The sequence below is a fragment of the Amphiura filiformis genome, chromosome 18 (genome assembly GCF_039555335.1).
Source record: "Amphiura filiformis chromosome 18, Afil_fr2py, whole genome shotgun sequence".
In the NCBI taxonomy this organism is placed as follows: Eukaryota; Metazoa; Echinodermata; class Ophiuroidea; order Amphilepidida; family Amphiuridae; genus Amphiura; species Amphiura filiformis.
In genome coordinates, this window is record NC_092645.1 from 49,996,999 (window position 1) to 50,069,087 (window position 72,089).

General features: G+C 36.7%; 1 protein-coding gene across 2 annotated transcripts; it reads left to right on the top strand.

The window, feature by feature from the left end:
- The first annotated feature begins 10,819 nt into the window (after positions 1 to 10,819).
- On the top strand, positions 10,820 to 44,810 carry LOC140138769 (nuclear receptor subfamily 5 group A member 2-like). Of its 2 annotated transcripts, none has more exons than XM_072160533.1 (5): positions 10,820 to 11,110; positions 19,414 to 19,689; positions 26,309 to 26,925; positions 31,824 to 32,079; positions 38,056 to 44,810. In XM_072160533.1, the coding sequence occupies exons 1-5, from the start codon at positions 10,996 to 10,998 to the stop codon at positions 38,310 to 38,312; spliced, it is 1,521 nt and encodes a 506-aa protein (XP_072016634.1). In that variant the 5' UTR covers positions 10,820 to 10,995; the 3' UTR covers positions 38,313 to 44,810. The 2 variants fall into 2 exon arrangements, with proteins under 2 accessions (XP_072016634.1, XP_072016635.1); XM_072160534.1 differs by lacking the exon at positions 10,820 to 11,110 and adding an exon at positions 12,357 to 12,758.
- The last annotated feature ends 27,279 nt before the right edge of the window (positions 44,811 to 72,089 follow it).

Genomic DNA, 72,089 nt, shown 5'->3' on the forward strand with positions numbered 1-72,089 from the left:
GTATGTCATTGGTGGTATTCGTGGTAACAAAATAAATAAATAAATAAATAAATAAATAAATAAAAAAAAATAAATAAAAAAATAAATAAATAAATAAAAATAATATCTAAATAAAAAAAAAATAAATGAAATAAAAAAATAAAAAATAAATAAATAAAAAAATAAATAAATAAATAAATAAATAAATAAATAAAAATAAATAAAAAAAATAACACGTTTTTAGCATTTAGTCTTTTTAGTGATGTCGATTTTTTAAATAAATAAATAAATAAATAAATAAATAAATAAATAAATAAATAAATAAATAAATACATAAATAAATAACACATTTTTTAGCGTTTAATTTTTTTTTAGTGATATCGATTTTTTTAAATATCCTCGAAAAAAGCTTAATCCCCAACATTTCAGTTGATTCCGATTTTGCGTTTGCGGGTTGTACATGATTTTAATATGTGTATTGCATAACTCGGGCAACTGTGTTGTAATTTCGTTCTGTTTATAACAATCTCAACTTTTTATAGAAAAATTGTGAGGGATGAGTCTGTAAAAGTGTCGTAAGCTTAAAAGCTCTTAAATCCGAATTAATCACTATACAAAGTGTTGGTCATGATGTTTTGATCAGTCTCGTCATTATTGTGTCATACACCCTCAAAAATATACCCCTGTGAAATGCTGCACTTCGCGTGTGAAATTATAACCCACTACTCATGTTATGAGGAAGTGACTATATCCCGATAGGATAAACAAAATCACAGTATCATGTTCAAAACAAATGTTTTACCATCATTTTATGTTTCCTATATACTTTTCCTAGCAACCAAGCTGTTGTGTCAAAAGATATTAAAACAAAATCTCTGAATTGAAAATGTGCTCAATCAATCCGATAATTTAGCACTAATCAAGAAAATTGGATAAACCATTTCTAATATCTTCCCGTATCTAAGAGTTGTTCACGAAATCTGTCCACTGAAAATGACCTTTGACAAATGGCAATGGGCTATTCCAGAAAATAGATGCACACCCACTATAGAGGAGTTCGGATATCCGGACTTTTTGTCCAGTCGTGACTGTTGGAAATCCGGACTTTTAAGTGCCCAAAGGCAAAAAAATCCAGCAGAAAAATAGTTTAAAATCAGAAATCCTCAATTTGAGAGCTCATTTTCAACATTTCCGTGATTTTTCCTTCAATTGATTGGATTTCGAAGCTTTTTCCAGTAATATTGGCAACTGGAAATCCAGTCGTTTTCTGAAAGCAGACTTGGAAATCCGGATATTTCTTTGATTGAAAATTTACTCCTCTATAGGGGGTGTGCACCTATTTTCTGGAATAGCCCAATCCGGGATTGCGACTTCCGAGTTTATGGTACAACCAAAGTGTAGGGCCTATATAAATAATTACTACAATTATAACTTGTATAGGCCTATATAATAGCCTTATTTATATAAAAAATAAAGTAAAATGTCAGGAGTCGAACCTGCATTTGTTACAGCATGGAGAGCCCGTCTCTCTTTCGTTTGCCATTAGACCAGACTCCATCGTGAAATATTGCTGTGGGGGGATCACCACACCCCTTCACAGTTAGTTTGTTGCCTTCCCAGCAGTCAACAATGCCGGTACCCATTTATACCCCTGGGTGGAGAGGAATAATCGAGATAAAGTGCCTTACTAAAAAGGCACAACACGGTGGCGTCACCGGGGCTCGAACCCGCAACCTTCTGATTATATGAGCCGGAGTCCATTCCGCCTATTTATGTTTACGCGTTTGTGGTGGTACGGTTTAGTGCAATACGGTCCCGACCTCAGCCCACAATCATGAACACCCCAAATCACCTATCACTATGGGCCAAATTTGTGCAAAATTGTGATTTCCGCGCTTCGCGCGCGTTTGATCTGGAATAGTCATTACGTCGACTTCGTAATTTTCGCTCGCCAGGATGGTGGTGTGGTGGTGATATACCCATTAATTGATATGTACAGCTTGAAATTAATGAAATATCAATCCCCGAGTATCAATCACATTAAAATGAAGAAAATGATGATCAGCCTTAAACTTCGCAATAAACATGATAATGTCACGTGTTCGAGTCTCAGAATATGGCCTTTTGTTTGAAAATATTGCAACTTAAAATATCCTGTATATGTATTGATGGAATGAAAAATTGCACCCTGGTCAAGTAACCAGTAAATGGACAATGGTATTAAACTTGAACCGTGTCATTTTCAAAATGACCAAATCTGCCAATATCAACACGGATTTTTGAATATTTGCAATCATAAATATTGCTGAACATTTGCCACACATTATAGTCTAAACTCCCTTTGCTGCACATTTATTCACCTGAGGAGAACACTGATCTTATGTAATTGTCTTGTAATAGAAATCTATAGATTTTATCATTTTTATTCATTTAAAGGAATTATATATTTGTTTATTTCAGAACTGATGCATAGTTACATCACTATCTATTTATTTTTGGGTCGATGCACTATTTGTGATCAGTATCATTCGGGGAAGTGCAGAACTTCCGAAATTACAGGCACACCACACTGTTTTGTAATAATACATAAATACCGTGCATGCGGTTGGTCTCACGGCAGTTCGATTGGTATTTCAGCAAACAAAAATCCATAACTGCAGAAATTGGACAGAATTTTAAAGTTTAGATCAAGAACCACTGTACAAGTACTGAGATTGTTTGTACTTATTTGCCAGCCAGTGTTGGTGATTTCATTTACGATCATGAAAATTTAGTTTTAAATATTTTGTATTTTTATATATATTTTTTGGTAAAATCGCATCGTCTGCAAGCGAATTTGGCGGGAAATTGGTTAACCATGCAAACAGAAGGAGAATTAATGGCTCCATACGCACTATTTTTTCTCGCACGGAGTAGTCAGCAAAATATTGGTAATAGCTTTTAGACGATACACATTAAAAAATTAATTTCAATAAGTTTGAATTATTTGAAAGTCTTATTTACTTGTCTATTTTGGCCTTCAGTTTGATTCCAGCAATAAACAACACATAACGAGTAATCTATACCATTATTTAGTCTATCTAACTCATTTGAGATGCTGTTGTGATGATCATGTTGACGATGCTTGCATCTTTTCATATTAAGGTTGGTCTTAAACCCTGGAATAATGGAAACTTTTGGGGGTCATAACTGCCAAATTGTTGGTCTAAAGTATTTAAAAGTATACATATTTAGAATGGCAAAGACTTGACAAATCCATCTGTGAGGTAAAATTAAGGCACAATTAATGGTCAGTTTGGGAGAACCCCCCCCCCCCAAAAAAAAACCGTGTTTTGACCCAATTTGTTTTGGGCAACGTATAATAAAAACAATTTTGGTGAAGTTGATCAAAATAAAGACAAATAAAAAACGGGTCCTATATATTTATATTTAGTTTTTTTACTCCAGAATATTTTTGTTACATTGCTCAAAAATTTGGGTCAAAAAACGTTTTTTGGGGATTTTCTTCAAAATGAGCATTTGTGCTCAAATTTGACCTGACAGATGGATTCATCAAGTCACTTTCTCATTCTAATACTTTTATATGCTTTAGACCAACAGTGGCAGTAATGATGCCCAAAAGTTTCTACAATTCAAGGGTTAAGACCAGTGGCGGCAAATGCCCCCCAGTCAGAGCTCTTGCCCCCCCCCCCCCAGTAAAACCCAAAAATTACGAAAATTGCCACTTTTTGCGCAAAATTTGTATTCTAATACTTTTATATGCTTTAGACCAACAATTTGGCAGTTATGAGGCCCAAAAGTTTCTACAATTCAAGGGTTAAGACCAGTGGCGGCAAATGCCCCCCAGTCAGAGCTCTTGCCCCCCCCCCCCCCAGTAAAAACCCAAAATTACGAAAATTGCCACTTTTTGCGGCAATTTTGCGCAAAATTTGTTGATTTTCCCCCCCTGATTGCCCCCTCAATGCCCTCCCGGAAAAAAATTCCTGGCGCCGCCACTGGTTAAGACCAACCTTAAAGACAATATTATGGAGTGGGCCTGGGTTAATTCAGTAGGTTGGCCAAACTAAGCTATGTTTGATTAAATAATTTATTTCAAAATTTCTCCATCAGACTTATGTTTATGATACTTGATATTAATGCGTCCATGCGGCGTGCATGTGTTCCAGGCAGCGGGAAGTGCACCTTACTATGATGGCGATGAAGAGGGTGAATTTGTACTGATGGGGATGAGGAGGGGGAGGGGAGGAGGAGAGGAGAGGGGGAGGGAGAAGAAGGAGGAGGAGGCAGAGGAAGAGGAGAAGGCGGATATGGAGAAGCAGCAAGAGGAGAAGAAGGACGACGACGATGATAATGGTAATGATGATGATGATGATGATGATGATGATGATGATGATGATGATGATGGTGATGATGATGATGATGGTGATGATGATGATGATGATAATGATGATGATCATGATGATAATGATGATGACGATGATAATGGTAATGATGATGATGATGATCAATGATGATGATGATGATGATAATGATGATTATGATGATGACGATGATAATGATGATGATGATGATGATGATGATGATGATGATGATGATGATGATAATGATGATGACGATGATGATGATGATGATGATGATGATGATGATGATGATGATTCTCGGTGAAGGAAAAAAATCGAATATTATTATCCGCTCTTTCCATCCATTACTATACATTTGAATTGTGTGGCAATGGATGTAGTGGATGACAAAGGTCTCACAGACAGTCCCGACGAGGGTAAAGCATTGCTGTTTGTCAGTGGCGTAACCAGTGGGGGGCTGGGGCAAGCTGCCCCCCGGACACAAAAAACTGGGAAGAAGAGCAAAAAATTGGGAAGGGAAAAGGGGGAAGGAGAGAAAAGAGGGAAGAAAAAGGGAAGGAGAAGAGAAAAAGGGGAAAAGAGGGAAGAAGAGAAAGGGAAAGAAGAAAAGAAAAAGAGGGAAGAAAAAGGGAAGGAGAAGAGAAAGGGAAGGGAGAAGAGAAAAGGGAAAGAAAGAGGGAAGAAGATCTATACTACTTTCATTGTGAAATGTTGTACTCTGAACACTGGATTTTTAGCTTCTAATATGCCGAAAACCATGAGCTTCAGGGGGCTTTGCCCCTGGACCCCACCCGTTTATCACTTCGCGGCAAGCCGCTCGTGATGCGCACATAAATAATACAACTTTTGGTCAAAATTGGGAAATTTTTCAATCTTGCCCCCCCCCCCCGGAAGGTCAGGTCTGGTTACGCCCCTGCTGTTTGTACACCCCTCCCGAGGGACCGCAATATAAATAAGCTTCGTATAGGAGGCTCTGCTCTTACTCGAGCCTCGAGGTCATCGTTTTTAGGCTGTTTCAAATACCAAACCCAAAAATTGTTTTAAAATTATTTTTTAAATCACCGTTCTAGCGGCCCCGAATTTCTAATACAACGTAATCATTGGTAATGCCAACATCGCTATACACAGGAAAGTAGGATCTATTTAACCAACTGTTTTTTCTGAAAATAGATGTCAGTTGCTCTGTGAAGTCAACTTGTCGCTGAAAATAAAATAATCAGACGAGATATGAGTTATTATATTTACATGAGCAGTGTGATTATCAAGCTGATCTGATAATGTTTTTGTGCTTTTTATAAATTGTTAGTAATTAAAAATACATGATAATTGTATTATTAGCAATGATTAGAAGAATGATGTTGAGATATAGTACTATACGGGGGCCGAGCGAGGGAATACCTCATTTAGCATGTTTAGGGCGTATTGTCATAAGTGGTGGTTCCGATCTATAATGACCTAAAAATAATAATTAATGCTTATCGTGCTGATGGCCATAATAATAATAATAATAATAAATAATAATAATTATTATTATTTATTATTAATAAATAATAATAGGCTGCAACATGAAAAGTCCTTAATTGCCCGGCTTAATTGTAAGAGATTTTCTCAAAATATCAAGAATTATCTCAAGAACCATTTGACCATGTATAGAGAGCTTGTTTGGACTCATTTTAATGCATTTTTATGCCGATTCCAAATAAGGGACCGATCGTTATTTACGGCAGGGGGGGAATGGGTGTTTTGGCAAAAATATCGACAAACAATTTCGCATTCCCCCCTCGCGTCCGCTTAAAATTTGAGCGTTCCCCCTTGTTTTCCCAATTTTCTCCATTTAAAATTTAACAATCCCCCCTCCTGGTTCAACTAAAATTTCAGGTTCCCCCCTCAAGACCACAAAAAATTTTGTGTTCCCCCCTAAATTTACCCATTCCCCCCCTGCCATAAATAACGATCGCTCCCTAATATGGTCATGAAAATGTAAAATTCTGAATTGTTTGAACTTTTAAAGAAAATTTGAAACTTTTTATTTTCTTATTTTTTTTATCTCTTTAAAATACTTGTCGTAGGCAGTCGACACCCGTCAAAATCATCCCCAAGGTCAGCTTGAGGTCAATTTTTGCACTGTCATTATTAAATATATTGGCGATTAATGAACGTTGCATTAGAATCGAGACCATAAATAATATCAGCTCTTACATGCCCCGAATGGCTGTTTTTCTATAAATGACCATTATTTTGTACTATTTTTGTATTTCAGCACTGTTATGGGCCCAGTTGCCAAGATCTCACTGAATGGCCCTCATAAATTACACCATTTTTGTGGACTTCTCACGGTTTCACCCAATGACCTCATTTTGGGGCGTCAAATCTCACTGAAGACACCCAGTTTTGAATTGCTGTGCGACCATCCTGTCACTTTGAATGTTGACCCCCACCCCCACCCCACCCCGGCCCCCATGGGGGCTGTGGCGTAACTACGGGGGGCTGGGGGGGGGGGGGGCAACATGCCCAGGGCGCCACCCTTAGGGGCGCCAAATTGACCAATTCAGCATCGATTCTGCGCCCCTCCAAGCGATGAAAATCAAAATTTTCGCGCGCGCATTTCAGCACAAAATCAATTGAAAGAACATTTTAAGACCGATATTCAACTTCTAGTAGGCCTAACCAAAATTAATTAGTGTATAGGCCTTATTTGTCCAAAATTTAGTACGCTCCGCGCGCAATTGTTTCAAAAATGGGGGGGCATTATGTATCCTTAGTCCCTATAGCTATACGCCACTGCCCGCGTCTAAGATATTCTCGGGGGGGGGGGGGTAGGGGCGCCAATTTTGTTTCTTGCCCCGGGCGCTACCAACCCTAGTTACGCCACTGGAGGGGGGTGGGGCTAATTCTGGCTTTCACTTATACTTATAGACAACGCTCTGCAGGGTCTATTGTTCTATTGTTTCCGATTAGAGCGCTGACATATTGGAAAATGTTGCCAATCAATATTCATGAGAGTGTACATTCAACGTCCAGTTTGCGGAATTGGGTGAGTTGTGTTTGGTAGGTGTGTAATACATCTGACCGGGCGTTTTAATTACGTAACGAATAAAGGCATTGACATCGTCGAATGGCTGCCCAGTGCTGTTAGGTGTTTAGTTATTATATAGGCCATCATCATTCCTTTCTTTTCCCTTCTCTGTACTTAATCTTTCCTAGGCCTACATTTTATCACTCCCACGCTCTCATTGTCCCCTCTCACCCTCCCTCTCTCATTCCCATCATTTTCCTTATATTTCTATTTATCTACTTGTCTTTATTATCCCTTCCTCCAGCCCTCTCTCATTCTCCATATCCCTCCTCCCTCTTCCTCCCTCCCCTCCCAAGACTTCTCACAGAGGTGAATCTGTCCCTCCCCAACCCCTCCCCCTTTGGGTACGCCACTATTTCTATACCAATCTCCTTTTTAAAATAAAATTAAATGGAAATTTCTTAAAAACAACCTTTATAGGCCTATACTTATACTTACATGTATACGTATAGCGATTACCATTATAGTGTAATATAGATATATGGACTGGAAATGGCAGCCTTCATACATTCTAATGTGTAATCGATCACCAAGAGCATTCAATTTATTTAAATGAAACACCTATCGTCAGGTGGGTGGTAAAGATGATTGCATCGACAGCTAAAGCCTCCTTATAGTCTTCAGACCCACACAAGCACACATTTGGGATACATTGAGTACAATGGTACCACTTTACACATGACTGCCCTTACACATGACTGTAGTGTGGTCACTTATTGATACTCGCCTGTTGTGTATGAGCGTTAATATGATGCCGGATCAGTGACCAATTTAATGGCGGAACCCCTTTCTTCGAAACAATGGTACCACTTTTATGAATAGCCTGTCGCAACTTCTAATCGGCATCAAACGAACAAAAGATTATATAATCTATTGCGACTCTATTTCTATTTAAAACCTCTTTGCTTTAGAGGTTATCCGTGTTCTATAAGCTGCATATCCTATCAACGACTGCTATGTACCTTGTTTAGGACTTTCAAAAGAAGTACCTGCATGTGCAACCATGAGGCTGCGTTCACATAGAAGTATACTATTCGGGTATACGGTGCACGTTTTGCAGGTTCACGCGTATAGCTTAAATCGAGCAGGGCAATTTCATAGTACCGGGTCACATAAGGCTACGATCGCATAGAAGTATACTATTCGGGTATACGATGCACGTTTTGCAGGTGGACGCGTATAGGTAATTTCATAGTACCGGGTCACATAAGAGCTATTCGAAAAGGCCGTATACCTGCGTTTAGTATAGTATAGTGGGAATCGCGCGTGTTCGATTTTAGTGCAGCGTATACCGTCCAAATTTTAAAAACCTAAACCATAATGTGGGTAAATTCATTTTTTTAATAGATGCACTATCTAATTCTGCACATTATGACACCTCATTGAATGCAATGTGACCTCAAGAAGTAAAGTTACAAGCATTTGATAAGACGAAGAAAATGAGTAAACTGACATACTCGTTGTTCGCTATATGAAATACGCTCATTTGATCAGGCTGAGTTCACATAGTATACTCCTATATGAACTCAGCCTGATCGAATGAGCGTATTTCGTATAGCGAATACCGTATACCGTATACTTCTATGTGAACTCAGCCTGACTGTTTCAAAATAGCCCGCCAAGAGTCATGCAGGTAACTCCGAGGTCATGCATTGAATTGTTTTGAATAAGGAATACTACGGGAATCATCGCCTTTTGTTAGAAGTCACACATGAGTGAAGTGGATAACCTCTATTCCGAATATTTTCCCTGTTGCTATACTTTTAGATCCTGCATTCTGACATATGATTTTGACTTTGTGAACAGAACTTGATCTATTCAAAAATTGAAACTCACATGTGTCTTCCAATAAAAGGCATCTGGGTTGGCTGATTTAATCACACTGATTATCGTGATTGAAATCAAATGATTCTTAATACGAGCAATTCAAAGTTGTTTTTGTTGATCTGCTTACACTTATTTGTTCTTTGCTATACTTTTAATAAATTTACGTGCTTATTATAGGTATTTTATACTTATAATGTTTTTTACATGATTTATTCAAGATTTTACATCATCAATTTTGTATTTGAACGAAAAATTTTTTTTATTGCATAATTGAATTTTTTTTGTAAACTCGTCGGTATTGTGCTAAGACGCTTTGGTTGGGGAGAACAAAATTTTAAAAAAAAATTAATTAAAAAATGCTCTTTTAAATATAAAAAGAAATTAGATTTTTAGTGCGCTTTTTTCAAAAGTTTTAAAATAAAAAATCAAATAATTTTGATTATTTGGTTTTTAATTTTATTTTTTAATCATGTTTATAGATAGCCTACTAATTTTACACGAGATATCAAAGATATTATCTTAAAATATGTCAACATGTTCACCAGGTCAAAATATCATCCTAAACAAATAAAAAATAAAGATATATGACATGTGAAAAAGGGGCAATATTTTTTGGACCTATGAAAATTAAAATAAATGATAATTTTAATGAATGCATTAATATTTAATTTAATATTGAGCAAATGAATCGGCCCGGGAAATCGACATAATTGAATACAATCAGAACAAACAAAAACTGTTGCATTTTGTAAACAGATGGAACGGGTTACAATGGGTCTTGGGTCTATACACCGCTGAATATTAGGTGATCTATGCGAAAAATAGGGGCCTAATAATATATAATGATGATAATAATAATATAAATAGCACTAATAATAATAATAATAATAATAACACTTATAATAATAAAAATAATAATAATAATAATAATAATAATAATAATAATAATAATAATAATAATAATAATAATAATAATAGCAATACTACTAGGCCTACTAATAATAAATAACAATAAAATTAAAATAATATTAAATACCCGTAGACATATCAACGTTTCACGATCCCAAAAATAGAGCTACGAGCCTTTTTATGCCCTCCATAAAATACCGAAAAGCACCGACAAAACACAATTGTCCACAGAACAAATATTTAATTTATCGGCAAAATCTTCCATAGAAATCCATTGGTGGAAAAGATAAAAAAAATAATCATATCGATTAACAATATGCTTATAATTCATATCAGATCTATGATAATTGATGATAACTAAAAAGACTACATGTACAGATGACGCTGCACACCTGACGGCAAGTGTGGTTTCGTTTGCAAGTATTATACTAATGACCCGATTTACAGTAGCCCCAATAATCGAATCGAAAACACTTTTACGGTCACACATAAACAGCGCCTCCACTACAAAACACTCCTGACGTCACCAGAATAGAGCTGACAGAGAATAGCGCATGCGCAGCCTGATTTTCATCGCACGTATGATGGCTTGTCCACACAAAATCACAGTACTGCTCATACTTAGGATATGAATTTTATAGTACGCACATGCTTGGAGGTAAAGCATTAGTGAATTTGACAGTCTTGATGTAGGAAGCACCATTCAGTGTCATGTCATACCAATTGCATGTATGTCATCATAGCATCAATAGCTATAGCTAGTCACAACTTCTCTGAGATAACTTTTTGACAGCTCCGGGACTTCTTCATCACATTTCTATTTTACTGTGGATTATATTTTATATGTACGGACCAACAGCCAACATGCCTATGCTTCCCGATCAACCTGTAGATTACCTCTTCCCGACGCATCCAGCGTTGGATGATTATGCTGATATGCCATTTGATTCCTACAGAAGTGAGTTTTTAATTTAAACTATCATTCCATGTTCATGTGTTGTCATGTTTTGTTTTGTCACGGTGTTACGACCACTTTCGTTGGTGTCAGAAGTGGGATTTGATGTTGTGTAAACTGTTGCGCGCTTGTGTTGTCTTGTCCAAACATCATCATCTAATTTTTGTTTATAGTTCAATATTTATTTAATTTACCCCTATCGTTTATAATTTGTTTAATTACAACGTACTTGTACAATGTACAATTTCGGTATGTACGTGACAGGAAAACGATAATCAATTGTCCAATTTACTGCCAAAAAGTTACCCGACGATGATATCAGTTACGCTAGTTATGATGAACACGATGAAGGGACTTTTTATACATTTTTCAATTGTCGCCATATCTTTATAATAATAGGAAAGTACTACCACTACTAAGAAATTACCTAACGTTTCTGACATCATATGGATATGGAGTTATCATAATTTCACCCATCCATGGTTATTATGGCCATACGCTAATTTACAGATCTCTAAACCATTTTGCGTACCGTCTCGTAAGCTCTCGTATATCCATATGATCCAACTGATATCAGATTCAGATCATATGTCCATTTCAAAATTCGGGTCACATTTTCATAATTAAATTCAAAACGAAGGGTGAATATGCTTTTCTAGTTTTCTAGACGTAAACAAGTTAAGCATACCTAGCATAAAATATGGACATGCTCAATATGAACCTCCCACTTTTGCCCATGTGCGAGTTGTTTACTTAATTTTTAATAACGCGCAGCAAAAGTTTAATGAAAACTTCGAATATTTCTCGCATGGAAAACGGTATTTATGTGGTTGCCACAACAATAATGTTTCTAGAAAAAAAAATCACCTCAAAATCATCATGCATTTGCTTACTATTTTGCCCACGCTGTAAAATTTGAGAGTGTACCAGCTGATTGCTTGCGAAATACACCGGTTAGTATCAATGAATTATGTAAACTTTGCTGTCACATGTGCGCTATAATTTATGAAGTTCAACCTTTGACCTTGCTCTATTCTTACTGCGCATGCAACTTATCAATTCTTCATCTATGATACATACAACCTTAATCGCTCCCAGGTTCCCAAATTGATAACGATAGACCGATTCAGCCAATCAGAATCTCGCATCTACAAGGTTAGGCTCGCAGCAGCGAAGTCGTAAGCAGGGGTATTTACTTCATGCATATGTAGTAGCGTTCAGCACATGCGCACTGCGTCTTAATCTCTCACGTTCAACTGAATAACATTAACATTACCGTAAGCTCGAGTGCCGTAGCGCTGGGTATGTGTTATGCCCGCGGCCGGCCCCTCGTAAGTTCAGTACATGTGTACGTTGTCTATCGCATCTTCCGCACAGAATATTGTATGTATGGCTAAATCTTAACGCACCTTGATATGCAGTCTCGGATTATTCTACAGTCCAAACACACATGATATACCCTTTAGTAATTTTGGGAGGCGTACGTTGATGCTTGTTGGGGAAAATAGGTGGTTTTATAGCGGACAGGCAATCGTGTAAACTGTCGCAATGGCTAGCGAAACTGTAGTGGTGCCAATAGTGGTGGAGAGGCCGGAGGAACCTGGAAACGCACCAAACGCTAACGGGATCGGGATGCCCTTAGAGGGTCAAGGTCAGTTACAGACAATTGTATATTACTCTCCGCACTTCGATCGAACACATTAACATGTGGATGCTGCATTCGAAATGATCTCGGTGTCTGTTAGCTGCAACGCGAACTGTATGGACGTTATATATCGTCTACCATGCATCAGCATAGTGGTAGTCATGTACATGTGTAGCTATATATAACGTGCATGCAAGCGTGCTATGTTGTTGTGTCCACTCCGCATAAACATGGCGCAGCTAGCTATAATAGAAAAGTTGGGCGGGTACGTCAGGTTTCCCGCTTTGCTGAATGCATACGTAGCACCGGATTAGATTGTATGTGATGGGTTTTCCATGCAAAAGAGAAGCTGAAATATGGTGTCATTTGCAATAATTTACAACGCAAATACGGTTTTGCTCCACCGTGCAGTATGTCCCTGCGCATTTACACCGTATATTTATACTTAGATTCCAAAAACAAAATGTCAGACCAGAAAATAGTGTGGTACTAATATGTTAATGCTTAATGTGCAATTCAGCGAGTTTCTATTCCCTTTAACTATGATCTTTTCTTCTATTGTTGCTGCGCGTATTAAAAGGCAAAGGGCATAATGGTATACACATGATACGGATTTAAGGGGTGTGGTGGTCGTAGTGGTACATTGTAGTTGCTTCAAATTATACCCATGATGTATCGTTGCAACCTGTATAGATTTGAAAAGGAGCTACGTTTAACATTTGGTTTATACTATTTTAAGCACATTATTTGCAAGTTTAGTTATTTCTAGAGTTTCTGTTCAGTTCCAAGTTAAACTGCATGGACCGCACACTCAACAACATCGGGGATACTTGTTAAAAACGATTATTTTAGATCTAGCTAGAGGTCAGAGGTTACATGTCTCTGGGGACGTTACGAGATACCAACATAGCAGTACAACACGTGTGATCTTTGACACCCAGTAATACTGGCATCACGAAATATAAACCAGCAACTTGAACATGAATCAAACACCAGCTGGAACAATAGTAGTACATTCTAGCAAAAATATACTACTAGTATAGCGTTTATATCAATCATGGTTGTTGCATGTTGTATCTTGATTATTTTAGGGAGACCTTTTAATTTTAAGTTTTGTATTTTTCCATATATATCATGTCAAAGAAAACGGCCTAAAATACACATGTAGAAACTTTGGATAAGGTAATTTGTGTTCATTGTTGCCATCACTCAGCGTATGCAAATTAATTTATTCATACACATGTAAAACTTTACCAAGTAAACAATCCATTCAAAATGCTTTGAAACTTTAACTTGTCTTTAGATGCAACAATCCATTCAAAATGCTTTGAAACTTTAACTTGTCTAGGTGCAATAATCTTGTGAGGCGCTTGCTGATTTTGGTGAACATTTTAATATTAATTCGTTCGTTTGTCGATAACGTTTGGGGTTTGGAAGTTATATCAGGCAACCATATCTGGCATTAACACCTTCATATGTTCCATCTCAAGTCAGCAGGCACAACAGATCCGTGACCATTTCCCTTTAAAAAAAACCTGACCGGATATGGAAAGGAGATAGAGAGTCGCAAACCCTCTTCCTCCCGGGTTCCTCAATCAGTATACCAACTGAACTTGGTAAACCAACTACAACAAACTTACTCCTTAGGAAGGAAAACAAAGTTCCTTAATCTGTATACATACCAACTTGAATGAACTCAGTAACCATCTACATGTACAACACCCTTACTTCTTAGGAAGGAAAACATTCCTCCTAATTAAAAATTTCAAGATTCTGAGATTTGTTCTTGACCTAAAAAATCTAGTGCCTAAAAGGACTACCACTACCACTACACCATACATGTAGATAAAGTAGTACCAGCATATCGCCATAACAAATAATAGTTGTTTGCGCTCTTATATTGTCTAGACTTAAACAATTAATTTGCCCTGTTACATAACGCAGACAATTAGTTTCACCATGATTACGTCCAGGGTGTATTTTTTTTAATACCAGAGAAGAATCAGAATCAGAGAAGATGTCATTGTAATACACTGTACGTTTTCCTTGTGATTTTGATCATCAATCGCACCCGATTATATGATCCCAAGAAGTATCTGAACATATTTTTCTGTACCCGTAGCCCTATGCTGACTTTATCCAAAGTTAGCCATGCATACATCATATAAGACCACTATATTGACATGCAGATGAGGCGCTAGACGGCCTATTGACACTGTATACATAACAATGTTATGTATTATCACCGAGAGAATCACTTCAAGAGTACGACGCTATTGTTACTTTAGATCGGTCCCAGGAACTGCTATTGATTATTTCTGTCTGCGCTAAATATAATTATAATAAGCACTATTTTGCTCATGCACATGTGGAAGATAGCGATACTGAGTATTTTGTTAATACTTTGAAAGTACTATTAAATGTAATGCTATTAAGCTGCCCCACCCTCTCAACTACCCGTCCACCAAAACGTTATCCCACCTGGGCTAGCAGAGAAGATCAAGCGATATCCCACCTCTGCCACCACTGTACCAAATTCATCCCAAACCACCCTGCTTTTAAATGTAGACCAGGGACAGTGTAGACTACCAGACTATTCCTACAGCTACATCCTGCATCCTGTGCTGTATTGTAATGAACAAATCTCATTCCTGTAGCATTCAGCTTAGGGACGCACCATTAGATATTATCGGGGGGGCTAGGGAGTTTGGGTCAGGCAGAAATTTTTTTTTTTGGCCGCCGAAGGCGGGGAAATTTTTTTTTTTCGCTGGCTTTGGAGGCAAATTTTTTTTTCTCGCCGCCTTTGGCGGCGAAGTTGTATTTTTTCAATTTTAATGTATACCTTTATACAGAGCTGGGTAGGGAAAATTTTTTTTTTTTGCTCATCAATGAGGCAAAATTTTTTTTTTTTACTCATCAGTGAGGCAAAATTTTTTTTTTTTACTCATCAGTGAGGCAAAACTTTTTTTTTTTCAAAAAACTCCCTAGCCCCCCCGATAATATCTAATGGTGCGTCCCTTAACTGCATGTCTGCAAGGTCCATAGGCTTAGGAACCGGGGGTCTTGGGGGACTCGGCCCCCTCAATAATTTTGGTGCGAGACTGGAATAACTTTCAGCCCCCCAATGATCCTAGGTGAACTTAAAAAATGTGATAAAATAGAGGGAAAATGGGTCTTTGTGACCTATATATATTTCAAGTTTCAGCCTCCCCCCCCCCTTCTTCCTAAGCATATGACTAGGTCTTCTTCAGGCAAGGGAAAGTGGATCTCAATACCACCAATGCATGAAACTTTTAAAACCTTGAAAATAAAACGAAAAAAAATACGAATTGACCAAACCACACTTTTATCTGAAACGCAAAAATAAAATACATTTTTTGTGTGCACCACCTGATCCCACCGTTTTGCCACCAGAGATCTCATCTTGCCCCACCTCAGCTCAAAACAACATCAACACCATCCAGTGAACCAAAAGTACAAAACACCCTTTTGTAAATGACGCAACAATCCTACATTTCACCAAATGTACCGGATAGATAAAAGAAGTGAGAGTCGAGTAAATCCGGTGTGGTACTTCCTCGACATCCCCCGAATTTTTACACTCCCTACACACCTTTGGACCACACGTTTGGACACTCCCGGATCCCCCGAATGTTTTGTACACTCCTAAAACCACACCCCAGATATGTTGAGGTCAATTGTTGGGCTAGACTGGTGAACGGGTTTTTACGAACCATGCCTCTGGGACTGAGACTGTTTTGACCCATATAATTGTAATTAGTACTACTAGTCGTAGTACTCTCATCGCGAAGGCAGATTACCGTTTTCCTATGAACGTCGTTGATGAGAATGACCCATATATTTCGCCAACCTGAGTGATGCGTGGGTTGCGCAGTTTCTGTAATGTCATTGTACTTTTCTTGCAAGCAGCTTACATGTATTTTTGTATCTCATTTATCAATGTTTATTGCCCAGTCAGAAAACATTAAGGAATTGAATGCTTAGCAATACAATAATGACAAATATTAACCAAGACAAAATAGAGAAATAATATTTTTGTCAAGAGTTATTTAGAAAAGGAATATACATATTCATACATTTTTGTATATTTTATGGTACACGTATAAATCAGTAAAATAACTAAAATCGGTAAAATAACCTATTTCATAATTAATGTAACCATAGTTACGATATCATCAGTATTAAAAGCATCAAATTGGACGAAATATAAGTTTTTATTATTATTAGTGTTGTTATTATTATTATCATTATTAAATTTGTATTAATTATTTTTGTTACGAACCTTTTATAAAATAAATATGGTCCTACTCGGATAAAATAGAGCCCATAAATGGAATTGTTGTACTGAAAGCAAAGCTAAGACTAGAGGTCCATGTATAGAATTATAGTAGTATTATAATTTCTTGAATCTGTATAAATGACCACAATTTATCTTTTTATTTGCATAAAATCATAAACATTAAGGGTAGACGAGGTATTGTTGGTCGAAGCAACCTAAAATCGATTTTCATTATCTAGATCAATATATTATTGAAAAATAACACCTTGATGTTTTGCAAAAGTTCATTCTACAAATCGTATACTCTGCAAACTTGCTTAATTTATTGTTTTTAATGAGTTATGTACGTTTTACAAAAGTGTTGTTGTTTCAGCCCTCTTTACAACATAACTCAAGAACCGCAGCACCTATAAAAGTATATCTGTGATATTTAAATTCTTCTGCACAATCGCTATGAATTGAGCAATGCAGTTTTTGCCAAAGCTCACTACCATTCGTATGATGCTGTGAACTACCAAATCACAACAGTTTAAAATAATTAATAACCTTAAGTTTGCAGGGCCCTAGACTCTCAGTGGCATGCCACGTGCGTGCAATAGGGTTAGGGCATAGGGCAAACCGCAAGTTTACTTATGTCTAGAATATTCTTGATTATGATTAATGACGCAATAAAATGATATTATATATAGAAATTGTTCTAATCTCATAAAATCATAAACATCAATATAGATAAAAGTCCCTAGATTCCAAGTTATCATATAGAGCCACGTGTGTTTAGGGTTAGGGCATAGGGCATGTGTATTCAAACAACCACTATTGGCATTTTGTAATCAACTTGCCAACTTTGACATTACCAACATTATCATCGACTAATCGAATGACTAAACCGTGTATCTCGCATGTTGCAAAAATGAGTCACAATTATTTTTGATCGTATAATATGTATGTGCATTCCCTTTATTTGTTTACCAAAAATAGTCAAGTATTTTATAATCATTGAATATTTTTATGATTTCTGAAACAAAAGGGTATGTGCATCATTTTACCTGTGCTGCAATTCTACCAATGTACACGCAATCCCATTGCTAATGGATTCCAAGTTCAAATAAATAAATGATCATCGAATGTCTTTCTGACATATATAATTCCAGATCTCTATGATATTTAGGGTGTCTTTTAGAATACTTGAGACCATTTTTTAAACAATTTGTGTAAAATCTATGCTTGCATTGAATATTATATTATAAACTTCTGTCATTTAATTTTTTGATCATTGTGATTATGCAACTGACAAGATTATGCCGTACATATGATTTTGAATCATCATTTTCAATTAATTGTGTTATGACCACTGAAGTGGGGACTTTCTTTTTGTGAGACGTTTACTAGGTGTATAAATCACAATTTACTGAAACTTGCCTTTTCTGTTCGTAGTTTAGTACTCATTCATTCATATCGAACATTTGGCATGAATTTGTAGCGCACTAGTGGCGTGCCTACTAGTACAACTCAAGTAATATATAGCTATATATATATCATGAATAAATGGAAGATTTCCTTTTACAAATGGGGAACTGTCATTTTGGCACATCACGGCAGTGTTGACATTTTCTATGGGTGTACACTGTGCCTGTTCTCTTAAATTGTAAATTTATGTGTATACTGCAAAATCGAGAGTGTCTATCAAACTATACTGGATTGCGTCTGGTGTAATTGTCTTATCCGAGGGCTGGAAATATGTTCCAGTTCCCTTCGACATATGTATCAGGATTCTCCACCATTTCTTATGCATTTCTTTATCCAAAAAGCATAATTTCCCTCCAGATTACCAAATTTCCCGGGAATGAGATTCCTGAATTCCCCATTTTTTCCAGGCCTGGTGATGTCGTAACTTCATACCCCATTTCAAGATCATTCTTATCATGGGTTTAATACTACTCGATCCGGAGCATCATTGGTCCAAAAAAAAACCCACTAAGAGTCGTTATAAACCCTAACCCTTCAATCTAACCCTAACCTATAACTTAAACGCTAATCATAACCCTAAACCTGTTGACCCTAAAACCATGAATATAACCCTGTATGACTCCATAGTCTTGATTCTTGAACCTAGACGTTCTGTAACCTTTTCTCAGGCTTGATCAATTCTGATGTCAACCACTTGAATGTGCATTCTTGCAGAGAACATTGAACATTACGTTTCACTGGAAGTTCATGCAGTAGTGCCACATCGATGCATCGGAATATCTGATTTTAACCGGTGTTTCGATTTGTCATGTTAAATTGATCAATACTGTCGATATGACCAAATGTTACCTTTCTTTAAATAAGTTAAAAATGTCTTATTATTTCTTCTTGCAGACCCAGCATTACGAATGGATTTTAATCCTTTCGAACAAACCGAATTGAAACCCGAATTCGACGAGCAGTGTCCTGTGTGCGGCGACAAAGTCTCCGGATATCATTACGGTCTTCTAACGTGCGAGTCGTGCAAGGGGTTCTTCAAACGCACCGTACAGAACAAGAAAGTTTACACATGTATTGAGAATAGGAATTGTTTGATTGACAAGACACAAAGAAAACGATGTCCGTATTGTCGCTTCCAAAAGTGCCTCAAAGTCGGCATGAAACTAGAAGGTAAGAAATAGAATTTGTCAAGTCTCATTCCCAGTGATATACCTATAGCTCCATTTAATATAAGTTGGCGAATACAAAACTACCCCAGGAATTCTCACCTATTGATGACAATTTGACAAATATGCAAATCTGTAGCACAAAGTTACTTCAAACTGCTTATAGCATAGCTACATGTATGCTTAAGTTACATCATCTTTTGTACAATACGTATACAAAAGGCTGTATTGTATTGTATTCACAGAAAAGTTGATACGCTTCCCCGATGGGAATTCATGCCAGTACGACATCGGCATCACAGTACCGGCGCAGCCGGTCTCTATGTGAGTGGGCGAGATTTCGTGAGACGTGTATACGACTTCAGCAGGACTGAATGAAGTCAGAGACACATTTGACGAAAGCTCGACCGTGCGCACAGGGACCGGCTGCAGCGGTACTGTGACAACCGACGATGTACTCCAGAAATACTATACTTCGACGAGAGCAGGACAATGTAAATGAACTACCGTAAAACCTCGTCTACAAGCATATAGTGTGCTTCTGATGAAAGCTACATTAATCCAGTCGCCATTATGGAGTTTGAGCAAATAAATTACGGATCCAAGCATATACAAACAAGTATTATTTTAAGACCGATCTATTGTATTGATATATTAACGCTTGCTTCGAATTAATTAAGCTTTTATAAAAAAAACCACTATATATGCTTGTAGACGGGGTTTTACGGTATTTCATAAACATTTATAATTATAATAAAGTAGACTCTAAATAACTGAATTCACATGCAAAACTTGATTATTATTGTCAAACACGTGGGCCCTATGATACGAACCGATGCTACAAGCATGGCTCTTCGTGTACAGGTTATATCCCAATAGTCATCATCATGTTTATTTGACTTGAGTAATGAAAGGGAAGCCATGACCTCGTGCATAGGTATTTTAAGGTCACACTCTATATTCAGAAAGGTCACCGACCTCGTAATATTTATAAATCGAAGTCTGTGATTCTTCAATACGATTTAATGCTGTATGGCCTTCACTTCGATGCTGCGTATGACCTAATGAGTATACAAGGTTTAGCACTTAACGTAAGGGCACTTAGAAGCATGATAATTTGTATGCATCATTGTGGAGGAATCGCTAGGGAATTTCCCCGAACAAATTTTGAAGACTCTTTTCTTCACTCGCGTACTTTTCCTTCATTCAGTATACATTATAGAGCGGTATGTTATTGTTATTTTCCTATCTCACCATTGCGAGGTTGTTTTTGTGTACGTGCGTTTGTTTGTTGTTTTTTCCAGAACAATTAGGCCCTTTACAATTTATTTTTTTAAAGGCACGAGGTAGCTTCAAATTAGTAATTATTTATTATTATTTTCTTTATTTTGAAACTGAATCAACGGTACATTTTGGCACCGCAGATTTTATTATATTGCAATTATGGTTGATTTTATACATTGACAATTATGCATGGGGTGTTATTTGTTTGCCCAGTATCATAGTTATAAGATGATCGAAGTAAGAAAGTATCAAGTTAATAATAATATAATTAAGATGTCATTTAACAGAAAAATCAAATGATTAAATATTTTCCAATTCAAGGCGGGAGGGAAACAGAAAAGTCAACTGTGAAGGGCTATATGTATTGAAATTTATTTCAATGTCTGGCGAACATTTCAACTGCAAGAAATACGAATTTGCTTTTATGTGAATGACACGCTTTGAAGTTCCTTCAGCACATAGTCCCTGCAGTAAATTCCATATTGGATGTTCAATATTATGTAACTAACTATTTAACGCTTAGTTAGATTTCCCAAAAAAGAATTTTCAATACAACGTTGTCACTGTTTATCCTTCGCGGTGTTTCAACATAATCCATAGTCCAATGTTTGGTAAGTCGAAGCCCATGTTTCTCAATGTAGATCTATATAATTATGCGTGTGAGCAAACATTTCAACTGCCAAATTTGGCATGCTACGTATGTACCAAGGGTCTTATCAGACATGTCTGTACGTTCTATTGTAAACCTCATGCTATACATGAATACTATTATACTCCATAGCACATGAATTCAACTCTTACAGACGGTGTTTTTCCACCGGTTGGATTCGCCTCTTCAGTGCTCACGAGACTTTCTTCCCATCTTCCCAGCATGCATCATTTTACATTCCAGTGCATAAAGCGGGCTGTATACGCTGGCGAAGTTACGTAATAATCGGATTAACTACCATAGCAATAGGTACAAACAATTTTTGATTATATCGCGCTGCACTACTACGTTCATGCGGCACCTCTGCATTGAACCATAGATGTCAAAGAAATGCTAATCACTTGCACCTGTAAGATTAGTCTCTTTGAAAAGAGCGGTATTGTATTCAATCTATTATATGATTGAAGACAGGTGATGAGTGCAACATGCTTGTAGTGCAGCGCGATATATTCAAAATTGTTTGTACCTATTGCTATGGAAGTTAATCCGATTAATTACGTTAAACTTCGCCAGCATATACTTCTTATATTTCCACGTAGAACATATGATGTAACATGGCTTCGTTATTTAATCTATTCACATTCTTCTTCCAGATGTGTTGTATGTGTTTTTAAACATAATTTAGGCTAGATAAAACTTTTAAAAAATGTGTTTTTCAAATCTCCGCTCTACTAACGAATTTTTGATGACATGAAATCGATATGTTTCTCCAGATGTACAAGACATTCAGCATCAAATATTTGTTAGAAGATAAAAAAATTAATTGAAAGATATTGAATAACTTAACTTGTTGAGTGAATATTTGATGTAGGCCTATTTATGTGGCCCTACAAAGTTAACATTAAATATTGAAGTAATAGAAAAAAGCGCAGTGGTTTATAGTGCGCTATACAGGCACAACCATAGACCATTGAAACATATCCACAAGCCTCCGCACACTTTACTCTAGTTTGAAACAAATGACTTGGTTGATGATATAAGCAAGCTTGGTATAGGCCTAATTATTAACTGTGACCCCCCAGAAAAGCGAAATGAGTAATAATCAAAAATGCTAATCTTCAGCAAACAGACAAACTAAAATACAACTACAAATCTTCAAATTTTGGACTTATTACTGCATGTTTGAATGTTATTGCTCCATATAAGTATTTGAATGTATAGGCCTACACGATTTGTCGTCATTAGATGTTTAGTATTATTTCCAAAATATTATTTGTATCCTTTGACCATCGCATCATTTATAAATAGTTAACGACAGTATAAAGCCCAAAATAAGTTGAAACTGCCATATTCTGATGGAGATGCCAAAAACTAATTAATTCACCACATTTTGCATCAATTGCCGATCTATGCTTTATACACTAGGATCCGCACAACATGCTCATCTATCATGGGCACAGTTCTTAAACCCCAATACATTAAATGACCTTTAAAAATGTGGGTACCAAAACTCATACTCTGCAACTTGAGATCAAATTTTGCACTATGAATATGTAATTGAGGTTATTGGACTATGCCATTGGAATGAGGCTATTGTGGTCCATAGTGATATAATGACCTGTAGTGAATGCTTTCTCGTTAGAGGTAGTCTAGACATTACGTAAGACATGATCATTCGTAGCATGCATGCAGGTCATGCGTCCTTAGGGGATACACTAGTAATACCAAAAGCCATATCCCAAATCTCAGATCCTAGAAAAATCATACAAAACATGAATACGTCCTTTTAGGGACATATAACCAATAGCCATGTCCCACATCACCACATGATCACAGATCCTGAAAAAATCATACAAAACATGCATTGCGAATGATAATTTTTGTTGCATGCTGTTGTCTATATGGTTGAAGCATGTACATGTAGGGCTTGCTTGATAGCTTTCGTTTTAACGCTGTCATCGATGTCGTGTCTTTCTTGTAGGCCTATGTATGAATGCACATTAATTACTGTCAAGTTTACGAAATGCTCTAGAAATTTGGGAACTTACGAATTTTCTTAACTTATTCTCCTAGTTTAGGCATAGACATCGACAGTAGTCTATGGTTTAGGTTAATCTCGTGGCCCTTTTGAATTTGTGCCAAAAAAAATCACAAATGCCAAAATAAAAGAACCAGCTAAGATCTAAATTACACGATGAATGACCCCTTAAAAATTCAGATTATTTAAAAACCAAAAACTAAGGAGACGTTTGCTCGTAATATTACTAATACTATTAGAGGCTTAATAAACATCTAAACATGCAAACTGTTTTCAATTAGGGACGCACCATTAGATTCTCAGGGGGGCATGGGAGTTTGGGTCAGGCAGAATTTTTTTTTTTCGCCGCCGAAGGCGGCGGAATTTTTTTTTTTTCGCCTCCAAGAGCACCAAATTTTTTTTTTCAGCCGCCTTCGGCGGCGAAGTTATTTTTTTTCAATTTTAATGTACATTTTAATACAAAGTTGGGTGGGTGAAATTTTTTTTTTTTTTCATCAGTGAGGCAAAATTTTTTTTTTTTTTTTTTCTCACTAGTGGGCAAAGTTTTTTTTTTTTTTCTCACTAGTGGGCAAAGTTTTTTTTTCAAAAACTCCCATGCCCCCCCTGAAATCTAATGGTGCGCCCCTTAGAAGAGGGACCATTTATAGATTTGACATTGTCAAAAATTAAAGTTATTTAAGTTTGAAATTTCTTAAGTAGCAAGGCTGTTGAATATTTGTTGGATGCTTCCCCGAATGCAGAAATGCATTATATTTAGAAAGTTTGGTATAGGGGCCTATAACCATCAATCACATACGCACATTTGAGAATTGATTATACAATGTACGGTATGTATAGGTTTTAAAAATGGCGTCGGATCTGTTGAATAAAGCCCCAATCTGAAATGGATGAATAAATCACAAATCGGTGATCTTTTGAAATCCGACTGATACGATCCATCAAAACCTGAAGTGTTTGTCATTCTTGGGGTCAATTGTGTATTGGTCATCTCTGCTCCAGTGGTCAGTCAAATGGTCAAACTCGGGAGATATCGCAGCCATTAACAACTGACCCTTCAATCTTATCAGGAACTTGTGGTCATCCTGTCTTGATATTCTGACCAAATGACCACAACAAATATTGCAAAATGAATCAAATTGAAAAGGCGAAATGCGTAAAAATTATTTGAATAGGGTGTTGAAAATGTATTAGTTACATGGTAGAGGTCACTGCACAAGTGTATTGTTGATGTAGAGTTGCATTTGAATTTGATAATAGCGAGTTTTAAATCTACTATCAATGACTATTCATCGTGGGAATTTGCATCGGTCACTGAGTGGAACATTAATACAATGGGCAGGGCTCCGGGAATATTTCTGACCTCCAAGAAAAAAAGACCTGTTATCGGGAAAACGATTGTCAACGCCCACTTTCAAAAGTGAGATTAAAAATTTATCAATGCATGCGTCTTTAATCTTGAAAAGATTGTTGTTCAAGTTCACGGGTGGGGTGTTTATTGAGGATATGCAATCAGATGTACTAAAAGTATCTCTGGTATTCTTGGCCAGAAAATTAATTAACGTTAATTGTTACGTAATATTGGACATCGAGTTGTACCGCATACCTATATAAACAACATACAAGAAAACCCATGCAGTACCTACATGTATCACAAATTCTAGACTCGAATCTATGCATGTATTTAATATTTTTGTTTTGTTGTTCCTCACCCTATTTTATTCTTGAGTTGTAATTAACACAATTTAAGTCTGGGATCAGCACAAAATAGTCTATATAAGTTAACTATAGTCGCTGTCTAATACACAATAAGACATACAGTTTATAGCATTGGGCGCAATTGCATAAGAGACAATCGTAAAAATTAAATCACTGGGAATTACAAGCGAATTGCAGACTTACACCTGTGTCACGCAGTATGTGTTCCAGAAACTGTAATCAATAACATGGATGTCCAATTCCGTTCTATTCTCCATTGGACAGTATCCCAATGCATGTTGATTTAAACCTCAAAATACGTCACACATATGAAAATGGCGGACAAAAATTGGTTTTTTTTACTAATGTTTTGTTTTTTAAAAATACTTTTTCATGAGAGCAAAAAACACAACTTATTTAGCCAATGTTAACGTGGGGTTTCAGCAGAAATATTTTCCAAACAGTGAATAAAAAACGTAGCCTTTTGGTACTATGTAGTGCAGCAGTAATCACTATGGACCACAATAGCCTCATCTCAATGGCATAGTCCAATAACCTCAATTAAACAATCATAGTGCAAAAGTTGACCTCAAGTTGCAGAATATGAGTTCGTGTACCCAAATTTTCAAAGGTCATTCAATGAATGTGCAACTGTATTGTGGTTAAAGAACTGTGCCCTGATAGATGAGCATGTTGTGGATCCTAGTGAATGGAAAGAAAGTGCAAATGTTCGTCATTTTTGGGCATTGACAAATTTACGAGGTAAACATCAATCTCTTACACAAGAACTACACGCTTGATTGCGTGTGTAACGTGAAGAGATTTAAAATCAAGATGCATTTTGGGATATAGACAAATGCAGAATGTACATGTCATGTTCCGATGTTGTGTTCAATGTGTTGTGTGGTACAATAAAAGAGACATTAAAATCTATTTATTTATCTGTTGTTATTGCAGCCGTAAGACCCGATAGAATGCGAGGAGGAAGGAACAAATTTGGTCCAATGTACAAAAGAGACAGAGCACTCAAACAACAACAGAGAAACAGGTTGATCGCTAATGTAAGAGCGGTATCTGCTCCAGGAAGCCCTGACATCTCCATGGCTATCATCAAGAACATTCAAGTGGCAGCATCAAAGAGTGCGCCATTATACCCTCCCCCAGCAGTGGTGATTCGTGATCCACGTGATCCACACTTAAACATACCACAGCCAGGTCTTCAGCATCATCATAATGGGTACGGTCATCATCATCAACCACCACACCAAATGCTCCCAATAAACTACACAACAAGTCCCCCTCCTGTACCTACGTCCAGTCCGCCCCCGTCATCAAGTGCTAGTCCATTAGCTGTCAAATCCGAGCCTGATCAGACCCCAAAACTGATTATCGAACTTATGAGAAGTGAACCCGATCAGGGGCAACTCCAAGCCAAAATCACGTCATATTTGCAGACTCAGTTAGGCATGACAGCACCGGGTGATTTCTTTAGTATGGTGTGCAAGTTGGCTGACCAAACACTTTTTGCCTTCGTAGATTGGGCCAGGAATAGTTTATTCTTCAAAGAACTCAAGGTAAGTTGCTAGTTCGATTCCAGATTTGCCGATAGTGATTCTGTACTGTGATACAATCTTTAGATTTTGAAACCCAATGTACAGGTTACAGTCTGGAAGCTTGGATGTGCCATCAAGAACACATGCTGCTTCTTTGACACTCCTGGGCGTCCACATTATCTTCGGATGTTGTCAGCACACTCGGTTCCTAAGTGGAATTGTCATAACAATTTTCGGACTCAATATCACAAACAGCATGAGAACTATACATGCCGATTGGCCAAAAAGAAGTTTTCATTATCAATTGGACCAATCAGCAACGTTGTTAGAATAATTTCACCACACAAAAAATTGGGGTGAATTATTTGCATAGCTCCATTCTGATTGGTGATTAAAGTGAAGATATCATGTAATTGACCAATCAGAGGCAATGTTTGATCGGCAGGTAGTGCCCAGGGGTTCAACTCTTTTTTGGTCATCCCTCCATTAATTGCGTTTGTTTCGATTTATATGATAAATTTATATGGTAAATAAAACTGAAACTGAACTCATAAAAAGCACATTAATCCGATATATATATATATGCACCCCCAAATCATCACATAATTTATGGATTGGTCACGGTATCGGTAATGTAATGATAATTCAACATTATTGGTTTTGGCGAAATAGTTTAATTCAGAAAGTTTTGGGTCTGGCAAAGTGCTCCAGAACCTACCTGAAATGTCCAGAAGACATAATTGTACATAATGGCCACAACGAAGCCATTGCACTTGCGCTGCTGTGAGTCATGTGGGAATAGGTGCAAAGTGGCACATAATTAAAAATTCTAGAAATAGTAATTATTTTCTTCCAATGCTGTGTGGTACATTGTACATAAAGGAAACGAGGCTTTAATATTATGGATTTGATTTATACATATCTACAGCTGCTGTGCCATCTAATTTCACAAAAGATAACGTTTTTACCTCACAAGCTTGTCTAAAAATATGCAAAGCAGTTTGCACCATATTGCATTAAATGACAATTAAATCAAAGATATATAGATAGATATATAGAATCTGTATAGTGCAACATTTTAGTATACTATATACCTGTAAAATACATCTATAGGCGTAATTGTCTAATTAATGAGATTTCTCGTGGACAATCAGGGATATTAAAAAGCTAACCTTTTGACCGTGGTTGCTGCTGCTGCTTACAAAAAGCAATAATTGCCTGATCTAAAGGATAATTTAATGGCAGAATTAACGTATTTCCTGAATTTTTATCGGCTTAAAAAGTACATTCAGAATAATGCTCATTTATACTTAGGGGTAAAGTGAAGACCATGTTAACGAACATCGATGGACTGAAATAATCTCATCAAAAAGTTGATGTGGTTGTGAGAACATTAGCCGTATGGGGAAACATGCTCGCTAATATTTCACTGACCATAGCATCCATCTCCCCCTCCCCTCCTCATCTTAAGAAGGCTTAATTGGCAAGGACCTGTAATTATCTGTTGTTGCAACGCCAATAATGAAGACATGAGCGCAAGAAGACCGTAAGTCCACTTGGCCCCTCAACATGTATACACCCAAGTTGCGTATAGTTTGGTAATGTTTTATACATGTTCAGGGGCCAAAACAAATCTTTCACAACCTTTCATGATGTTTTCACCCTGGACCATGTATTAAATATTATAAAACCCTAAGAAACTATACGTAACAACGTTAGTGTATACATGCTGAGGGGCCAAGTGGACTTACGGTCTTTTGGCGCTCAGGTCTTCAATTGTGTTGTTTATTACTTCTGATGACGTGGTACAAACAAGATGAGTGCTACTTTACAATGCTAAGCACTCGCTTACTAAATGTTGATCAAAATAGCCATCCAATTCGCAAAGATTTCTCTATGGTCCTTACACAGCACAATAGAGGTCATTTTCGATGTTCGATTTCTAGAAGGGACAGGAGAGGATTTCTAATATGAAAATCCCGGGGATGAAAATGCGAGATAATCCGTCGTTTTCTTTTTTTTAAAATCCCCATAAAAATCAATGTTCTTTGATTTACTCCACACATCTCGGACACTACGGTGTACCATAATGGTAAAGGTGGTTTTACGACATTTATTCGATTTCTTTTAAGGCATGAAAGGGGCGTGGTAGATACATCACAAAAGAACTGCCCGATTTTGAATGATTGTGGAAACCACTCATTTAATTCACAGTAGTGCGTGAATCATCAATCTAGTACATTGTATTAAATATACAGGTTTGTTGTAAGCATTTTGTATTCTTAAATCCGTTTGAGTAATTTCTATTCTTTTCTCAGCCAAAAAATGACCCCTTAGATCGCTGCTTAGAATTGGAAGGTATTAAATCAAGTCAAGCGATGCTAAATTTGAGAATTTTTCTTGAGGTTTGGAAAGGGTAGATTTAGACATGTACTCAATACGAAGACATGCATATAGGCAGCTGGGCATGGTGATGGTCCCAATCCGTCGAGATGTTGTGTTCGATCATTGGATGATGGGGTGCGAGTTACATGTTGGCGAGTTTGAGTGGGGAGGAGTTTTGTGATACACTATTAATTACTATAGTAATTTGATGATGTGGCTTATACTTGTATACTTTTAGATGTTGATTTCAAATGAATTATTAAATGGATACTACATGTATATAAATGCAAAATATGCAGTGGTTGACATTTGTTAGGACATTTGTACAGTAGGTTGCTAAGGACAGAGGAAAGCGTTCAGTTGAAAACGAAGCAATTTAACATTAAACTTGTTTCTTGTTTGAAATGACTACACTGTCATCAATCTGTCATGCAGTTTCAGACTGTCATAATGTAAAAACGGTCGCTCTATGCAGAGACACGCTTGGGTCCTGATCGGACCAGGCTCAAACATGCTCAAGTCAGGCTACAAGAAGCCTATGTTGCAGGTCTATTTGTACTTTAATTTATAATAAACTGGAGAGGTAGGGCCTAATAGTAATACGATTTGGGACAATACAATTTACCACCAGCGACCCGATGAAGACCTTCATGTTCTGACACAAGATGGACTGACACTTTCAGTAAATCGTTCAGGTGCAACTCCACAATTTTGTACTCATGACCCAAAACAACCTGCGTTCAATCCGCAAGCTCCGCTATGGCGCCTTATTGTGTCAAATACGCCTGGTTGCACACATTTTCTCTAACCACCCCAGCACGCAAAGCTTTCGCCATAGATTTCTCTCTCTTGTATACTACAATAAAGCGTTGCCAACGTGATCACATAGCACCTTTTTGGGCTACTTTTAATCCATATTTTCACTGAGGGGGCTCTTGTTACCCCCTGCAGAAAGCGATAGTAAATACATTATTTATAATCGCTGCTGCATCAGTATGATCAGCAGAGGGTATACATTCAAGGCCCCTCTCCCCAAAACGACATAATAAAACAAATAAAAAGTGAAAAGGTAAACAAAATCATCTCAAGTGATAAATAAATGGCAACACTGGTTTATGCACAACATATCTGAATGAACGCAGACATAACATACTATGGTCTGATGCCGTATTGAGTTCTGTGCAGAGAAGCGAATGCTAACAACATAGGGATAATATTTTAACCCTCACAGACACAACGTTCAGTCACATATATAAATTCAGAAAATCGTTTAAAAAATAGGAAATTTTTGAAATGTCATGATTGTATTGAAATTATATATGAAATTTTATGATTTGTGCAAACGTACAAAGGTATACTGTGTTGTCGTAAATGGGTATACATGTATATAAGCAGATGTTCTGATGTTATAGTATAACTATAAGCTTGCATGATAAATCTGAATTCTCGTTTTGAAGAGCTTAGCAAGTGTCAGTGCCTGTCTGCAACATTCAAGGGGTGGCACATACTTGTACATGTATAAATTGTATTGATGTGTTTATTTGTGTGTGTCGGAATATTTTATACAATAATGTTATCATTGCATTGATTATTATATAAGAAAATATCTTAAATATAGACATTTAACAATGTTTAAGTAATACTAGTCGCAAACAATGCGTTCATGATCTGTGGTTCATAAAGCATAGCATATCGTTAAAATGAACCTCGGGTGATATTTTTGTCTGTGCTACAATGTAGTATTACGTAAGCGGTATAAATAGACGTGAATAGCAATTATAATAACAATATTATATAATATTGTTATTATAACTGCTATTCGTGTCTATTTTATATATGAAATACTATCCGGGAAGCAAGAATAAAAAATAAATTCGTATATTAAAGCGGCCCGCGATTTTTTCCGTGATACGTACTAACCCGTACCCGTTAGTACCCTCTTAGTCTTACATAGAGAGTTGAACATTCGGCCGTAACTTTAATGTTAAGATGTAGGCCCTCAGTATGCAATAATAAGTAAAAATGTGTTATTTTATTATTTCAAGCAAGTCTTATGGCATGATTTGAACCAAGCAAGTGTCTTAGAGGCCTATTAATTTGATGTCTACTAGCCTATTATAGTATTACCGCTATCAACGCCGGCCAATAATTTACAATTAACATGATTAACATTATAGCATTCACGGCTGTTTTTAATACCGTAAATCCAGAAAAATAGACGATTAAGCGATATTATATTTGCAAATCATCTAATGCATATTCATAGTAGTACTGTCACATAAATTTGGAAGTTGTTTCCTTTTCCCATCGCAGAACCATGCCCGTTCCTGATTTGCAAGTTGCATGGAGAATGACTGATCCAAACACTGAGAATGATGAAGATAAACATTGGACACGTGTTTTGTAATGCATGAATGTTTAAGTCATTCTAAAATTGCTATAAATACCAACATGGCGCAGCTCAACTTTGCTTTATTAAACATGTTGAAGTAATTACTAATTTAACGTTTCTATTAAACTTCTTGCTCTTACAGGTGGAAGATCAAATGAAGCTTTTACAAAATGCCTGGAGTGAGCTTCTAGTATTCGACCACTTATACAGACAAGTCCATCATCATGGCGAAGGAGTGCTCTTAGTAACCGGACAAACGGTCGACCCTAAAGGCCTTCCGTTGTTTTCCATAACCGAGATCACAGATCAGATGAACAGAATCGTCTCGAGAATGAGGGAACTGAAGGTCGATCATAAGGAGTTCGTCTGTCTTAAATTCTTGATCTTGCTTAATCCAGGTAAGAGAAGCACATGGATGGATGGAGAAATGGCGCCAAAATGTAAGGTCCGAATCCTCAAAGAATATAGTTGCTATACGCATTGCCACCTCTCTTTGGAACCCGTGTTCCTTGAGTAATATGACCGTAATCCTTACCATAATTTCTTCAGGATTTAAAAGAAACAAAAAGTAAGAGGTGCATATAGCAAGTCTTAGTAAATTCGGGCCCAATACATTTCGGCGTCAATAGCAATCAGATTTCACTTAAGTAAGCTTAAGTGCACATTTTATCATGTTTCTTTCACATGAATTTCATCTTCGGGATTTAAACACAGAAATCGTTTTATCATGTTTATTTTGCATGAATTCCATCTTCGGGTGTTAGACAAAGAGGTCGTTCGGGCTACAAAAACATTACTGGAATCCTATTAAGGAAAACATTAGTTCAACACTCATAAATAATATATCCGATCTAAGCTTACAGATCTTACAACTTGATTGACAGTTTTCATTTGAAACTAGGAGATGCCATTTATAACATATGTTTCTGTTAAAGTCAACTGCTAGTTCAATAAAAACCGAGTCACTGATTTAAGGGTTAAAGGACCTTTCCCTGTTAAAATTTGTGACGTCATACATTTACATTTCGTTCCATTAAATATATTTTCAAGGGAAATACAATTAATTAGGCCTATTGTCTCAATTATGTAACTATATACATGTAGGTGTCTTCTTTTGAAAACTTGATAAATGATCATTAGCCAGAGGATGATTTAAGCACTTCCCAGCAAGTCTTGCGGTTAGCACAGCTGTGTGAGTGAACATGACACCACTGCCCGCCCACTGCATACACACGTGCATGGTTAAATTTGAATTTGGACAGATATATTTACAATATAAACACCTTCAAAAAGTTGGTCGATTTCACATTTTATGTCATCTACAGAAGGTGTGAATTATCCTTCATGCATACATCACTTTAGATCTGAAAATCGACCAAGTAATAATGACACACGGGCAATTCTAAAACAACATCTTTTGCATAGAGTTCAATGGGATTTGAAAAGTAAAGTGGCCGTTGAAACTCTAGTGATAACACTTTTACAGTGCATGATGGGGCTTCCTTAAATCATCCTCTGATCATTAGCATTCAAAAGAAACATTTCTTCATTTATAAGAAAAAGTCATGAAAATAGCGACTGACAAATTAATAAGGCTTGCTGGTATGGACATACACAGGGAAAATGCAGCCTATATGTGACGTGTCATGTCAAAAGGAGACACTTTTGGGCAGGATCATAAATGGAGAAATAGCCAAAAATCTTTCGGTGGGTGAATTTTTCACAATTTGGGTTTGTTGCGAATTTGTGATGTTATTAATGCTTAAAATATTGTCTGATAGTTTCAGACCGGAATATAACTGGCATCTTGCAGTTTTTGAGACATTTTTCAAGTTAATTCCTACTCTCAACATTGTCAATAATATTTTTAAAGGCCGATATCTCAGTTTCCAATTTTATAAAACCAAAACTTTCGAACTCAATATCTTCGCTTAGGAATGTCCGATTTCATTCGGGAAAACGGCATTGTGGAGCAAAGAATCTCTTTATTTAAGATATGTAAAAAACTCAAAATTCATAACCTGCCCAAAAGTGTCTCCTTTTGACATGACACGTCACATATATTTATCACTTGCTCCAATAGAAAGACATAAGATCAAGAGGATGTATTGTACTGTTGAACAGGAACACAGCAAAATTGCCACACTCCCTCATAGGAATAGTATCAGTTTCCCAGTATTTTCCACGAGTAAAGGATCTTCATGAAAACAGCATTCATCGTATGACATTATTTCTCTCCCAATTTTATCACTGCTCCAATACATTGAATCAAGGGCCTCTGCAGGAACACAACAAACCAAATTGCTCGTAGGGACAGTATCGGTTTTCAATGAATACATAGATGCGCCCGGATCTCAAACATACGCATCATTCTCATGCGCCAGGATACCGTTCGTAAAATCCTATGCGCGTGTTCTTACAGAATGGCTCCGAATATACATTGGGTACGAAACTCATCCTCTAAAACTTGGAAGTTCAAGTTGGTCTATGAGTTTTGAAAGGATATTTTGAACTATGACGCAAGATGGGATGATGTTGTGGCTTAAAGTGATATGTGCTTGCTAAAAGCTATAATCATGTATGGAGCTGGTCTCATTTCAAAACAGAATCTACTTGTAGTGGTATACAGACATACAACAACTATTTTCTTGTCACGTGTGTGTGAGAGATAACAGAGATTGAGCATCAACGGAAGTCGGTTCCTGCAGCCTTTTGTTGGGTTGCAGACTACTCCAATATCGTAGCAATCCCATCATGCAATGCTACTAAAAACACGTGACTTCATGCGTTTTCACGGTCTGGGAAGGTCCTCTTACTGTGTTCTCCAAACATGCTCATCGATCAAGACACAGTTCTTTAACCCCAATATATATTTTATACATGTATTTTCATAGAATTACCTTCGAACTTGCTTTGGGTACTAAAGCTCATGCATCACTACTTGAGGTCTTTCGGGGTCAAATTTTGAGCTAAATTTGGTTAAATGAGGGTTTTGGAAATGAGACCGTGTTAATCACAGTGTGTGCTGATTATTTTGGCCCCATTTTCCTTCTCGATTTTAAATTGTGAACAAGACTACTAAGCCTATATGTACTACTACAGTAGTAGTACATGTATGTTATTGTTCTCAGATTTGCATTAGTCTTCATAATTTTGCTTGCTATCGTCATGATCATGTTTTAACTTGATTGCAGTGTATTGTGGGCATATCATATGCATAGCATGAAACATCCTATTGTCCACAAACTAACGGTGATTAAAAATGGGAGCCTTTAAAATAGAGTATTCAGTGGTATTGGTCAAGCGATTCACACTTGCAATAATGCTACTTCGGCGATAGACTTAATGTACCAAATGCAGTGTTTTTGTTACTCTTATTTTCATTAATTACAAGATTCTCGCTTCATTGCAAAATCACAAAATAACGCGGTGCTACACTCAAAAACACAATCGGTTGCATTATGCCATAATTAGATGCACAACGCAGGTCGAATACAACCACCACCAACTCACAAACTAAAATTGATCCGAGAGGAGAAAAACAAGCGAGTGAAAATCCAAAGGAAGAGATATATAGCACACAAACAACCGTATCTTTCTATACAAGTAATATTGCCCAAAATCCCCATAGCATATCCATCAGCGTCTCGCATGCTATTAAAAGACTGAAATAGCTTCAGCAAAAAATAAATGCTGAAAAGAAACCTGTGCATTATTTCTTTAATAATAAAAACCACGAGAATTCGGTATAAAAATGGTGGTTGCATCCCCGGCACACAAGTTAATAAGCATTCCCCTAGGGGTATAGATGTTTCAGTACTCCTCTCATCCATAAGACGGGAGTTTTCGTCTTGCCTATAACAAAATAAAACCTTGAATGAAGCATAATCTCAAGGTCACGTCCACCGTATACCATTATTATAATACGCACACAACGGGAAGATGGACAAACGCCGGCCAGTCGAGAGTTAGACTCCATCTCGTTTGTGATTTTAAACGTACAGAATTTTTGGGTTTTGTGTTTGCAAGAAGTACCAATCTAGATTATGGTAACAAACACTAATATTCAGACTTAATTTTGATAACTGATCATTTTTGCTGCAGATCCAGAAACCTGTTTTTTGACAAATATAAAATTTTTTTTTTTAATGTCCTCCACGCCCTCGCATATTAATCCTTCCGACATGTTTTACATTGTCGGCATTAATCGGATTTTAGAATAAGAATGTTCCACAAAATGTGTCTCACACATGAGCTGAACCTAAAGCAACCTACCGTGTTTGAACGAATTTAAAATGCGTTTAATTGTGAATTTAGAAAATGAGTTCCCAATTTTGATTATGGTTTGATAGTTTTCATTTCGGGTTCGTTAGGTAAAACTATTTACGTATAACTATAATACCCTACCATTGAAATGCTCTTTAAAATATCTATATATCTGAAGACTTCCTATAACTAATACCATGCAGGTCTAAGCTTACAGGAATTTTTTGCTAGCATAGGTATCAATTGATGGCGTTAATGTTTTCATATTTAGATATATAAACTTAATGCAAGTTTTAGCAATCGTGTGCTTTCGCAGTCTAATTGTGTAATAGGCATGCAATTGGAGGGACAAGCCTCATATACCTGATAAAGCGTGGTTATTACGAATCAGGTGGTAATAGGCATAATCCTGTCCATATGCCATGTACATGTGTAATAGGGATAATCCTGTCCATATGCCATGTACATGTGTATGTGTCGCTCATTTCAAAATACTATCATTGCTCAATCAGAAAATTTTAAAAATCAGATTTTGGCATTGTTGGTAGTATTGCAGGTTGCACCGGGGATATGAGTTGCACTATGGACCACGGTGGCCTCGTCCCAATGGCATTGTTCAATAACCCCAATTAAACAATCATAGTGCAAAATTTGACCTCAAGTTGCAGGTTATGAGTTTTTGTACCCAAATCTTCAGAGGTCATTCAATGAATGTGCAAATGTAGGGTTAAAGAACTGCGCACTGATTGAGCTTGTTGTGGATCATAGTATAGTACATAGAGTACAAAGAACCAAAAGCATGACGGTGATTTGTTGTGGCGCTTCACATTATTTCAACACGCTGTTTTCTTCCTTAAAATATGCGAATTTTCAATGTGAAATACCTAGACAGTTGATAGAATTTCCCTTCACCTTACAAGCTATTCCTATAAGTAATTTCAATTTCATACTCTTTCTCGAGATCACATTGTGCTTTTTAATGCTATAGAGTTGAGAGATCCTACATTTCTCAGTGGACGTATACTGGTACTTACCGATGGGTATCTAACCAAACATATTGATGTCATAATAATACACACTCAGCATGAACTATTTGACATACTTTTTTAACACATTGCGTGTATTATGTGCAACTGAATTAATAAAATCAAAGGATGCACAAACAAACATACCAACATTAATAACATTACATATCAATTATAAACACGCCCGTCACATGAATATTGTTTTGCATAAACAACGTTGTTTTTGAAGCCCCTTCTGATTTGTGAAGACGTGTGTTTTGAAGTTGATGTGTGGTTTCTTTATACATTTGACATTATTTTTTTATGTAGATTGCAAATTTATTCACGCAAAATCAACATTTTTGATATTCATCCGTCCACACGCAGCTTATGGTTATCGAGTGCCGAGTTCATTCACGCGTAATTTATAGCACCGCAAAAAGCACGCGGTGGCCGGTGCGCATGGTTGGGACGTAGAAAAATATTGAGCGAATTATCAGGACAATCTGCTACGAGATTGACGCGTTATAACAAGTGAAATGAGTCGGAAGGGAGGTTCTCAGAAGACCACAAAGAATGACATGAAATTTTAAGAAAAAAAATTGACAATTTAGTGGGTGGGTGGGTCGAGTGAAAATCTTGAAGATTGACAGAAAACAAATTGACAATCCACTGTGAAATAACTTCGGCGTTGTCACGAGATGATAATTGTCATGTGACAACGGTTTAATAGTCCATGTATTTTTTGTTTTAACATATGAAACGTAACTATTTTGTCTTAAATTTTGGGCATTTTTTTGTTTTATCAAAATAAAATCAGACTTTCTTAGCCAAGATATGTGAAATTCCTTTGTTTCTCATTGTGACAGGTTCTCATTGTGACAGGAATTACAAAATACCAAATACTTAGACAATAATTATAGTGTTCGATCATATTGTGAACTTAAGGCATAGGTGGGTTACTGAGGTGGAACTTACGAATTTTATTATGAATCATCAAATTAAGTTGTTTGTCGCCTTCAAGTTCCAATGTTCTTATTTATCTCTTGTTTGGAGGCAAAATTTATAAAACATTTTTGCACATTTTCTCTTCTGTCTTTGCAGGTGACATCGCGTCGTTACAATTGCAGGACAAGCCAATCATTGACAACTGTCAGGACCAAATAAGCACCGCCATGTTGGACTACACCATGTCCACGTATCCACATATCAACGATAAGTTCGGCATGATGTTACGCATGTTGCCAGATGTCCGTCAACTAGCCCAAAAAGGTGAAGATTACTTGTATTACAAGCATCTTAACGGCGAGGTACCGTTCAACAGCCTCCTTATGGAGATGTTACACAGCAAACGGAAATAGTTACAGCATCAACAGCACGTGGATTTATTTATAGTCCATTGCGTGCAAAGACTGAACGTTGTGAAACCAAAGATGGACTGAGAATGACTTTGAGAAGGCAACTTTTCAAGTATTATGTTATAACAAGGCTGACTTATTGTTTTATGGATGTCAAAGAGGCCAAAGGCCAAGAGTTTAACCGGAAGTCGACTTCAAAAGGTCACGAGTAAACAGGCCCGAGGCCTGGACTGTTTGTACTCTTTTTAACGGACTGGATCATACGGTAAAAACTATAAATAAGATATTACTGTGAATGTATAACTAATTGGTGCTTGCCACTTAGGTTTTGCCGACATTTGCCTATCAAGGCGCGATCAGTGAAAGAATACGAGTGACGGGTTCGATGTGAAGTTCATTCCCGAGGATGAAGTATGTTGAAAATACGTGTGTTTTTTTTTCCATTACGAGAGAAAGTGAAATGTAGCTTTTGGTTATTTAAAAGGATAATATTGTGTTTATAAATTATATTCATTGCTTTAATCATGGGCTGATATCAACTGGGTTATGGAAGAAGACAATATCTTGGACTTACGTAAAGAGTTTAACGAACGGCATCCAAGTCAAAAGATAGCAAGTACTTTTAAGTTGGGATTTCGCGATTATAACCGGAGAGTCGGCTACCGACGTTTAACCGACATAATCGCGCAAGCCTAACATGTTTATGTACATGGTACATATTAAAGAAACGTTGTGTGTTATTATGTTATTGGTAATTGTTTAGTAGAAAGAGGTTGTAGAATGCGCTTGCAAAAGCAAGTTGGCTTTAATACATATAAATGTGTCCTTTTGTCTTAATGCTATAGGGCGTGTATAGCAAACAAAAATATATATTAATACCTTGGACCATCCTCCAGTGTAGTACTATTTTTAAACACTACATGATACTAATCTTTAAGTAAAAAAAATATTTAGCTTGTATTTTTCATTTTGGGAGAAAAAATGTATAAAGTAAAGAGGTATATTCGGTAGCTTTTTGAAAATGATATTTTTGTTGTAGAGATGTAGATGATATGAGCATATACAGTATTTTCCCCTTTTTATGTCTAGAAATGTTAGCAGTAGTACGTTGGTATCCGAAACTATCACTATGGACCACAATGGCCTCATTCTAATGGCATAGTTCAATAACCTCAATTAAACAATCATAGTTCAAAATTTGACCTCAAGTTGCAGAGGATGAGTTTTTGTACCCAAATTTTCAAAGGCCATTCAATGAATGTACAAATGTATTGGGGTTAAAGAACTGTGCCCTTGATAGATGAGTATGTTGTGGATCATAGTGTATACGATGTTCTGTAAAGTCACGTGTTTTTAAAATCAGCAAAACAGAAGTGACGTTGCGATTGGCTTAAAGCAATCTTGTGACGTCGGTTCTAGCTGTCAGCGATTGGTCAGTTTACAACTTCATCAGCATCGTGTAGGTTAGGTCGGATGCATCTAACTGATACGTGAACCCTCGTGTGGTTTAGTTTGGTTGCATCTAACTGATACATGAACCCTCTTGTGGTTTAGTTTGGATGCATCTAACTGATACATGAACCCTATACATTTGCGCGTGTGTGCAAGTGGTGGTGGGGCGTGCAATAAACAAAATAATCACTAATTATGATTAGAAACCAAGAATTAGAGATACTTTAGCAACAGGCGATTTAATTACTCATTTAGGTGCAGAAAGAGAGACTGATCCATTCCTTAAAAAAATAAAAAGAGCATTATTTTTTCTCCTGTATAAAATAAACAAAATTGTATGTACACTTATAAGCCTTTATGTGAAATCTCAGTTCCGTTTGAGAAAAAAATGTGTGTGAAATACCATTACTATAGGTACCGCTTCAAGACTATTTGAAGTGAAAAATATTAAGAAACAAGAAGTACAGGGTTAAGAATATGTTTTTGCCATTTTGTAATGTGTAAACAATGTTGATTATAAAAAATGTACATGTATTATTGAAAACTTTGCACTCATGTGTTTTATGATCATGTGATGTAACTAGTGTAATTGTGGTCACTTTTTAGATTAAAAAAAACCAGCACAAATGTGTGTTATTGCCACAAAAATGCAGTTAACAAGGATGAGTTTTATATTTAAAAAAAAAGGCGCTCTCTGTTGATCTATTTTCTTCACATAGTTTTCTGTTATCGGTTATTGATTATATGATCGATATAGTTCGTATCATTTTTAACATTCGGTTGAGTTGTGTTTTGATTTAACATGTTTAATGAAATGAGCCAATGTTAGAGAAGATATCTTACACTTCCCACAATGCATTTCTTCCATTTTAATTTTCTGTACTGATTTGCTATCTAGTGCAGCATGGGTTGATAGTGACAAAAAGTACCTCAGTGAACAGAGCACGTCCAGATCTTGCAAACAATTTTATTTTCTTGACTATCGACTCTTGTGTAGCCAGTCGATTGTCAACATAAAAACAAAGGGAACCTAACTTGTACAAAGTAGTGTCATTGATGTAATGAGGCGATACATCATGTTGCAAAGGATTCTGGGAAGGGTAGATATCTTCTCTAACAAATCACTACGAAATCTAAATATATACTGATATAGTGTGATGAACATGATATTTGACTTGCCGCTTGAAAAAAAATGTGTAGTTCTACAAATTCTTTTTATTTTTTAAATGAAATTAAGAGAGGAAAGGTTCATCATACAGTACACCATTAGAGGTCAGATTTGACAGTAGTCTACGAACTACAGCAACAGGATATGAGTGATTCCATTTGAAATCCATACACCCCCTATGGAACACCTCGCCTTAATATTTAACACAGGGAGTATGTATTTCAAAGTGAGTTACACCCCCTATGGAAGATTTAACCAGAATCTTTCACACAGGGAATATGTATTTCAAATTGAGTTGCCTAAGGGTGACTCCATTTCAAATCTATAAGCCCCCTGGGTGCAAGGTTAAGTCTTCAATAGGGTGTATGGAATTCAAATGGAATCGCCCAGTGATGTTGAAACTTGTCATGATTCACTTTTCAATCCCAGTTACTAACCTGTGGCGTGCCTTTAAGAAAATTATATACGTTCTGTACATTTAATATAATTCTGTACTTACCCATAATACTACTCGGCGATTCAAAAATTATAGAGGGCCGGTCAGCCAGGCTGCGTAAGATAAATCCTTTTGATTATTCACAGCTACGGATATCTGTATATAATATATAACATTAACAATCAAAACCTTGTTTTACTTTTACTGTGAATAAATGTCATTTAATAACACAATTTTGTAAACGGGCTTTCAATGATTACATGATTCAAATTAATGACTGGGTAAAGCATGGAAAAGGCCGAAAAAATATTTTGTTTCTCGTCCCCTCCGACCTCAATTTCTGGGATTTGTAAATTTTTCAAACTTAAAAATACTTTGGGAAAACATTAGAGAACATGGATCACTTCCAAGACTTTCTGTGGTACTCAAGGGGGTTTATCCTTCAGAATCTCACATTGCTAATTTTACATTTGGGAAAAAAACCTCCATCCCTCATAAATTCATGAAAATCCTCTGGACGAGAATCAAAACATTAATTTTATACGGCCTCATATAGGCAAGCCTACTATATTTCCATGGTCACAGCTGATACGAATATAATTTGGTAACATTTTGTACAATTTCAGGCCTACATATCCAGATATAGGACTGTACTCGCAATTACATGCGGAGTTCTGTAAATGATGGTAATTCAGTACCATCCTTAGGGATTTCATAAAAGAATATTATCATGTCACATTCGAATTCGATCTTATTTTTTTAATACAAATTACTGTCACATATTTTAATTATTTGGATGGGAGGACTAAAAAATCTTTTTGGTCGATGTTCTTGTTATGTGTGTGATGTAAATTGTCTAAAGCTATTTGATTTTTTTCCTTAAACTATCATTAAACTAGCTGCCAAAGGCGGTATTTAAATCTTAATGCGTAGGAATTCTCTAAAAAGAATTGATTTCCTAAAACCAGGCTAGCGTAAGAAATAATGCAACCATAGGCATTTTAGCCTGGCTTGAGCATTTTGTTTGAACCTGGTCCCATCAGGACTCAAGTGTGTGTCTTTACACGTAGCAACCGTTTTAGAAGCAAACAAACCTTTTATAAATACACTGCAAATAAGTTTTGCCAAACGTTGGTTCAAATTAATAGTCTAAATTATTGGGCAAAATTTAACCAATTTTGTTTAAAATTTGCCAAACATTTGGGTAAAATTAATTCTTTACCAGCTTATTTATGGGGGGTGGGGCTGATGATATTTGAATCAACGTTGGATAACATTTGAACCTTTTTGCAGTGTAGTAAGTTAAAATTGTTCAGGAAAAATATATTTGATTTTCATCTAGGCCTATTGTTTGTTTATTTTTAATCGTCGAGTAGTCGTCTTGTCTTGTGTGTAAAAAAAGTGTGCAAAATCACACTAAATCTTCATGTATTGATATCTGATCGATTCGTATTTCAGTATATCAATATCTGAATTATTAATATATTGATCAAGACACTTTCATTATCAGAGCACGAGTGAATACGTGAATTACCATATTAAGTGAAAAAGAAAGGGGTGCCACTCAAAAACTCCGAAATGGTTTCTTATGAAGGCAACACACAGTTACACACTGTATCAACCAGGCCGATTATTAACATTTACGCTGGTAATTATAGACATTTGATTAAATCCAGTTATGAATTGCCAAAATGGCGGCTATGGTGTGCCACAGTCACTAACAACTGGTGCATGATTCGCGACTCAACTTATTTTAGTCTTTTGTAAAAAATGCTGGGGATTTATCACGATAACTATGAGGCTAACTAAAATTACAATATGCTTCCAAATATTTGGACTTGCTGAAAGAAAGTAACGCACAAGTAACGTATATACTGAAAGTGCGTCAAAATTATATTTAAGAGAAAAAATGAAATCATTGGGCATTATTTGTAATTATATTAGTTGATAATATTTTACACTCGGGTACATATATCTATTGGGAAATTCTTGTATCACTTATCCACAGGTATACATATGATGTATACGCATTATTTTCTTTGGAGGTTTCAAAAGATTCGCATTTTTTGATGATATTCAAGTTCAACATTTCGTAATCAAGAACCTGGTAGACACTTGTCGTACCGGGATCTTGGATTTTTCTCATCAAAAACGCGCGAAGTTGACGTTTGGCTTGATCCAGTGGAATCTCGCTAAATTATCAAAGTAGCATTGTTCTTGAATATAGACACAAAATGCGAATCTTACAAACCTATCATATATTTAACTTCCACATGGATGTATCGGTACCCACAATGCATTGTAATGGAATGAACGGCAGAGCGCAACATAACTGGAACCTTTAAGGCAACTGACTCGTCTTTCTGTACATGAATATGCTACATCAGTAGTTAAACCGTAGAGGTTTTTGGAAGTAAAATGGTCTCTCGTGTGTGTTTGTTGTGGCGATCTTGTAAATTGACTTTCTTCATGTGCCTTCTTGTCATTATTATTTGGCCTTCATATCGAGGGTTAGTAAAAGAAGGTCCTGTGTGCAATATGATTGCACATAGGAAATTCTTGCACTAAACTCGCGATTTTTTTGTTGTTTTAAAACATGTTATATATCTCGGACACCCAATATCCTTCCTTACATTGGAAGTTTTTAAAGATGTTGTTTTAAAGGTATCCAAAGATGAAGTATTTTTCATTTGTCATGGAATTTGCTGTGGAAGTCTGTATATGAAATGCATTGTGGGTTGATCTGATAGCCATCCATGGTAGCAGGGCTGAACACAAACTTTACATTTAACACGTGACATGAATTTGTAAGATTAATCGGAGTACTGAACTCATGAGTTTAACTCCCAGTCAGGACTAATTGATAATTTGATCGATTCAATTGGTTGGGGGCATGAGTTGGTGACTGTATATTGGGCATTGACTGTATTATTACAAATACTTCAGTGTTACAGTTCAAAGCCAGATCCTTGTAAAATCAAGATTCGAGCGTGTTTTTGCACGGAATGTCCTTTTTCCACATACTAGTATAACTATTGGCTAATACAGGTATGTATGGCGACTCATTTGGTCTTGACGTACTTTTTCTAGGCCTAGCCACCCTGTGTATTCAGTCACGTGTAATGTTCAATATCGTCCAAAATTTAGAAGATAATCAATTTCATTTTTGTTTCCTTTCCTTTCTGGTGCACTTTTGTCTAACTTTTTGTGTTTTTTGGTAATTTGTGTTCAACACAACTCGCTCTATTTGTTTGCTTACTAAAAATGTCAGTAATGTAATATACAACAACTAAAGATAACCATTCTTTGTTTTATGTTTTTGTTATTCTTCCCCTCTGATGACTCGACCTTTGACCTTTTCGTGTGTTCAGTGACATAATGTACATTTTTGTGAAGGAGAATGATAATTAAAACTGTTTCCGTGGAAACTATAACAAAATAAAAATAGTTTTTGAGTGTCTGGAAATTTAATGAATTGTCTGACTACTTGTCTTGTCACAGATGGATCTGTGGTCTTGTACATCGCACATTCGCAAGATTTACACGCTGACCCCCACTCGCATTCCTTCCCACATGGAGATTCAATAACCCTACATTATCTTTATGTGCTTTCAATACTCTGGGAAAAAATAGAAATTTATTTAATTTCTTTCAAACGTACACAAATGTATACACAAGATATCGCAGCCCTATATTTCAATTTTCATGAGTCGATGGAGGAAATGTAACGGGCTTTTCTTTCTCCAAAATTTTATACAGAAAAGGAAGTGAGTTATTGTGTTGATGGGGCCATCCTTTAGTCATTTATATGGTACACACATGCGCGTATTTTGGGGGGGGTATTTGGGCGGCAAAAGCGAAGGGGCGGTGGAAGAAGAAGAGAAAGCAAAAACAGGGGCGGCAAAAACGAAGTGGGCGGCAAAACGAATTATCAAAGAAAAAGGGCGCCAACAATTGAAAAAGCATAAAAAATTTGAAAAAGGTTGCTTTTGGGACGGTAGCGCCTAAAATCCTTTTTTTTTTTTTTTTTTTTTTTGCTCTTCACTTTTTCAAACGACCGTGAAAAAAATTGGGTCAACCTTTTCGGGCTATTGAGGAAGGGGCGGCAAAATTGTTTCTTCTTCAGCCCCCCGGGGTTGGGGCGGCCACGGTACGCCACTGACACAGATAGGCCAATAAACGGGGTTTTAGTTGGACCAGGGATATAATGATTTTCAGAAACTGAAACAAATGTATTATACGACTTTTCCCGAATTTGAACCGTATTAACTCGGCTATTTCCTCCTCAACGTGGGTCTACAACTGAAAAAAACCGTCACTACCGTAAAATGGGGTAACTTCGGTCAGCGGGGTAACTTCGGTCGGTCAAATATATTTTTTTAGATGGTCATAGTTTCGTACAGCAATATTGTTTTTAGTCATATTTGATGTCAATTTGTTGAGAAATATATTTGGAAGAAATAATAGTCGCTCATGTCCAATTTCCTTGAAATTTACGAAAAAATCAGGATTTTTGACCAAAATTGAGCATTTTTTTACAGAAAAAATAAAAATCGATATTTGTGAGCAATTTTGCAAGAGGTCAAATGTCACAAAAAACAAAAACTTGCCCATATACAGCGAAGATCAATTTTTTTGATTTTTTTTCTTCATGGAATGTAGGCCCTCTCTGACCAAAGTTGCCCCAAATGCGGGGTAACTTTGGTCAGGCTATTTTAACCCCTAGGGCACCCTTACAAAATTATTAAAAAATCTTTTTCAACTTCAAGGTGTAGAACATTTGTAGAAGGGAACCCTAATGTCATAAAAAAAGAGTTAATTAGAAATATACTAGTAATTGGTTTTGTTTGGAAGCAGTGGTTTAAAAACTCTGAAAAGTGCCCAAAGTTACCCCATTTTACGGTACCTCTCATCATGCCTTCATATCTTACCTTCTTATTCCTTTTACTTGATATTTGGCCGCAAAATCTCTATTTCAATCCACGAAAATTATGGGAAACGCTGAAACAAAGTGAAAACACATTATCATACTGCAGTTACTGTCCGTTTTCCTATACACAATACACAGTGCTCTCACAATTGACGCGTGACCTCTACAAACAGTGTATGTTAGAAGTATAGGCAATTGCCTAGTTAACGTCACTGTGTGAAAAATAACCGGCCAATATTTAAAGTATTCTCTGAAATTCTAGAAAATATAGTTTTGTAACATGTCCTAAATTTTTAGCTAATTTAGGTGTTTGGAAATATTCGCATATTGTGTTTTAGGAAGGATATGTAAACGACAGATAACTCCAAAAAATATGAAGAAATTATTTCCAAACCGTGTTAAGTCTGCAAACCATTATGCTTCTCATTTTCAAGAACGCTGGTTAACAATAAGCAGACCATTGTCTCATTTCGTAAACAAAAGCCCACTTAGAATTGTTACCTTGCATTCGCTTTATAATCGTTCACCCAACTGAAACTATAATACCAGCTCATTGCTCATTGCACAGGTAAAACAGAAACATGTGTAGTGTGGATTTAACCAGAGAAGATCTTATTTAATCAGTTGAGCTGTTTTCAATGAGTGTTATCTTGGTTTAATAGCTTTTAATGGGGTTTAAGTCCTGCAACGTCGGTCGTGGTGAATTCTACTGTAGACATGACTGCATCATGTTTGAGTGAAAACATGGACTGTAGAAATGTACGGTCCATGGTGAAAACCCCCAAACATACGTAAATTTTCCGAATGCATACACCCTTGTGAGGAGACATGACCTAATCTCCCACACAGGGGGGGTGTGAATTCAAATGGGGTTACCTGAATTAATGGGTTACTCGATTTAGAATTTACACCCCCTATGTGGAAGTCTAAATCGTGTCTTTCATAGGGGTGTTAGATTTCAGCTGGAAAAGCCCCTTTGCGCCGACATTCAACACAACGCTTAACTGGCCTAGCCCTACTATAGGGCCTTTTAAGCACACTATATCCGAGAACCGCTAAAACCCAACCGCTCAACCCGAAAAAAAAGGGAATAGCATTAGCAGTCACAGGGTTTAGCAGTTCTCTGGATATAGCCAGGTTTTATGATATAGCATGGTTTTGGATCAACACCATGACCAACCGAGGGCTATGCCACTGGATAATGCCGATGAGCTCCCGTCCCGTCATCAGACCGAAAATATTGTTTTTTGCCAATCCCGATGATCAAAATTCCAAAATAAACATAACCAGAAATGAACTCATGTTCTGGCACGATGTCAGTAATGAGCTCCCGCTTAATTACTGAGTGGATTTCCACATTCATGTCTTACTGAAGTCACGCAAGTTTATCTAAGTAATACGACACACAAAATGCGTGAAATTATATTTATACAAATATAGGCCTATATCTTCCTCTGCATGTTTCCTTCCTTCTCTATAACGTTTTTATCTCTCTCTCTCCCTCTTCCTCACCTACTCTGTCCCTCTCCATGAGATAGCAGGGGGGTCTGCGGTAGATATACCCTCTGTGCTGTGGGACATCGTGCCCCCCCCGTGCCGTGGGATGCTGGCTGCCGATTTTAATTTTTTAGGCCTTTTTTGGCCATTTTGGTCAAAAACCGTGACTATGGCATGCGCTGCTACCTTTCCGATCTGCATGCATTTCTGATTCACCCCTCTTACTCTCCTCGTCCTCTGCCCCCTCTGTTGCTTCCTCTCATCTCCCCTCTTCCATCTCTCTCCCTCCCTCCTCATCACTCTCTAATATAATTTTTTACAAAACTTTTCCAACATTATTCATTAATGTTCCAAACCATTAGCGCTGTCATGTATTAGAAAGACGCATCTCCAACTAACCTATAGCGGTGTCTGTGCACTCAAATATTGAGACAAATAAAGTCGACACACAAGAAGGAAAGTATATGGATTCTATAAAGGAGATCCACAGTGTCTTGTATCTTCCGCCACATGAGCATGATTTTTCTCAAAACGGGGGAATAACACGACCGTAACTCCGTGACTCAAGAACCGCAAGACCTGTGAAAATATAAATGTGATATCAATGAATTATTTAATATTAAGCAGTCAGTTTTGTATAGTGAAATGGCTAAAACTGGACATATTTAGCTCTTGCCATGCCATCTTAAACAGCTGATACCCATGAATAGTACATTATTTGGATATTGTTAAAGGTTTTGACTCAACACGTTTTTCTTACATAACGTGCAAAAAGTACATACAGCATTTATAGCGAACTTTTGACAACAACATTCTGTGTTCAATTCGAACAGTCATCATAGTGACAGATGGCAGTATCATCATTTGCAAATGGTTTGTCATTTTGTCAACATTATCATGATTACAGAGTCTACTGATAACTTCGACGAATAGTGTATCGTCCCAGCTATACACTTAACAAATTTGTCATTTTTCGATATATTTAACGATGTAAAAATATCTACATTCGATCACTAATTGAAATTGTATTTGCATACCCATGAAGCAACGAAATATTTTAACATGTTTTATGTCTCGTAAGATGACAAAGGCCCGAAAAAACCCTAAAACTTGAAAATAGTTGAATGTCTTATTACTTTTATTTACCCCTGGACACTACTGGTCATCTAACAGCATTTCTGATTGGTTGATAACTTGAAATGCTCATTTCAATTGCCAATTATGACTAGGCTTCGAACTATTTATGGTCACACTTACATTTGCAGATGATCTAATATAATAGCCTCCTTGATTGGTTCAAAATTGGACACACTTCATATCGGCCAATCGGCAGGTAGGTCTAGTTCTCATGGGGTTAATGAAGGAAATCCCAGGTGTCACGTGATTTGAGTACACGTGGGACTTAAAGGAGGATTTCGTGATCCTAGCATCCTCTTTTTATGACATTTTCAGTAGATATCCACGAAAAAAGCTTATTTCCAAAATTTCAGTTGATTCCGATTTTGCGTTTGCGAGTTATGCATGATTATGTGTATTACACTGCTCCATGTAAGACAATGTGTTGTAATTTCGTTCTGGTGCACCAGAACGAAATTCAAATTTGGCGATATTTTTGCTAAACGAATTAATCTGCAAGAAATATTTGGTACATAAACATTATGTAGCCAGAGGTATCCAGTGGTGTAAAAATCTCAACGTTTTCTGGGAAAAGTGGGGGGATGAGGCTGTGGATCACGAAATGCCCCTTTAAATAATAATAGAATACTGCATGTAACTTTAAGAACATTTTCTCTAATTCATATTTTGATACTGATAAATTCAATGATACTATCCAAGTCCAGAGAGATATCTTACACTTCCCAGAATCCTTTCAACATGACGTATCGCCTCAACACATCAAATGACACTCCTATTACCTTGTACAGGTTCCCTTTGTTTTCATTTTGAGAATAGACTGGCTAAACATGGGTCGATGGTCAAGAAATAACCATATTTTGCAGAATTTGGTTGTGCTCTTTTAATTGAGGTACTTTTTGTCACTATCGACCCATGTAACACTATAGTAAATCAGTACAGAACATTGAAATGGAAGAAATGCATTGTGGGAAGTGTAAGATGTCTTCTTTCATCCAAGTCAAGTCTGCGCATGCCAATCTCTTCCGAACTTTAGGCCAATTACCTTGCTCCTTCCGAAGAACAATGACAATTATTTTCCGCGGACTTTCTCGTAATTCAGTGAGCAAAAATATAAATAGCGCAAACATTATGTTTCATCTGGCATTAATATATATATATATTTGTCATGTTACTAAAATTTTGATCGAAATATCAAAATATTGTGAGTCATTCACAAGTTCATAATATCCAGGATTACGGATTGAAACGCCTTGTTTGAAATCGGTATCGCAGTTGAGTGGCCTGAAGTCACAAATATTTTTCCAAAAGAAAATATATATTAACCATTAATGTCCATAATATCATAAATTTGAAATAAAGAAAAAATAATTAAAACATATCGAATCTATAGCACTGGTTCGGTGAATTTTCAGATTATTATTTTGGATGAACAGTATCATAAATAATGTAACTCAGGACATATCTGGTGTTTCCAGGACATATCTGATTGAGTTACAGCATTGTAGGGCTACTGTTGCTAACAGGAGGTTTTCATGATGTAATGGAACCTCACGTGTTATAAATTGAACATTTAAATTTTTTCTGACATTTGCGCGAATTTAATGACACGTGGAATCAGAGTGTTTCCAAAAACTATTTTGACACATAGACCATGTAGACTACCGTAGAATTCCGTCTAGAAGCATATATGCCTCTAAACGAGGGGTTTTTTTAACGAAAGATATGAAAGGCCAATACCCTTCTCAAAAACATTGCAATAGATTGGTCTTACAAATATACATGTTTGTACAGCCGCCTTTATCAGTAATATAGTTGTTCAAACTCCAAATAACGTTTTTGTTGAGAGTGTCTGCTTCTTGTCTCTTGTGTCAAAAAAACCTCGTTTAGAGGCATATATATGCTTATAGACGGAATTTTACGGTATATGATGATAATTTATTTGACATCAGCAGTCATGTATTTAATTTTTTATTTCAAACCACGGGTATACGCCATACATGGGCTGCCCTTTGACTCTAGAACACTTTTTAGAGTCTAGTCTATGGGCTGCCCATTAATCTTTTTTTTTTAATATGGTAGGCCTATATGGATATGGTGAGGTACACGGGGTAGAACAGCACATCCATTTCCAACAAGTTCTGATATAAATGAGACAGTGTTCTTTGGGAGTAGGGGGCTGTGTAATAGGCCTACATGCGACACGATTTCATTGATATAGCATAATTTATACGCCACAGACTTTATGCATGATTAGACACAATGCTGACAAAAATGGAAATTACTGACAAAAGTAGAAATATCAACTCAAACATAAATTGTAGGCCTATTATAAATGGTAGGCCTATGACTGGAATTTCGCGCTACACTTGGCCTCTTTTGTAATTTAAAGTGATATTCATTGAAATACAAATGGGGTATCAATTGGAAAGCTTAGATCGTGCACTGTATGGTTGTTTTTGATTTTTTGTGTTTTCTGGGTTTTTGTTGTTTTTTGCAAGTTAAGTGGTAGCAAGACCGTAACTTACCCGAGTGTCCAGTTGTTATGATTTTGTTAATTGTGCTACTTAAAATTGTCAATATTTTGGTTAAATAGTTATGTGACTATTGCATGTTCATGTATATTATCTGATTAATATGATCGTAGCCTACCATATATTCCATCATATTTAAATCATCATTTCCGCTGCACGTACTAATATTCTTAAAATAATGTTCATATACGTTACCATAACTATTTTGGATGGGATGTCACTATACCAAATCCCTGGTATGTACGTAAATTTGTCGTTATTTTGGAAATCATTCAAAGTCGTGCAGAATCCAGATCATGCATGACTGTTATTTATCATGTTTTTATAAACTAATTATATATTAATCGTCATTGAGTGTTATATACTCTCTGAAATAAGATTATCTATTTCAGGCAACTCCCCATAGCCCGCCCCATAGCCAGATCATTAGGCCTATAACATGAAACATATAGGCCTAAATGCAGGGAAGAACTCACAGACACGATTGATCCAATGATCACAATAACAGATATTGGTATCAAATTGTATTATATCTGTTTCACGTGCAAATGAAACAGAGCCAAATCATGAGATGAGTAACTCATGGAAGAAAGAAAAAAATTGATACCCCTGAATACGCCATTTAGGGTCGAATTTTGATATGCTGTGACAAGCATGGGTACCAGGGCCCCGGAGAAATGAATCAATCATCGGCTTTATATTGTGCTATATATTCACCCCTTCATGCACACACGCCACCCTTTTTTACTCCATCTCCCACGCACCCACCTACTAAGTCACCCGCTCACCCGCTCGCTCACTCACTCACTCACTCACTCACTTACTCACTCACTCACTCACTCACTCACCACTCACCCCCGCACGCACTCACTCACTCACTCACTCAACGCACTCACTCACTCACTCAACTCACTCTCATTCACCCCCGCTCATGCACCCCTTTCACTTTCTCACTCACCCCTCACTCACACTCGCACTTCCACATTTTTATTAATCAATCCCCTCACTCACTCACCCCTCACTCACTCACTCACTCACTCACTCATGCACTCATTCATCCATTCTCAAAGCTTCTCAAGACTCATGTACTCATTCATTCACTCACTCTCTCACAATCAATTCAATCTTTTATCAATCAATCAATCAATCAATCAATCAATCATCAGTGAAGCAATCAATGATGCATGCAGTCAATCAATAAATCAAATCAAACTAAGTAACCAATCAATGAATCAATCAATTCCACCATTTTTCATTCACTCCGCGTGTGCATTTACTCGTTCCAATCCTGGTTCTGTTCTCCAAAATCTTGAAGCACGTATTGCAAGTCAATAGTCAGAATATCGAGATTTATAGAAGAAAATTGCCTGGAAAATTGACACACATCGCGCTCGGGTCGCGTCATTAATTCCTCAGAGGGCAGAAATGTTCAATTTGAACAAAAATTACTACAAAGACCCAACTTTGTTGTCGCACGAATCACGTGGTACAAATGCATATATTCTATAAAGCATTCTCGAATATTGAAAACATCCCCGTCTTGATGACGTCACAATTCTCATGGCACTGAAGTAGTATACATTAGGCCGTGTAAAATTAATATTTTGGTTCTCGTCCCCTCCCTCCTCAATTTCTGGGATTTGTCAGATTTTTTTGATTTTTTAGATTTTTCAATTTTTTTAGACTTTGGAATGATTTATGAAATCTTCATACATATAAATAAGTTTATTAGAGAACAAGCATCACTTCCAAGTCTTTTGTGGTACTCTAGGGGTTTATCCTCAGAATCTCACATTTGAAAAAAAAAAAAAAGGGCCTCATCGTTTCCTCGAGCTCTGTTGGAGAAGACCGAAAACTACTGACAATGCTATTTTTACATTGAAAAAAAAAAAAAAAAAAAAAAACACCTCCATCCCTCATCAATTCATGAAAATCCTCTGGACGAGAACCAAACCATTAATTTTATACGGCCTTAGGGATCCACAACATGCTCATCTATCATGGGAACAGTTCTTAAATCCCAATACATTAATGTATTTGTACATTCATTGAATGACCTGTGAAGATTTGGGTACAAAAACTCATACTCTGCAACTAGAGGTCAAATTTTGCACTATGATTATGTATAATTGAGGGTATTGGACTTTGCCATTGGGATGAGGCTCTTGTGGTCCACAGTGATACATGTTTCCGCTACTGAAGCATAATCAGAGAAGATGTTACAATTCCCACAATGCAGTTTTATAAAGTAACAGTTTTCTCACAGATTCTCAACACAGAATCTGTGGTTTTCTATGCATGTAGGCTATGCCCGGGGGCGGTATATCATCAATTTTTGGGTATTACTATAATACTTCCCCACCCACCCCTATAGTGGGGTCTTTAGCCCGGTCTTTAGGAGTTGCGAACGGTCAAAATTAAGGGTCTTTCTTGGCTTTCAGGCCCCTTTCAGGTTGACAATTGCCTGGAAAAACTGAATGTGAGGAATAAGCAATTTTAAGGGGTATTTTCCGAGCTAAAAATCAAGGTCTTCAGCGCTCTGTTTAATTAAAATTCAGGGGTCTTTGGGAGCTGCGCTGCACAAAACAGGGGTCTTTTGGAAGATCATACCCGTATGGTAATGTGTTACGTACCCCCGCTTGTGCCCTTATGACGCTACTGCGTCCACATGTTCTGCCCATAGACTGTGTTCTGCCTGTCGGACTAGGCCATGTCACAAGGTTCGCACCCCAGTCACTCGACTTTTCACTGGACTTATCTCATCTAATGAGGGCTCTGATTGCAATATAGCAACAGTCTCCACAGTCCAGTTCACTGTTACTCAACTACTAGTATATAAGACAAAAGTAAATCTTAAAATAAACATTAACAACACATGGATAAAACATTAAACCATGTAATTCAAACCATTCCGCTGCTGTGCAACCTTAAATCTTTTCAAGGCCTTCATGTGCAATCGTGCCATGCAATAAATATGCGTGAGTCCACGCTAGCTGTGAAAGGGGAAAATCTTGAATAATTTGACATAAAAATGCGACACATAAACAACATTAGCCACATGAGTAGTACAAAAACTAGATGAGCAATAATGTTTTGGCCATCCGGCTGGTCAGTTTTAATGTGATTTGACCAGTGTCCGGTGAATGGTGTGAAGGACATGCCATATGCTCTGGTCACGTTCTGGACCCCTGGCTATAACCCAAAATGGTCAAAAATAACTCTATTCCCATGTTCACAATCAAGCTTTGTTTTTTAGATATAATAAAGAGGTTAGCTAATTTTTTGAAAACAAAAATTGTCTCACCATCTGAGTTACAAAAAAAAAGCTCCACCTCAGAACAACAACAACAACATAAAACAACATAAAACTGCTCCACCTCGGACAAGAAAAACTTGATGTCAATTAAGGTGCATGAAAATGGCGAATAGCTTTCTCGCGCTTCGCACAAATTTGTTTCAAGTCTTTTATCATAGGCCTATTTAATATTCTGATATTACTATTATAGCTTCGAACGGGCAGTAGCCTATTTTGCGCGCATTTGTTCGTGAAAAGTAATTCTGTGAGCAAAAACACTTGATTCACTCCATACTTCACAGATTTACACCGAAGTCCATCCAATGTCAAAAAAAAATACAATTCACACATCCATGGGGATGGATGTGGGTATGTTTTACCCGGGGGAAACGCATCTTCTTACCCACCCCCCTCCTTGCCGGTGAAACGCGATACAAGTCTACAATCATGACAATATTGAAAGGAAAATACATGCGATGGTAGGCAGGAGCAATATTTTTTCAATTTTAGCCAATAGGCCTAGTAGGGGGCTAGGAAATGAGTTGAGAAAACCAATAATCATATCACCACCACCACAACCACCACCCACCACCGCCACAACCGCAGTGCAAATCCTTTTGTTTCTGATCAAATTTAAGGGACGCACCATTTGACATTTTTCAAATTTAATGTATACCTTTATACAAAGTTGCCCCCCCCCCCCTGGAAATCTAATGGTGCGCCCCTAAGCTCATATTTGACCATTTTAGCCAACAATTTGCATTTTTTCCGCGCGCATACAAAAACTAGAGCGGTTACCGCACCATAGCTGAACCATGTGACTTCAGCCGGGGGAGGGAGGATACTGTTCTATGTCATCTGACACCTTGGTGATCACAGGCCTACCTTCTTGGCATTTCGAGATAATAAAAGGATCTAAATATGAATACTGACCCAAGGTCTTATGAGGAGCATCACCCCCGGTTGGTAAATAATTACATACAATGATAGATTGGATTGATTATACTGACCCAAGGTCTTATGAAGAGTAGCACCCCCGGTTGGTAAATAATTATAATGATAGATTGGATTGATTATACTGACCCAAGGTCTTATGAGGAGTAGCACCCCCGGTAGGTAAATAATTATAATAATAGGTTGGATTGATTATACTGACCCAGGGTCTTATGTGGAGTATCACCCCCGGTAGTGATATAATTATAATGATTGATTGATTGATTTTTTATTAAATTTTATTTATTTTAAATTTATTTATTTATTTATTTATTTATTTATTTATTTATTTATTTATTTATTTATTTATTTATTTATTTAATATTATGGTTACAAACTTGTTGCATACAATTTTCTGGTAAGGCCATGAATTAAATGAATGATTGGATTGATTGATTTTTAATTTAAAAATTAATTAATTTATTTATTTATTTATTTATTTATTTATTTATTTATTTATTTATTTATTTATTTATTTATTTATTTATTAATTAATTTATTTATTTATTTATTTATTTATTGTCGCATACAATTTTCTGGTAATTAGGGAAATAATTATAATGATTGATTGGATTGATTTTTAATTAAATTTAATTAATAAATTACTAAATTAATTAATTAATTTATTAATTTATATTCTTTAATTTTTTTCTCTTTCATTTGACACCACCCGGTGGTCATACCTTCTTGGCATTTGGAGATATGTCCATTTAAATTAATAAATTTATTTATTTATTTATTTATTTATTTATTTATTTATTTATTTATTTATTTATTTATTTATTTATTTATATTCTTTAATTTTTTTCTCTTTCATTTGACACCACCCGGTGGTCATACCTTCTTGGCATTTGGAGATATGTCCATTTAAGACCAAAAGGTTACTGAGTATATAAGGAAGGAAGGAAGGAAGGAAGGAAGGAAGGAAGGAAGGAAGTAAGTCAACTTTAAAACTATTAGGAGTAGAACCCCCTGGTTTTTGTTTTTGTTTTTGTATTATATTCTTTAATTTTTTCTCTTTCATTTGACACCACCCGGGTGGTCATACCTTCTTGGCATTTGGAGAGATGTCCATTTATATAGACCAAAAGTTTACTGAGTATTACGGAAGGAAGTAAGTGACAAAGACCATGGAAAGACTAAATAATTATAGGCTGAGACCATTTCATGGTTCAGCGAAAAACCCGTATATAGCTGCATGCATGTATTTTAACTCCTAAACTGGGGAATTGGATCATGAAATTGCGATCCTTCTTATTAATTAAGAATAAAATCTCAAATTTGACCGATTTCAGCCATCAGCTTTTGAGTAGCAAAGTTAACCTTCTCCACTCGCGCAGGTGACGACTGCTGACGTCAAGTTTCAAATTTTCTTAAAAATTTAAAAATTTCTGAATTGTACATTTTCATGACCATATTTGGAATCAACATGAAAAATGCATTAAAATGAGTACAAACAAGCCTAGTATTGGTTCAGTGGTTTTTGAGATAGCTCTTGATATTTTGAGAAAATAATCTCAAAACTTGGACTGTTTATGTTGAAGCCTATGGCTATAGCATACACAGCATTAATGCTAGATTGAATTGTCTTTGATACCAATGTAGATCTATGATCCAATAAATGACCACTTAATAATGTTCTTTTACGTTCAAATGCAGAGGTATAATGGCTAATGTGTCATTTGTTTCGATACAATTCGCCTTCCATCATGCCCATTATCGTGATGATTATCATGGCGATGGAGCGAATCCATCCGTGTCCGAAGTGTTGTTGTCTTATATAATTGGGATGTGTTTGTGTGGTTAATGGGTGTGCCGTGTATGTTTTTGTTTTTATTGGTAAAAGCGTCCATTTCAACTTAAAAATCTGCCACTTGCCCGTTTTTTCTACTTCACATCTTTTGCAACAAAAAAAGCACTGGCAATTATAATATAGGCCTATATATCGCCGTATGCTATTTCAGATTTTGTTTTTGTTTACAGTGACATAAAACAATTTGGCTCGGAATCAAACGTAAGTCGTAACTCGTAAGCGATTGCTAACGATTATCATTGTCTCGTTATGGATAAAATAATTGAGCTAGCCTATATAAAATATAGCTGCTAATTGTTGTACCCATACGGAACTATGGTCTGGATGCGGGTTTTTTTTTCTAGAGAAACGTGAGGGACAAGCGTGTAGCATTTAATAATTTCAACTTGAGTCTCTATTTATCTTATTAGAAGACTAAAATGGTTATAAGTGTTCCATATTTCCACAACATATATATAAATATCAATTTCCTGTAATCACTGATCTAATTTAAAAGAAACATCATCGTTTACACTGAAAATAAGCCAATAAACATAATTTTTCTTGTTCTATAGCCTATCAATTAATTTAAAATCCCAAAATATTCATTTGTAGTTTTTCGTTTAGCTTTCAACATGAAAATTCTTGAGAATTTCGCAGTACATCATTGGTGGTAACGATATTTCCCACCCGGTTAGTAATTGTGCCTCACACAAAAATTACATTCCAAGTACTTGTCAATGCAAAATTATGAAAAATGAGCTTCAGCCGTGGCGTTGTCTTTTTTAAAGACAACTCTTGTTTAACATTTCTGAAACGGACCGTGCCCGTCATCCCCGTCATTAGTTTTGCACTTTCAGGTTTTTACACCTTCACCTTTTGCTTGCTTATACTTGCTTAATTTGAGTAGAATACTTTGCTCGAACTGTGATGGCTTTCCACAACTACCGTAATTGCTCAAGTTGCTGTCCCGAAATCTAGGCTAGCCGGACATCGTCGATTCTTCTTTCCCAATTCCCTCCCTTCCCTGATCTTGTGGCTTCATTTTAGAAAGCTTCTCCATTTAATAATATACGTAGATAGGCCTATGCCTGTTAACAATGGTTAAGTAACAGGAAACTTTTTTCCTTAGGGATGCACCGTTAGATTCTCAGGGGGGGGGGCATGGGAGTTTGTGTCAGGCATTTTTTTTTTTCGCCGCCGAAGGCGGCGGATTTTTTTTTTTTTTTTGCCTCCGAAGGCAGAAATTTTTTTTTCGCGCGAAGTAGGCCTATTTATTTTCAATTTTAATGTAGGCCTATACCTTTATACAAAGTTGGGTGGGGGAAATTTTTTTTTTACTCATCAATGAGGCAAATTTTTTTTTTCGTCTCACTAGTGGGCGAAGTTTTTTTTTTATATTACTCCCATTCCCCCCCTGGAAATCTAATGGTGCGCCCCTTACGAACCCCATGTCAACAACGCCTCCGAAATTATTCGTGATTCCCTTTTGCTGATCTAGCCGAAATGTCCGTATTCTATGAACAGACTGAACTATACACCCCCGGGAGATGATGTGTCTTGCGACACTCGCAAAGCGGAATGCGGCAGAAGTCCCCCCCCCCCTCCCCCGTGAAAATTGATAGAAAAAATTGGTAACATCAGGGGAAAACCCTGTTGAATTCTGCATCATTTCCTTTCATGCCTTTAAGGTTAGTTTTTAGCAATAGATAAAATGTCCTCATAGAGGTATTGTAATACTAATTATTGTATCCAAAAGTTGTAGAAGCATTATTGAAGTAAAACAGCCAAATTTGGAAACTTAGGAGCGATTGCCGAATAGAGTGCAACTCTGCTAGTCTTATTACAAGACTGCCCTGCCCCAACCCTAAACCCTAACCCTTAAGTCCGTAAACGAGGACTGGACTCACCCGTCATAAAGTTAGGCCTAGTATTAATCGTAGGGGGCCTGCGAGCTGCGCCACTGCACAAGTCAAACATTGACTCACCACGCACTTTATCACACAACATAGCACTTATCACACACACCCGGGGTAATGATTTCAACAAATCGGTACATCAAAAGGATAGCTAGGAAGATTTTCAACATTGGGTAGGTGGGGGGGCTGACGAAACCAAATTTTGTGATCCATCTTGGGGGTGTCGGTGTCAGGAAAAATAGCCTAAACACTCAGTTTTCCCGGTCATATATCTGGTCATATTTTATTTACTTCATCTGGAATTATTGATGTGGGCTGAGCCCCCAGACCAAAATTATTGGGGGCTGTGCCCCCGCAAGCCATACAATAACGGTGCACATGACACAAACTATTTAGCACAAGTAAAGAGGACATCATTTGATTTCCAGGATGGGAATTCTCTAGGACCAAAAAATCGCCTCACTGAATGAGTAAAAAAAATCCCCACTCATGCTGTACTGTATAACGGTTTAATTATAAATTATGAAAAGAAAAAACAATTGCTGCCTTCGACGACAAAAAAGATCCGCCTGACCCCCCCCGATAATCAAACGGTGCACCACTAAATTAAAGGCGCCATGTTTCTCCATCACCCTACACCAAGTTGTTGCTGCAGAGTGGATGATGGATTATAAGGCGAAATATGCAAATACGATCATTAATATTCATAAATATGCTGATCACACACGACTTAAACTGCACAGCACAAGAGATCATCATACTCTATCGCCCTACCAAGTTTGAAGTTCATCGACTATTCCTTTAACTTTTATACACATGCGAGGCCTGGGAATTATTTTAATTGAAAACAATTCATTTTATCATCAACATGAGCATTACAGATCATTAATTCTATTTTAATTGTTATTGTTAATTTCTTGTGCATAATGTGGTGTAAAAAGTGTCTTGAGCAAATAAAAGGCTTCCGCAAAAGTGGTTCTTTGATGGAGGTTCCCTTAGCTATATTTGAGTTATCAACTCATTTTAGAGTTGATTTTCTTGCAGTATTGCATCTGGCATATGAGAGAGCCACCTTATTAAATCATACCATGATCATACCATCATACTCAAAACTAATTTTGTAAAAAAATCAGACTTTTTATTGATTAACTATTTTTGACATTAATAATATGCTTACCTACGGTATATAATAATAGGACCCGCCTACAAAATTGATTTATACAACATTCAATTCAACTATCACGCTCGTCCCTGACCATTGGATCATACTCGATTGAATGTATTGAAAACTCTGCCCTGACCGTAGAATGCCCTGACATAGACTATGATGCAAGTGTAAGGGCCCGATTAAGGGGGTACTGACCCGGGGTACTGATTATAATGATGATAATATCGTTTGGCCGATTGATGCACTAGGATCCACAACATGCTCATCTATCAGGACAATGTTCTTTAACCCCAATACATTTGTACATTCATTGAATAACCTTTGAAAATGTGGGTACAAAAACTCATACTCTGCAACTTGAGGTCTAATTTTGCACTATGATTGTTTAATTGAGGTTGTTGAACTATGCCACTAGGATGATGCTAATCGTTTGGCAGATTCTAAGAAAAACAAAGTTTTTGATTTTTTTTTTAACAAGCCATCCTCTCATTTTTCATTTTAGGCTGAGTAAAAAAAAATACATGTTTCTCGTCCGCGCCCTCCTCATTTTTTGAAGATTTTTCAAATTTCTTTTTATTTTATAAACTTTCAGATATAACTTGTTGAAAAAGTTGTTTCAGAAGTTGAAACTTATTTTACGGCTTTGTAAATGTATAATACATCATTTAAGAAGAGTTTTGTGATCACTAGAGGGGTCTACCTCTCAAAACAATAAAATAAAAGGGCCTCCTCCTTTTCTCAGATATCAATCTGTATGTCGAATACCCGAAATATGGTGTCAAATACAGGTATTTAGCGTCGTTTTCCAATAAACAATAGAAAATAAAAAGCCCCTCATTCTCCTAATTTTTAAAAACCCGGACGAGAAACATGTTTTTATTTTTACTTGGCCTTAGTGAAAAAAAAGCGCATGCAAAAAAATTATTACTTTTGACGATTAGAGGGTATTTAACGGGTTTGGAATTTTTGCATGTGAATTCAATTTGATTTTTTGCTTGATATTTTCGCAAGCCAAATTGAAAACTTCTCAGAATCACTATGCAGCCAAGATAATAAAATTATAGTCATGTCGTATAGCATAGACTCTAGAAAGTGGGCAAATAAAAGCCAAATTGTCGTGAATGTCGTCCCCATTTGTCATTTTTTGTCCCATTTTTAGCCATTTTAAGGTCACTTTACTCTTTGCCGTCCATACTTTTATCCCAGCCCCCCCTGAAATTGAGCCAAAATGTAAACCAGGCTAGTGAAACTTAAATATAGCCTACTTTCAAATTATGGCAGATAGGGCCTAGCAGGTCATCGTCACCTTAACCAGTTGACCTCCATAATGTTTTCGCGTAACATTACCGGAACCTGTTGGATAGTAATGTCACGCATTATACATGACGGCCTTGATATTGCGTAATAATGATTACGTAATATCGTCTAGACTAGCTACTTTATATTCCATGAAACCCTATACAAAATATAAAGTGTGCTCATCCTAATGTGTCTGTCCCAGGTCAGTAAATCAAACCACGCGGCTATCACAGGCTGCACATGTAGTCAAAAGCATTGACTACATGTATGTCAAAAGGGTGTAACTATTAAAACCAATGGACCTGTACACAAACCGAGACATGAAAGTCGATTTTGAGTTTCCCGTCACCCGCCCTCACTTCATTTTCTGACCCTCACTTGAACTCATTATTGTGATTTTCCAAAAAATACCGATAAAAACTGGTTATATTTGCAAAATTAATAAAAATGATGACTATGATATCCATTTATTTTTTGTGGAAAAATCAAAATCAAAACATACATTTTGCTGTCAACCTTGCAGACTCTATTTAAATATACTTTTGGGAAAAAAATTTCCAATTTATTTCAAGTTATCAATACTAAGCTAAAAGAAAGTAGTAAGGTTCTACTAATGGACTTTCTGGAATCTGGATCTGATATCTGATACCTGGACACCTCTATTATAAAGCTAACATTTCAACTGAACTTGCTGCTTAGACCTAAAAAAAAATGCTTGATAGGCGTAACCCGACCTACCCTAAAAATAGGCCCGACCCTAGACTCTTTTTCTTTTAATAATAATAATAATTTTTTTTTTTTAAAGGCCTGCCAAAAAATCTTTGCCCCCCCTTTTTTTTTTTACCCCCAGGGTTCATAATTATTGCACAGCCCCTATAGTATATTCTACACCACAATTTTTGGCCACAATTTAATAGTGCATAGTTAACAAATTGACTAGGCGAATAGTGCCCACGGTGGTCGGTGCCCCCCAATGATGACCCACGCTACGCCACTGATGCACACGCAGCCCGTCCGACTGAACTCACTCACTCCCCCACTCATTCACCCCTCACTCACCCCATCACTCACTCACCCCTCACTCACTCACCCCTCACTCACTCACTCACTCACTCACTCACCCCTCACTCACTCACTCACTCACTCACTCACTCACTCACTCACCCCCTCACTCACTCACTCACTCACCCACTGGGGTGCAGATAGATACAGCCGTTTGCAGCAGCTAGGAGCAAAGGAACGTGAGCAGGCGGAGCAGTCCTGCATTTTATACTAGTATGCCTATTGTGTGTCTCATTCTAGTATTATCAGATAATGTTCGAGACATTAATGTACTTTCGAAATGCGTTTTCCAGACAGGGAGGTGTTTGTTTATCCCGGGGTATCGACATTTATAAGATATCGGGTACCAAAGTCCCGGACCAAAGTGTACACTGACATCATTATTTAAACTAGAACCAAGGCTCCATAAATCACGGGGCGATTTTTAATACAAAGTAGGCCTAGTAACTAGTAACCCCTGTAAGCAAACTATTTTGAGGCTCGATTGCTCAAAATAAATGGGGATTTATGGGCAGTTGAAAAAAAGTCACTGGATATACCGGAATCCTGAAAATAGCCACCTGAAAATAGCCCCAAAAAGTTGATATAGGCCTACGGGGGATATTTTTTTTTTTCAGAAGTAGCCCCCGGAATAAAAGGTATTTTGGCTTGATTAGAATCCCGGACCATGTTCCTATATCCGCAACAGACGCAGTTTGGTGCATTTTTCGCATCCAAGGAGTCCGCTGCCGAAAAAAGACAAGGTCATGTACATCGAAAGTCACCAGTCTGTCACCAGCAGTAAATTGAAGTACCCCCTCTATAGTGCACACCGTACAACAAATAATACTATTGGAATATCACTTTAAAACATTTCTATCATAAAAACTTGAGGGCGCTAAAGCTCCTTTTCAACAACAAATTTTTTTTTTTTGGTTTCTTTCTCTTTTTTGTTGTTGTTGCTGTTTTCATTTTGCTAAACGAAACCCGCAGTTTTTACGCAGGCCTAAAATTGACATTGCCGGTAGCTTTCAGCATCCGCCAGGCCAACGATAATAATAATAATAATAATAATAGCGACAAGGCACATATCCACTCAATTAAGAGCGCTCAAGGCACTAAAACAAAACAAACAAACAAAAACTAACAAGACAAAGAAAACTGGAACTAAATTAAGAAACATAACTTAAGAATTACAGAATGTCTCTGACATAAGATGAGTTTTAACAACTTTTTAAACACAGTTACATTTTTAGCAGTTCTGATATAAATAGGCAGTTCATTCCATAGACGTGGAGCTGCGGTTGCAAATGATCTGTCACCCCATGTGCGGTTGGATTTTCTTTCTTGAAGAAGTTGCATGTTTCCAGATCGAAGCGTACGGGTGGGAACATAATGTAAAAGGAGTTCAGATAAATATAACGGAGCAATATCATTAATACATTTATATACAATCAACATAAGTTTAAAACAATTCTTTGTGTGACAGGAAGCCAATGCAGTTCCTTTAGGATTGGCGTGATATGGCAATATTTTCTGGTGAAAGTAAGAATTCGAGCGGCAGTGTTTTGAATTTTCTGAAGGCGATAGAGTTGGTTTGCTGGTAATCCATAAAGAAGTGCATTGTTGTTATCCAAACGAGAAGAGATGAATGAGTGAATAATTTGTTCAGTAGCATCGCGACTTAGGTATTTGCGGATCCGGCTGATGTTACGTAGTTGAAGCGCTGAACAACGAATGACATTAGAGATATGAGGTTGCATGGTCATATAAAAAAAAAAAAATGCACCTAAATTGCGTGCTTTGGAAGATAAGGCAATTGCAGAGTCACCGATGCAAACATTTTCAATGTTGATTTTAGAGAGCTGTTGGTGGGATCCAAACAGAAGAAATTCTGTTTTATCATCATTTAATTTCAAGAAGTTTGATTTCATCCAATTACGGATTTCACTGATACAAATTTCAAGAGAAGCAATTGCAGAATTAGCACTATGTTGAGAAGATTCAAATGATAAATAAAGTGAAGTGAGGTCCCAAATGTTTAAAAAGTCAGCGTCAACAAAATTGTGCCCCCCATTTGGCAACAAATATGATGTTATATGACCCCCACCCCCACCACCACCGATAGGCCTACATCTTATCCCCTACTAGGCCTACGGGCTAAAATTGTATTGAAATCAGTAGGCCCCTATTTTGTAATAAATAAACACACTATCTGTGATCTGTGCTGTGGTTATCTTGACCTTGTGACTCCCTAAATTTTGGTAATCACAAATTTTATGCCCCCATCCTATTTTTCTTTCCAAAAATTTATGACACCCCCAGTAGGCCTATATTTGGGACTCCCCCCCCCCGAAGAAAGTGCCAGCCCCGGTCCCTTACGAAGGCCCTTAAAGTTCCACAAGAACACTTGCAAGTTTATTTACATTTTAAGCCTAAAACTAAAAATTTAACATGGAAAATTGAAGAAGAACGTTAATATGTTCCAACATGTTCATATGGACTGATCCCAGAAAGTGAGGAGGGGGGGGGGGACGGACGTGAAACAAAGGCTATAATTTTCTTCTGAGGGGTCCCAAATAGGCCCTATAACTTACGAGGGGTCATGCATTTTTGGAAAGAAAAATAGGGGGTCCATAAAATGTTTGATGACCAAAATGTAGGGAGTCAGATTCAGAACTGATTTCAATACAATTTAGCCTGTTAATGTTTTGTTTCCGAAATAGGGAGATTGCAATTTTATTGACACCGACTTTTTGTAAATTTGGGATCCTCCCCCATTCCGAATAAACTGATAGCCCCTTAGGCATAATACAATAGGCTTGCGTAAGGGGACCTACCTTCGCCGGTATTCTTCCGAAGACCGGACCGAAGACGTGGGTAAGCTTACGCCTACCTACTTCCATGCTTTCATGGCATGATTTGGCTCGAATCCAAACATTATTCCCCGGCATTATTCGTGTGCTGTGCACGAAGAACTGTCCAAGGGAGCCACATCATTTCCAGCCGAGTGCAGTCAATGCAAAACTCTGCAATGTCCCCACTTGCATCAGTCAGGACGCGCGGACGTTCATGTTCATCCCGAGAAAAAAAGAATGGTTCATCCTAATTCCTAATGATATGGTTCATCTTCTTTTGCAAAATTACCTGGACAAAATGAATTTTATTCACAAAATTAAAAACTACGCACCTGCTCACACGGTTCATGTCGCGTCGTCTGCTCCCAGCGAGCTCGAATTGGACGTTTTTGAAAGGGCAATACCGCCCTCTCTCAAAACACAATCATATAGGGTGTTCAAAATACAATAATCGAATTGAATTTTAGCCGCATAATGTTATTGTACGTTGTTGCACTATTTAAATGATATTGCGGTTTCCGTCAAATCTCAATTTTGTTATTATTCTTTAGGCCTACTCAAAATGCTGAAATAATGTTAGTAATTCCAGCCGGGGAGGGTTTCTGTCCATTTAAAGCTGAAATAACGAGGTAAAGTGAAAGAAACCCCACTTGCTATTTTGTCCGTTTAACATGGAGTTCTGTTTATGGGAGACTTTCAGCTGTTCAAGTCATAGAATTTATGACAAAATTGCTCTGTTGACCTACAAACACCGCACATTTGGCTGATTCCATCTAGGCGTAAGTTGGGACATGTGTAAACACTATTATGCCAAAAAATGAGAGACCAAAAATTAACCAATTTCTTATTATAAGATCATATGTGACCCCTCAGCACAACTGAGCCCGGATGTCGCCAGTGCCACTATTGAGATATGCTCAATCGAACTTAACAATAAACAATAGGAAACAAAGGATTTATTGACTGTTTTATTGATTTTTCACTACTTAAATGTCAAGTACTATAGACATGATATACATCATTTTAAAGCTAATTTCAAGCAGAATATTTTGGTTGAATAGGCCTATCTCAAAAATGATGATTGGCGACTTCAGGGCTCAGTTGTGCTGAGGGGTCACGATCACATATGGCTTTAAAAAAACCGAAAGCTTGCAACCACAACGTTCAAAGACTTGGCACAAGTCTAAGCATTCAACATCTAGAGTATAGGCTATGAGTTTGCTCATAAATTCAATATTTAATGTTAATTTTGATAATCGGTTTCAAAGATATTAAAAAATTTGTTTTCCAAAATTTAGAATGCATAACTTAAAATTATTAGTAGGCCTAGGAGCTCCTAGGCCTACAAGTCTTTAGCTGTGTTTCATTCCCAAAAATTGTTGAAAAATGCAAAATGTGGTAAAAAAAATCACAAAAAAGCATGATTTTCACCAAAATGTCAACGATTTTTTTATCAAATTCCAAGACTTCATGTGTTTAATACCTGAACATCATCCATCAAATTCCAAAACATGTTTTACTTTCGACGTCGACGGTATCATTTGCAACATGTAGGCCTATGTTAGGACACCTATAGGCCTACAATCATATCTTGCCAAAAAAATGCAAAAGTCTGATTTTGAGGATTTTTTTTCTCGATTTTCTGAATCAATAGAGCGAATTACTGACAGTGCACTCTGCCTTAAGGTGGTACTACACCCCTTGATAAATTTGTTACTATTTTTGCATTTTTCTCAAAAAATAATAACATACTGGTAAGTATATAGGCCTAATAGGGGCAAGGAATCCAGTTACTACACTGGAATTTCAGTGACTCAAGACAAGCGGTACGTTATTTATGATAAGAAAAGAGGTACCGCTAGAATGTACCTCTATTCTTAACATTATAATGAACCACTTGTCTTGAATCACTGAAATTTCAGTGAAGTAAATAGATTCCTTGCCCCTATAATATAGGCCTACCTAACCTTTGTTACCAGTGTTTTGTTATTTTTTGAGAAAAATGCAAAATTAGTCACAAAATTTATCAAGGGGTGTAGTACCACCTTAAACTATAGATCTCACATTGTTAAGGTCATCTTTCGGAAAGTTCGTCAATTAAAATTATAATTAATGTCACTCTTCATCGGGGAGAAATATCAGAAATAAAAGTGCCGCATGCTCAGAAGAGCGTATCGCCAAAACGTAACATTCTGCGTGACCCCGTGACCCCGTGACCATTTCACTATAAAAGAGAACAAGTATTTTTCCCTTCCGGACATTGGGCTATTCCAGATAAAACATGCAAGGGGCCGATTTTGTAAAAAGTGGACTGTCTTTCCAAAATTTGGACCTTTTTTGTCCAATTTAAAGCGTAAAAAACCTGATTTTTTTGCTCGCTACGCTCGCAAATTCTGAAATTTTGGGGACTTTTTGTATACTTTTTCAAATTTGGGGGGTGCGTCGCCGGGGTGCGTCGCACACCCCGCACCCCCCTGCGTACGGGCCTGGACACACCCTTCCATTCTTTTATGCCTTTCCACACCATAATATTAAAATCTTTGCTTCTGTAAAATGGGCGCGGCGTTGTTAGCTCTTGTTGACATCCTTCAATTCTTTCTCACCTTCGTCGACTCGACCTTATAATAAACTCCGGGCTTCTGGAATTGAAATCTTTTGAAAACTTACTCAAAGGTGTATTATACTCGCTTATATAAAAGTGCTATGGTGAATACTTCTATTGATCAATGAGTTAATGAATGACCGCCCAAAATAAAGTATATTTGAACGTCAAGTTTGATTAGAGGCTATATAGAAACATAGTGAATAGTCCACTAAAGACGATAATGTTTATTCGCTACTCACATTACCCGGTATATAGTTAAAACCCTTATCACGCGGGTGTCGACTGCAGACGACAAGTTTTTTGTTTTTTTTTGTAATTCAAAAATTTCAGAATTTTAAATTTGCATGACCATATTTGGAATCAGCATGAAAAATGCATCAAAATGAGTACAAACAAGCCTGGTATTTGTTCAGTGGTTCTTGAGATAGCTCTTGATATTTTGAGAAATATTATCTCAAAACTTTTTACGTTGAAGCCTATATGGCTAGCATGCAGAGCATTAAACTATTCATAAGCTCTTTGGTGTAGCGTCTTTTGAGTGCCAAGCCCGACAACTTTACTGAATAAAAAATGTCCCTTCAAAATTGTCAACAACTTCTTGGTTTTCGCTTTTTTGTTGTTGAACAAAATAGAAATAGGTTCTTGTAGAGGGAGTGAACATTAAAAGACGTCTTCAGGCTGCTGTAAATTTTTAGAGAAAACACGTCAAACATTTGTCAAAATTGAGAGCCAGCAGTGGCGTAGGATTTATGTCGGGGTGCATACATGTTATTAGGGGCGGGGAACCAACTTAGTCAAGCAAAGAAGCAAAAACAAAATCCTCTTGTTTGATAATACAATATTTGCATAATTTAAAACAAACCACTTTACTTGTTTAATCATACAATATTGCATAATTTTATTTTTAACCAATTTTCCTTGCACTCATAGAAATTGTTCGTTGGCATTACTCAGTAAGTTGATGTATAAGTCGTTGCGTCAACTTTCCGAGTAATGCCAACGCGTACAATTTTGAGTAACGCTGACTCGATATCATTATGTTGGTCGCACTCATTTGCACTTACTTTATTGAGTTGTTACAACTCAGAAAATGAAACTAGCCTAGGTTAGCATAATTTTCTAGAGGTGTGCTATATGTATACAAAATTTTGCACTGATTACAAAAATAAATATTTGAATACTGCTATTTGTGCAGAAAATGATCCAATTACGTGAATTAAGTAACAAGTATATACCAAATTGGAATAACTCAAAACAATAAGTACCAGTAACTTAATATGAACGAGTTACATCAACTTACATGTTGAATTACAATAACTCAACTAATTGGTTCTTTGAACCTTGTTTATTTTCTAAGTTCCCTGAACTTGAATTCAGAAGTTGGCATTACTTAAAAGTTGACGCAACGACTTACATCAACTTTTTGAGTAATGCCAACAAAGTTGATTAGTTGACAGAACTTTTTGAGCTTTTTCAGCATTTTTTAAGTTCGGATAACTAAAATGAATTTTGTTTTTGGCAACTTTTACACTATTTTTGAGTTGTCCAAACTTACTCCTTTAATTGCGCCAACAAGGCGAACAAGTCATTTCTATGAGTATGCAAAGACCATGAAGACGTAGGCCTATAAGTTAAAAGGAATCTGCTCTATTGGATAATGAAGGGGCAGTTCCAAATGACCACTGTTCGTATTGAGGCGGTCGAGTCGTTCCAAGCATGTAGGCCTACATGCACTGAAAGAAAAATGATGGTCAAACTATAGGCATACCTGTTCACAGCATTCTACAGTGTTATGCAGTGATAGTGAACCATATTTTGTTTTGCTACTAAGGTATAAAACAAAATTTTTGGTTAGACATGTTTTATGACAGCCAAAACTTCTTTGCAACTTTTTTTAAACCTTTCTGAAGTGTCTAGGACAGCAAAGGGCAATTCCAGTGGAAATCCATACACCCCCTATGGAGGATATGACCTTAATATTCCACACAGGGAGTATAGATTTCAAATGGAGTCACCCATTCAGGTAAACCCATTTGAAATTCACACTCCCTGTGTGCTGGTGTGGAAAATTAAGAACATGTCTTCCATAGTATAGGGGGCGTGTGGATTTCAATTGGAAAAGCCAAAAGGTAACGAAGAACTTCATTGGAATCCCGGGTTGGAATCTACACTCATAGAAATGACTTGTTCGCCTTGTTGGCGCAATTCAAAAGGAGAAAGTTTGGACAACTCAAAAATAGTGTAAAAGTTGCCAAAACAAAATTCATTTTAGTTATCCGAACTTAAAAAATGATGAAAACCTCAAAAAGTTCCGTCAACTAATCAACTTTGTTGGCATTACTTAAAAAGTTGATGTAAGTCGTTGCGTCAACTTTTTAAGTAATGCCAACTTCTGAATTCAAGTTCAGGGAACTTGTCTTGGAAAAATAAACAAGGTTCAAAGAACCAATTAGTTGAGTTATTGTAACTCAACATGTATTTATTTTTGTAATTAGTGCAAAATTTTGTATACTATATCAGTAGCACACCTCTAGAAAATTATGCTAACCTAGGCTAGTTTCATTTATTGAGTTGTAACAACTCAATAAAGTAAGTGCAAATGAGTGCGACCAACATAATGATATAGAGTCAGCGTTACTCAAAAGTGTACGCGTTGGCATTACTCCGAAAGTTGACGTAAACGACTTACATCAACTTATTGAGTAATGCCAACGAACAATTTCTATGAGTGTATCGGCAAAAACTTTTTCTGAAGAATCTCTGTGGGTCAACATTTAAAAAACCTTTTTTGTCAAGAAGAACTTTCTCCTAAGGGTTCTAAGACAGTTAAGGGATCTAAAATGAGCGTTTATTGCGTTTCGACAGTATTTTTTGTGGGACATGAGAGCACCTCGGACCTATCGAATTGCATTCTGAATACGAAGCATGTCTTTCTAATATCAAATAATTTTCATTTTTTGAAAATCACAATATAATACAAATTTTATGACAAATTATAAAAATTTGATATTTTTCAAATTTTGATATATAACAGTCCTCGAAGTAAATTATATAAATCTAATGATATATTCTTAAAGTGTATGTAGCAAGGAGGAAAAGCCGACGGTCAATTGAAAATTTTGACCTTTCATATTGAAGATATGGATTTTTTCCCAAAAAGACCTAATTTTTGTTGGTGTTTTGGGAAAAAAATCCATATCTTCAATACGAAAGGTCAAAATTTTCAATTGATCGTCGGCTTTTCATCCCACCTACATACACCTTAAGTATAAATCATCAGATTTATAAAGTTTACTTCAAGTACTGTTAAATATCAAAAATATCAATTTTAATGATTTGCCATAAAATGTGTATTAAATTGCGAATTTCAAAAATCAAAATTATTTGATATCAGAATGACATTCTTCGTATTCAGAATGCAATTCGATATGTCTGATGTGCTCTGATGTCCCAAAATAAATACTGTCCAAACGTTCATACCCCAGCCCTTAAGAACCTTTTTTCTTCAATAATCCATTACTTCTGATGGTTTAAAAATCCCTTTCTCTAGGTTATATCTATATAGACAACCAAGACATTTCCTTAAGAACCCTTTTCTCCCGACGGCTCTATGACAACCAATAACCTTTTAACAGATACTTTTCTCCTAAATGTCTTAG

Coding starts and splice junctions, on each gene's coding strand:
- LOC140138769 (XM_072160533.1), top strand. CDS start 10,996: ATGTACGGACCAACAGCCAACATGCCTATGCTTCCCGATCAACCTGTA. Junction 11,111..19,413: donor GCCATTTGATTCCTACAGAA/GTGAGTTTTTAA, acceptor TTCTTCTTGCAG/ACCCAGCATTACGAATGGAT. Junction 19,690..26,308: donor AGTCGGCATGAAACTAGAAG/GTAAGAAATAGA, acceptor TTGTTATTGCAG/CCGTAAGACCCGATAGAATG.